The sequence below is a fragment of the Panthera uncia genome (assembly GCF_023721935.1).
Source record: "Panthera uncia isolate 11264 chromosome B2 unlocalized genomic scaffold, Puncia_PCG_1.0 HiC_scaffold_24, whole genome shotgun sequence".
NCBI lineage: Eukaryota > Metazoa > Chordata > Mammalia > Carnivora > Felidae > Panthera > Panthera uncia.
The window spans coordinates 18370893-18442981 of record NW_026057580.1 but is presented as its reverse complement, the minus strand read 5'-3'; the positions used below and the strand labels follow the sequence as shown (position 1 = coordinate 18442981).

The 72089-nt window shown below is 37.2% G+C and overlaps 1 long non-coding RNA gene across 1 annotated transcript; it reads left to right on the top strand.

The window, feature by feature from the left end:
* Positions 1–13039: 13039 nt before the first annotated feature.
* On the top strand, positions 13040–40247 carry LOC125938560 (uncharacterized). Its single transcript, XR_007462734.1, has 3 exons — positions 13040–13489; positions 39787–39879; positions 40097–40247. It is a non-coding gene; the product is annotated as an uncharacterized LOC125938560 (long non-coding RNA).
* The last annotated feature ends 31842 nt before the right edge of the window (positions 40248–72089 follow it).

Sequence of the window (72089 nt, the reverse complement as noted above, 5' to 3'; positions counted from 1 at the left end):
CCATTTCTTCAATTCATATAGTAAGGGTCCTGAGACAAGTTGGAAAGAAGTTCCTAAGAAAGCTCTTGTTTTTTGGAACCATCCTGAATTTCCTTTTTGCACCATTTATTTTTTTACTATATAGTAGCTTACACTGATGGTTACCTACTCCAGAGCCATCTCCTCTGTTTTCTCCCACTGGCCAAACACAACAACTAGGGAGAGAGCTAGAAAATACCAGATACTGACTTTCTGAATTTCCTTCCAGCTAAGAAAGACCACGTGAGCTAGAACTTGTCTGTGATGCATGAAGGAAATTATGCTGGAGTTTTCTGGAAGAATATTCCTCCTCGATAAAGGGAAAAAGGTAAGATATATGAATGGGAGCCTTTGTTTTCCCTGATTGGTTTTGTACATACCTTGTGTAAGGATGTAATACTTAGAACAGCTGCATACTTTCTGCAACCAAGAGGAGAGATCATTGACTTCTTGAGTGTAGCAGAGCAGATGGATAGACGATCCTGGGTACTTGATAACATATGGAGTCACTGAATCAATCCTGAAACTGTCAATATTTTTGTTATATGAGTTGGTAATAAATACCCACTCTTATATTGGTATGAGTATTTTTTACTTTGGTATTCCACACCTTTCAATGAAAAGTATTTTGTTTTAGTTTTTTAGTATATATATTTTTAAAGTTTATTCATTTATTATTTCTGTTAGGGAGATAGAGAGTGAGAGCATCACAAACAGGAGAGGGACAGAATCCTGCACAAGCAGGAGAGAGAGAGAGGGAGACAAAGAATCTGAAGCAGGATCCAGGCTCTGAGCTGTCAGCACAGAGCCCAATACAGGGCTTGAACTCACAAACGGTGATATCATGACCTGAGCTGAAGTTGGGTGCTTAACCGACTGAGCCACCCAGGCACCCCTAAATGAAAAGTATTTTAATAGATAACTTGGCAAATGCTACAAGACTTACAAAGGACATTAGATCTGCATATTTAAGAGAAGTCTCAAGATTCAGAAATTCTCTAGTTTTATTTAATCAATAAGAAAATTAGATAAGCTATGAAGGAAAAGTCAGTTGATAGACAGCATTTCTGCAACCAAGGACAACAATTGCAGTACAAAAATGGATTCTAAGCCTGTACCAATGAAACTGAGGTGAGAATGAATGCACATCAAGTGGTAGTTCAACACAGGTGTACTCAGAAAAGCCAGAATCCCAATATTAAAGATCAAGGGGAAGCGACAAGTTAGACACTTACTGGAAAATCCAAATTGAGGTCCATGTACTCTTTTAGGAAACTAAGCCTCTTATAATTTTTTGTCTAGCTTATTGAACTGGAAAAAGAAAGAAAATCAAGTAAAAACAAGGGATACTTTATACATTACATGGGTGGGCCATGCAATTCAGTTTGAAAAAGTGTTAAGCTTTTAAAGTTTTTGAAAGTTTTCAAATAAAAGTGATTTATTAAAGGCATGATGCTTTTAACATAAATATGGAAATCAGGGGAAGTATTTGACCAAAATTGAATTGGAAACCTACATAACAATACATGTATTTGAAACAAGTATATCTGTGGATACTGATAGAATTATATGTGGGTCTGTCAATAGGCAAGTAGAACTTGACACTAGACAGAGTAACTCAGGAGAGAAAAATCTACACAAACTGAATGGAATATAAGGCCTGCAGTGAAGGTGAAAGGCATTAGTTAGCATACAATCTAAGCTGCTATAAGGGAGAAACAAAAATACAGTAGCTTACATTAAACAATTTAGAAGTGTATTTCTCTCTCACATAACAGAGTTAGGTAGTCTAAGCCTGGTAGAGTCATTGTCCTTCTAAAAACATGGCTTCCATCCCTGGATCCAGGGAACATAGAGAAGACAAAGGAAGTTCATTTCTTTAAAGGGTACAACCTGGAAGGGACAAACATTAATTCTGTTCATATCTCCCTGACAGAACAAAATCACATGGCCACACTTAGTTGCAAGGGGTGTTGGGAATTCTCTGTAGCTAAGGGGCATGTTCCTTTATAAAACTCAATAGCACTCTTCTTAATGGAATGGGGAATGAACATTGCAAGACAATAGACAATAGTCATTTCTGATCCAGGAAGAGTCACAGTGTAGGAAGGGATAGTGGGGCTGTAGAGTCTTAGCTTTTAACCCCGATGTTCACCTTGTCTTTGGGGAAATTTTCCTGACTGAATCTGTGATGCAAAATCTGTGATCTTGGAACTAGCCTTAATCACGTACACCTCCTTTTTAATGCTCTAGCACCAATGTAGATCCCAATGTTACCAGACTGGAACATTTGTGTCTTTATTTTAGTAATTAAAAAAAAGTTATCGAAGTAGTACAAAAATAATTCCCACACATGGTTACAAAAGATCATATAGGGTGTAACTTATAAGGAAAAGCATAAGGTTCTTGCTCCATAGTGGCCTTCGGAAAAGTGGACACCTTTTCAATTCCTTTGTCTTCCCACAGGTATATATCCATATTGCAAAACACTATTGTGTCTATGAGCTTTAGATTATTAATTTTAGACATATGTTGAGTCTTAACTCACTTAACAGTAATGGCATACCTCTCACTCAATATAATTATGTTAAAATTTTAGTTCCTTTACTCATTGTCTTTGTAATTTTAAGTAATATGCTTACATCTTCATTTCTTATTTGGTAAATTATAGACAGTATTCCTTGGTTCTCTACTTTGAAGGTAAAGATAGTAGCACTTGTAAACATTTCCTTCCTCTTTCATCTACCATTCTAACCCAAACTTTTGTCTACTTTATTCTTATATGTCAAGGTTGATTATGTTAAATTGTATTCATAAACCAAAATTAAGTATCTTATGATTTGTTATAGGTTGTTTCTAAAAGTTGAAAAATCAATGATATTGTTTATATTATTATGACTAGTGCAGAGGAAATAGGTTAGCATTGGGTTTGTATGCTATCCTTCCTACTCTGGGGACATAGTGATGGAGAAGGGAAAAGTGGAGGGGGTCAGAGGGGAGAAAGGGAGAAGTAACCCATTCTGAAGGGAAAGTTAGAATTTATAGATTTATGACCCATGACTTATTGGAAAATGTTAATGTTGGATGTGTCATGATCAGAGTATAAGAAGGAGTCATTTTATGATGGAAAGGGCTCCCTTTGAGTAAGTGATGCATTACTCTGAGATCTTATATGTTAAATCTGGGCCAGGACATGTCCTAACATTGTTGGGAAGGAACTGGGAAAACTTTTTGGTGGTTCCAGACTTCTCCATGCACCTCTGTGTCTTACAGTTATCTATATTCTTTCAATTAACACTACATTTAATACTAGATAAGATCTCCTTGTTCCTTGAGAGTCTGATTTGACAATCCAACAATGTTTATTCTTATCTGTTTCTTAATGATGACTACAAAAGCAAAAATTGTGCCATGAATATATTTTCTTTTTCATTCAGCCTTTTTTCCCTTAGAGTTTCTATATGCCTAGTTTTTTATTCTATTATTATATTTGAATATATGTGTTTGAATATAATAGTATATATTATTATATTTCAGAGTATCATTACATTTTTATCATACTCTCATTTCTCTTATTAAGAGATGCCTTATTAGGAAATATTGAATGGAAAGCATTTTCTGAGTCCTTACATATTAAAGGTATCTGTATTGATTTTTCACATTTGATTGATCCATTGGCTGCTATAGAATTCTAATAAAAGATAACTTTCCCTTATTATTATGAAGTTATCATCACACAGCTTTTGAATTTGATGTTTACAAGTGTGAGCACATGAATGTATGTTAGCACATCCCCTTAGTATATTTCACAAATGATTTAAATTTTATTATTTATTTATTTACTTAATTTTAAGTTTATTTTATTTTTATTTTTAGAGAGAGAGCATACAAGCAGGGGAGAGAGAGGGACAGAAGGAAAGAGAGAGAGAGGGAGGGAGAGATAGAATCTTAATCAGGCTCCAGGCTCAGCACAGAGCCCCACACGAGCCTTGATCCCATGACCCTGGAATCATGACCTGAGCCAAATTCAAGAGTCAGACACTCAACTGACTGAGCCACCCAGGTGCTCCAAATGATTTTATTTTAAAAAGAGCTTTGGTTTTCATTAACTCTTTAGAAAAAATTCTTTTTAAGTTTATTTATTTATTTTGAGAGAGAGAGAATGCACGAGCAGGGGAGGGGCAGAGAGAGGAAGAGAGAATCCCCACCAGGCTCCACACCATCAGCACAGAGTCTCACATGGGGCTTGAACCCACAACTGTGAAATCATGACCTGAACAGAAACCAAGAGTCTGGCATTTAACTGACTAGCCACCCAGACACCCCCATTAGCTCTTTTAAAAGTTGGCCTAGAATTGCTAGGAGTCATCTGAAGTTAAGCAAGTCATTTCACTTCTAACATCTCAGACTTTTCATCTAAAATTGGGGACTGGAAAAGTTCCTTCCCAGTTTTATAAATGATGATAATGATAAATACTATTTTTTTTTCCCAAAGAGTTTTGGTATCTATCTTTTATTGTCCTAACACTCCTTCATGAATACTGGAATAGTAGGTAAGACTATTTTTGTTATTCCCATTTTATTGATGAAGAAACTGAAGTAAAAAAAAACCATTAAATAACCTGCTAAAGGTAAAAATGGCTTTGTTTTATTTAAAATACTATGTTAAAAGTTTGAAAGATGTTCAAATCATAACTTGGCTTAAAATGAAGTGTTCTATGTTAATCTTTTGCCAAAAGTATTCTCTTAACATTTTCCCCTAAGGACTTTCCCCTTGTATCATAAAACAAAAATCATGCTCTCTATCTACTGAAGAGGTTTAAAAATTTTTGATCCATTGGTACATTTATGAGCATGAAATATGTGAGCAAAACACACACACACACACACACACACATATACATGCACACGCACATACATACCACCAGCAAACAGGATTTTACTGAGCAGTACAGATAAAGGGAAGATAAATATTTTGTATCTTTGGTGAGATACATATTTGGTGAGATATGAGAGTGGGCTTAAAATTATACTTAAATTTTTTTGTTGTAATAATTTAATGTCACATTTGAAGAGACTTTTTTTGTGTTTACCTATGCATAGCTATAGAATACTGATTACTTCATTCCTAGCAAAGAAAAGAGATCATTAAAGACCACAGTTTTTGTTTTTGTTTTTCAAATGAGCTAAAATTTAATTAGATCCAACATTACTAGGCACTGAAGAGAACATAGATTTAATCCCTGCATGTGAGCTTAAAGATAGGAGTAAACAAGTCTGTAAAGAGGGAAAATGAGAATCATCTTCTATTCCTTTTAATAATGAAATTTTTGATTTTTTTATGGTAAGTCATGTATATTATAGACAATTTGAGAATACAAAAGATAAGACAAAACAATATGTCACCCAATGATATAGTTAATATATGGCATGCTTACTTTTTTTTCTTTTGTCAAAATTCACTTTTATTAGTAGAAAATAAGCATTTATTCCACTTTCAAAGTTGTTAAAGTTCCTAATAAAAAATTAATTTAAAATGATCACTTAAAAATCCTGTTTTGACTAAGACAGTGAAACTGTAGATTAAAAAATGTATTCAGCTCTATTTACTCATAGGTATTTCAGAATTTATCCTTAAAAATTTCTGGAACTTTCCTGTCTGTAAAGTATCAGAATCATTGACCTACATGAGATAGCTTCTCTGGGACATTCAATGAGAAGTGAAGCAGCCTTCATAAAAGGAATCAATGTTTGTTCAACATGGTGACTTGGATTGTACAACGATCCTCTCCTACCATTTTTTACCCTCCCACCATTTTAGTTCAAGAAGAATCTGCTTCTAACTACTGAGGTATGAGGAGTTGGGCTGTTATTTGCTTTTAGAATTGGTCTTTCTGGCTAATAACAGTAACTCTGGCATTGATGCTATTGGTCCTTAATGTTGTGCCAATTTTAGGAAATTCTGTAAATAGTTTGGATTTTGTTCCATTCATTCAGAAATTTTTAAAAAAGGAACAACTCATAAAATAAAAATATATCAATCAGTAAAAATATATGTGCCCAGTAACAGTGTTTGTTTTTAAAATATTGAAATACTTCCTTACCTTTCACCTAGATATCTGTTTTTTAGAGATTCTTGAATGTCCCACACTGCCCTAGAAACCCTGGCCCTTTGTTTCTTTCTATCTATGCCTCACTATTCTGCAGTTCATGGACTGATGCTTCACACCTGGAGCAGCATTATTCTTAAGTAATTCTTAATGTCTTAACTCGTTCACAAAATGCTCTTTACATCTTCCAAATGGAATGAATATTTCACTCATTCCTACTAATCCTTTCCACTTTGCCTTCTGGATTTCCTGAGATATGATTTAAAAACAAAAAAAAAAATCCACTTCATCATGAATTCCTTGGAACATTCCCTTCATCTTGCCTTTCTTCTGAAGATTCTGTTTCTTTGCCACCTCTCACATGGAGATTGGTTTTTCTTTCACATCCTAAGTACATCAGAAGGCTAAGAGTTTGGAAAAACATCATCCTCATTACTTGTTTCTTCTTCCTTCTTTGTCCATTTCTACTCCTTTGATACTTTTTTTTTAATTTGAGGTTTAATTGGTAATAGTTTGCTAATGGCCTTGCCTTCTTCAGTGGTGTCATCTACTAGCTCCCTGGTCATTCATTTCATTTGTGTTCTTGGCTCAGTCCTCTCCTCTTCTAGTTCCTGATCATTCTCATTGGCTTCAATATCCAAGAGATGAACAATCCAACCCACTGGCCTGGGCCACTGAGATTGGACTTTGTTGGCACCAGCAGCACCCCATCTCTGAATATTGATTTCAATCCCCCTACTTTCTTCTGCCTCTTATCCTTCCAGCCATTTTGATTTACTGTCCACTACTGCCAATATCCTATAACCTCATGGATCCACCAGTCCCACTGATTCCACCAGTCTTCTTTTCACACCTTCCTCTCTTCACTTGTCTCTTTGTCCAGCTGAAATGTTGCTCCCTCATGATATTCACTACCTTGAACATTTTTTCACCTCTAATTTTAATTTTCCCTTCGTTGGTGCTCACCAGTGAATTCCAACCTGAGTTGAACCAAACATTTACCTTCTCCGTGCCTCAAGAAAACAGAAAATTCCTAGAGAGACTCATACATTTGAGCTGATAACATTCATTTTATATTAGCTTATTTTCAGAAACCTCACAGGATCATTCAACAATTTCCTGTAATCCTACTGTTTACCCAGAATGTTGTATTTCTTACTTGCTGTGCATACTATTTTATTCCTTCTTTAGTCTCCTTGGTCATCACACATCTCTTCTGTTCATTCTTATCACAAACTGTGTGCCATACTTTCTGGGAAAAAGGAAGCCATTCAGTGGGAACCCCTTTATTTTCTACCACAGAATCCACAAACCTCATGTGTCCTCACACATTTCCTCATTCCTCTCTCTTGTTCCTTACATTAGGGAAGCTTTTCCTTTCAAAGATAGGTCTTTCCTCTTTGTTCTGCAGTCCATCTGCTTTTATATACTTCAGGGTTCTGCATGCTCAGCTTTTCCTGTCCGCTGCATAACTAGTCTCTTCCTGTCTCTGGATCGTTCCTATCAAATGTAAAGCTACTCTAGCAACTTCCATTTTACAAAAACAAAAATGCTACCTTTTCATTTCTACTGCATTTTTTCATTTCTTGAGTTGTTATTTGATTCTTAAATATCAGTCTTTTTTCTTTTCTTTTAATATTTTTTAATGTTTATTCATTTTTGAGAGAGAGAGAGAGAGCGCGCGCGCGCATGAATGGGGGAGGGGCAGAGAGAGAGGGAGACACAGAATCTGAAGCAGGCTCCAGGCTCTGAGCTGTCAGCACAGAGCCTGACACGTAGCTTGAACTCACAGATCATGAGATCATGACCTGAGCCGAAGCCGGACGCTTAACCGACTGAGCCACCCAGGTGCCCAAGTATTTTTTCTTAATTACCTGTTTTCTGGATTTTATTCCTTCCTTTAGCTTTTTGAACAGTTCAAAGTTCCTTTTAGATTGCTCTGGTTGTACAGAATCATTTATGTAATTATGCAAGTTCCTTTTGCCTGCCAAGACAATTGCCCAATTCTGAGTGGGTTTTATTTCTGTGTCTCAGCTCAAGGTTTCAAGTTCTACACTGTATGAGATTGCAGACAGATCCCATATAGACTCATGGGCAAAGTCTGAATGCTCATCTCTCATGTCTCTTTCCACTCATGATTTGAGATAAGCAGTAAGATGCTCTAGTCCTATGCCAAGGAGTAGAGATTTCCTGTGCATTCTCAGTAGATTACCCCTAAAAAACAAAGCAAAATAAACTTAGCTACATTCTGAGTTCCCTCCCCCCAGATGGACTCCTATTCTTGGTAGAAGTGAAGTAATTGTCAAGGGTCAAACTTGGTTTTGTTTATCTATAGTCTGTCCATCATGGAAAGATAACCACTCTTTAAAGGTCAGTTTTCATGTGCTATCCCCAGAGCAGCCTAAGAGGGCTCCACTCCAGACCAACAAGATAAGAATTTACATTTTAACAAGATCCCCTGGTAATTCATATGTACTTTGAGGCCTCTGAGGCTAAATTCCAAGAGATCCATGAAAAATAAAATTTAAGTTTTAGAAAAATTTCTCTATTCATCTGATTATAAGTGAAATAGTCTGTAATAGTCACATTATGATGAAGGCAAGAGATAACAGTATCCTTTCTTTCTGATCTAAAATATACAAATTAAATGGGGAGGATGAACTATAACAGTTCTAATAGAAGAATAAAATGACCTTTTGATATTGCCATGTTCTGGTTGATAATACTCTATTCACTGTGTACTTTTGTGGTGTTCTTGAAGTTTCCCTACTTTTGGAGAAGTGGCTCGTGGGAGCCAATCCTTTTTTCCTTAGGGTTTTTTGTAGATCCTCACTGTTTCTGTGGCAGATCTTGTTCTTCATATCTTTAGAGATGATTTTCTCTATCATGGGATAGATATATATTTTTAACGGGGTAAAATACCATCAAAATGTGACCAGTCACGTGGGCAAAGGGTATGCCATTTTAGAAAGGAATGCAGCTCTTGAGGCAAATTATGACTAATGTTATAAATGCTAAACCCAAGCAAAACTATAGTCGGGTCTTCTCCTAGGAAGATAGTTTGGCAACTGGAACCAGAGCGGCCCTCTCAATGTTTTCCTTTAAGAGAGAAAAAGGAGGCTAAACTGTTTTAAAATCTTAAATAGGAGAAAAAGAGTTTTCCTGAAATCCAAGTTTCTTTAGTGTATATACTATTAAAGCATGAAAAATTCATGCATAAAAATTTTAACTTTCAGATCTCATATATCTATAATGCAATGTTATTAATAATAATTAATGATGAACATTTATTGAGATTGTCGCACTATGTACTTAATATGACTATAATGCTTGATTTTCACCTATCAGGTAGGCAGTATTCTTTTCATCATTATATGGAGTCAGAACAGAGGCCCAGAGGCTAACTCATTCATTGTCTCTGCTGGTAAGGAGTGTAGTTGAACTATGAACTCAGGTGATATGATTTAAGAACTTGGGATTAGAACCCCTGTGTTATACCAGAGGGTTTTTTTTTTTTTCTTTAGCAGATACACACAAGGGACATATTTCCCAGACTTGCCTATAGGCATCACCTAGGAAATTTGTTCAAAATATTCCTTTCTGGGTCCCTCCCTTGAGGTGGATGCCAGTAATCTGTAAATTTAAGTAGCTTCTTGAGTAATTCTTATCAGGAATGATTGGGAAAACATGCTCAAGGGATCATGAAAAAAATGCAAATATCTGAGCAACTTAAAATCAGGTTCTTTCTCTTTTTCATAATATAAGGAGGGAAGGAAGCTCAGAGACCCACTAGGGAGAGTTTCCTGGGAAGGAAGGCATATTTAACTAAAAATAATCATTATATACGTTAAAATATTAGAGACAGTTTGATAATAGAGGAGAGTCTGGTTGCTGGACTTCTACTGTACCTCCTTCTTTGTAATATCTACCAAGAATTTTGTCACTGATCATAGTCAGATAAGGGGTAGACATTCACAAGGGTAAACTCCTATCTAAATGGTCAAGTAGAATATTCTTTTTCCCATGAAGTTTCTTATGATAATCTAGTATATATTCAGGAATCATGGATTTTAGAACACCTTGCACCTGATAAAAAGAGAAAATAATACTATATCAATAAAGTACAACATTCCTATAATTCAAATGTACTTTCTACACAGAGAAAAATCAATATTGCTCCAGGAAAGGTTTTAGGTATATGGCTAACTGAAATTTCTCAAGGTGAGAATTTTTTTGAAGAGTCAATATTTGAAAGAAATGGAATGCCATGATTAAGCAACCCCAAAATCCAAAAGGTGGAACATTCTACAGGAGAACTATCTTATGTCTTGAAAGCATGAAAACAAACAAACCAAAAAGAGTGAGGCTATTGTAGATTATAAGAGACTAAACAGATATAATAAAATGCAGTGTGAAAATCTAGACTGGATCCTGGTTCTGCTCAAAAGAAAACAGTTACAAAATTAAAATTTAGAGAATTGGAGAAATTAAAATATGGACTAAATATTAAATGTTATTATAGAATAACTTAATTTTCTTAGGTCAAAGTGACTTTTGGTTCTTTAGGAGATGTGTGCTAAAATATTTAAGGATAAAGTGCCATCCATAATTTTTCAGCTTTTAAATGGTATAGATATATGTATACACACACATACAGATATATACATATGTATACACATACAAACATGTATATATATACAAACATAGCAGCACAGATAGGGAAAGGGAGAGAAAATATGGTAGAGTATTCTGTCAGCTATACTTTTTCCTATTGAAAGAAACAAGAACTCTTTAGAGATACGGGTGATTCTAGGTCTGAAGTAGAAATGTACAAGATGAACCTCGATATTTTATTGCAGCGGATACCAAAGGGAACTGTCAAAGACTACTAGCTTTGTGTAAAAAGACTCAAGAGACAACTTGAAAGGTTTCCTCTGGCCAAACAGGGGACAATTTGAGTATAAATAAGGGTAATAACTTCGATAGAATTAAGTACATCAAATATGTTTCAATCTATGAGTTTTTAGTATATATTAACGAAGAAACAGTCATCATTAAAGGATGGACTAATCTGAAAGGTAATAAAACAAAGGATAGAATAGAGCATTTATTTTGCCTTTTATATACATACAACTGTACTACTGCACAAGTAAATGGTAGATAAGGGGACATTACCTTTATAGAAGTTTATTATCTAATAAATGAAGAAATAGAACTAAAATATCAGTGTTTTATAACTCCTAATGAATTAATGGATCTGTGTACTGCACATTAATGGTAGTTAACATCCATCATAAGAAGAGAGACAACTAGTTGGTACAAGCCCCCAATGGAGCAACATACCAGCTACTAGGAAATACCCAAAGATATCACTCCTAAATCTAAGTGTTTAGGTTCAACTACAAATTCACAAGAAATACAGAAATCAGGGGAACATATTTAAAAACAAACACAAGAAAAGCTTCACAGGATGCACTCAGAAAAATCCAGATTGTAGAAAAATCTACAAAATGAGTACCTAATTTTGTCAACAAATAGAATATAAATGAGATGGAGAAAGAAAATCATAGATTAAAGGAGGCTTAATAGATTAATATTTAATTGCCATATGTAGGCCTTATTTGGATCCCGCTTCAAACCAACAAGTGATTAAAAAATATTTATAATATGATGCAACTTTTGAGCATTCATGGGATATTTGAAGTTATTAAGCCATTTTTTTTTTAGGTATTATCATGCTTTCGTGGATATATGGTTTCCATTTTGAGCAGAGTTTTTCTCTTTTAGAGAAACATGAAAGTAACTACAGAAGAAGTGGCACAAGGTGTAGGATATGTTCTATAAAAATATGGAGAGGGAGTAAAAGTAGAAGCAGCAAGGCTTGCTATGATAATGTTTAAATCTTTTGAAAATATGAATTTTATTGATACTCTGTCTATTTTTATATTGAGCGGCTAGAATTTAGCTTGTAATGAGATAGCAAAAATCTTCCTGGCCATTCATTTGGTTGAGTTGACAGGCACAAATGTTAGCGGCAGAGTTAATAAGGAGTTTTTCTCTTCAGGACCTGGATGTGGCTGTTCTTTTTCTTCAAGAAAAAACAAAACAACTATGAAATTGTTACTATCGTAATCTGCATTTTACCGAATGAGGAAACTCAGACAGAGGGGGATAAAGGCAATTGCCCAAGTTATACTCCAATTTGCAGTGGAGACAGGTTCCATATCCAGGTACTCTGTATTTAAGGCTCTGTGCTTAACCATGCTGATGTATATCGCTGGGCTGAGATTTTCACTGGGGTGTTGTGACCTAGCATGGTTGTCAAAGTTTTCTTCATATGGATCTTACAAGGAACTTCATGGCTTATTTGATGGGTGCAGATTCAAAATTAGGTGTAGGCCAAAGAAAAAGGCCATATGACAGGGTTATGCCTCTAGAGTCCCAAGACTTATGAGTTGAATCCATTTTGATATATGGAAACATGTACCAAATAGATATGAGTATGAATTTTGGAGATGGTAGGGATGAGTAATCATGTTATTGTTTCTTTTATCCACATGCAAAATTGGGAATGAAAATATTTCCTTTAGTGTTAGAGAAATGCTATTTCCAAGAAGTGAGAGTTGAGAAAATATTTTCCCATTGCATTGGCCCTAGTAAAATTGGTATCTTCAAGCAAGATAACTGACTGATCAGAATGAATCTAAAAAGAATCCCAGCTTATTAAAAACCTTCCCTATGCTAATGTGTTTAGATATTAGAAACAAATTGATTACATCTCTAATATAGAAAAGAAAGAAAACTGATATCCTCTAGGATGCATCAGGGAGAATTTAATAAGCTGCCTTAAATCACTCAACCTACGACATATCTAAAATGTTAATTAAGCAACTTTTTTTTTTTTTTTTTTTTTTTTATCCTCACCTCTGCTCTGCTGGCTTTAGTAAAAGCCTGTCTGCCAGCATAACTCTCTACAGGTAACTCCAATTCTGTTTGAAGTTGGTGATCTGGGTTTGGCTCATAACATTCACAGTAGATTTACCTGAAAGATCAATAACAGCATGTTCAAAGCTAGATTGGCTTCATAGAGCTCAGGATTTTTATTAATTCATATAAACTTCCTAAAACTTTCACTGTAAAGAAAAAAGAAGGAAACTTGAGAATATTCACATCGTAAGAAATTGAATTGGTATCATGGAGCTTCAACATTGGTTTGGAGTCCGTGAATCCCCTCACATGTCAGAATTTGTGGAAGCACCAAATGCTGTCTTTCTTAAATCTTCTAGGAGGTCCTAGAATTGTCAATCACATCAAAAAGAGCTTGATAAGCACCAATCTCTTTGTCGTGGATGCTGTGCAAGGTTAGTAACATGGATTTTGCCCTTTGTGAACAGATGCCACCGATCTCAGTAGACTATGCATATCTAGGTGTTAACTGTATGTTTGACTAATTCTGTAAAGTAATTGTAAAGACTGTAATAAAGAAGTTGACTCAGTTAAAGAAGGTATATAGGTTTTATATGGACAATTAGAGGAGGCTGTGTCCTTGTACTTAGGAAAAGAAGGGTCAGGTAATATTTTAGGAGGCATCTAGTAATAGAGTAAAATAAAGCATGGCTTTTTAGAGCCAAATAACAATCTAGGTTAAAGAGTTCTGCACAATTTGCTAAACTCTTTGAACTTCAGTTTCTGTTAGTTAAGGATAAGAAAAAATAATTGTTATTTAAAGGAAGTAATCTGTTTTCTCATTTAAAGAATTAAGGATTTTGAAGGACTATTTTGAAATAATAGCTCATGAATTATAATTATATATTTTGAAATGTGGGGTGATAGAAGGAAGGATATTTATTACATATTCTGGGGTTTGGAGAGGCTTTCATGGAAATAGCATCACTTTTATAGCTTTGTGTTCAATATAAGGGTTCCTGGCCAAGAAAAGTGGGGAGTTTCAGCTACAAAGAATGGAGGGGGATAATTGATGTGTACTTTGACTGGCATTTATCACTTTCTGGAAGAGTGATCTCATGTAAGGACAATTATTTTCTTTTTGTTGGGAGAGGTAATATTCCTGCTTTTCAAATTTAGATTTTTTTTTTTTTTAAGACTGTATGGTTTGACTAAGAGTGTAAAATTAGGACCTAGAAACTAATCAACCATCAGAGAAGCTTTGATCTTTAAAATGCTGGAATTATCTTTAATCAGAGGAGATTTAAATTGGCTAAATAGTGGGATTAGGGCAAAATTATCATCATTTTGCGCGCTAAAATGTTGATTCTTTTTCTACTAATGAAAACATTTCTATGAATAAGAATACAGTCTTCTTTTTTAAGGAAATGATCTATTGCTTTCTAATTTGTTCAGTTTTAAAAATGATTTTACTTTTTAGCACAGCTTTACTATCAATATCCACCATAGTGAAATATAAATGTTGACGTAAGATTTATTATACTCACCAATGTTTTAACTCTTCTCTCCAATAGCGTACTGCCAGTAATTTATGTGAGGAAGTTTTATCACAACTATTTTTACCTCTAGAGAAACATGTTGGTATCTGAGCATGAATTTCACCTTTTATTCTATGGGATCCCTATAAGGGACTCTATGGAAGATTGATTTGAAATTTATTTTTTACATGTTTTATAAGCTGTAACAAAAGCAATATACATACTCAACATTGACATATAACATACTTGACTACCAATATGTTAACATGTGTTACCAGATTAACCAAATTTGCACTGATCATGGAAATCAGTTTCCTCAAACATGCATATATTTGGATATCTTGTAAATGGGTCATTGGTCTTTTTTTCATTTATAAACATCACTGATTGAGTTTCAGCTAGGTTTTTAAAAAGGTTTTTAAAAATATTTATTCTTGAGAGAGAGACAGAGTGCTAGCAGGAGAGGGCAGAGTGAGAGAGAGAGAGAGAGAGAGAGACAGAGAGAGAAAGAGAGAGAGAGATACACACACACAGAATCTGAAGCAGGCTCCAGGCTCCAAGCTGTCAGCACAGAGTCTGACACGGGGCTTGAACCCACAAGCTGTGAGATCATGACCTAAGCCGAAGTCGAGTACTTAACCGACTGAGCCAGCCACGTGCCCCCAGTTTCAGTTAGGTTTTATAGGAGCTGGATATATGTATTGGTTTCCTTAATTTCAGTGCAGTTTGTTCACAAATTGTCCCCTGTACACAAGGACGGGGGAAACTGAAGAAAAAGGCAGACCACTTTAGATTGGTAGTTTTAAGAGGTTAAGTGTTGGAGGAGGTCATTGAGAGAACGTGACCACCAGATGACCCCAGAGCTGGACCTGAGTGATCAGAGGCTCTTTTACTACCTCTCCCCATCCTTAGAATGTGCATTTAATTTGCCTTTCCCACTCCCAGAAGCTGCCCCAAGGACATAGTCTTGAGATCGTGATGTGATGTTGGGACATCTGGGTGGTATATGTGGCTGAGCCCAGTTAAAGCCTCTGTTTAGGGGCACCTGGGTGGCTCAGTAGGTAAGCAACCGACTTTGGCTCAGGTCATGGTCTCAGGATTTGTGAGTTTGAGCCCCACATCAGACTCTGCTGTCAGCACGGAGCCTGCTTCAGACCTTCTGTCTGCTTCTTTCTCTCTCTCTCTCTCAAAAACAAATAAACACTAAAAAAAAAATTAAAGCCTCTGTTTAAACATTTATGATTCTGGTGGAAAGGTGTGGAGATCTACTCCTCTTGTGGCGGCTCAAGACAAGCCTCATTTGTAAGTTCTCTTGTTTATTTCTTTTTTTAAAATTTATTTTTGAGAGAGAGACGGGGGCAGGGCTCAAACTCACAAACCGTGAGATCATGACCTGAGCTGCAGTTGGACACTTAACTGACTGAGCCACCCAGGCACCCTGTTTTCTCTTTCTTCTGTGTCTCCCTGTCCTCTGTTTATAAATTATCTTTTCTCTTTCTTCTTTGTCTCCCTGCCTTCTGGGCAACATGGGCCAGTTTGAGATTATTCTCGGGAAGCTTCTGGAGGAGGTTTGGAACCAACAACAAGGAAACTTAACTGGGTTCAGTCATGTGTACTGTCCCGAAAATCTCAACGAAACATTACTACCTCAAGGCTCTACCCTTGTGGCAGCTTCTCCAGGTGGGTTGTGGGGAGGCAAGCGGAACACACGTTTTAAGGACAAGGGAGGTGTGTGAGGAAGCTCCACACCTGGATCCAGTTCCTGAGCCAACTGACAGTTACATCCTCTTGATGATCTCCAACAGGTAGAAAACTTTTTGTCTATTTACTTGATTATTTAATTTATCCTTTTAAACTCATGTTGCTATTCATCTCTCAGGTGACAAACAACTCCTGAATTTATTATTAATTCATTCATTTATTCATTAGATATTTACTGAGAAACTTCTTTGTGCTAGATTTCTAGAATTGCAATAGTATACAAAATAGTGTCCCTACTCTTACGGAACTTACAGCTAGCAGGAGAGACTTTAATAAGCACAGAAGCAAGTAATTACACACTGAGGAATTCTTGCTATAAAGGAAAAAAAAAGATTAGCATTAAGAGAGTATAATTGACCACTTAATTTAGAAAGGAGGGTCAGGGAGACCCTCTTTATAAAGGAGAGTTTAGACTGCAACATGGAAGTTGATAAAGAATTAGGTGAAAAAAAGTCTCTGCACAGGTCCTGAGAGGGAACACTCTTGGACCTTTGGGGGACTTAAAGAAGGCCAGCATGTCTGGTGAAGTAGGTGAGGGTGAATGAGGAACAAGATGGTAAAGAAGTAATAGGGCCAGATCATGAAAGGTCTCAAAGGTAAAGGAAAGGAGGTTAGATCAGTGAGAATCCATTTAGGAGTTTGAGTAGGAGAGTGATAGTATATTTAAGAGATTACTTTCATAGTATGGAGAATGGATTGGAGGTAGACAGGAATGGTATGAGGCAGACCTGATATGAGGGTAGTATGAGTCCAGTTTGATGGTGACCTACACCAGGATGGTGATAGTGGAAGTGGAGAGAACTGGGCAGATTTAAGATCTAATCTGAGAATGAAATGGCTGTAACTTGATAACGCATAGGAGTATGCGAAGGGGAGGAAAGTGTCAAGTATGGCTCCTGGGTTTCTGGGATGAGCACCTGGATAGTCAGAGATAGAGAACACTGGAGGTCATTTTGTGGAGAAAGAGGGAAGAATTCAATTCTGAACATTTTAAACTTAAGATGCTTGAGAGTCATCTGAGCCGAAGTATCAAATAAGGAGATCAGTCTAGATCTTAGAAGGAAGTTTTGAGAATTGCAAATACATTCTGGAGTTATTGGTGGGTGAAGGGTATACGAAGATGAGGGGGTGGGGCAGAATCATCTGTTGGACACAGAATTTGTGGTCTAAAAAGTTGTATTTCCATCTTTAGATACCTTACATCTAAGTATCTGCATCCAAATGTTCATGGCAAATAGGCTTTGTTAAACTGTGTTACTTAAAGGGAAATGGTTACAATAATTACTGCTGTCAAATGTCATTTGCTTGGGGTACCTGGGTGGCTCAGTGAGTTAAGTGGCCGGCTCTTGATTTTGGCTCAGGTCATGATGTCACAGTTTGTGAGTTTGAGTCCTACATTGGGGATTCTCTCTCACACACACACACACTCTCTGCCCCTCCCCTGCTTGCTCTCTCTATCTCTCAAAATAAATAAATAATCTTAAAAAAAAAAGTCATTTGCCTGAGTCAGATCTGAGTCAGGGAAGATAGATCACTCTGGCCGGTTTTCCTATATGCCCCCTGAGGCTTTTGTGTGTATCCAAAATGTAAACAAACATACAGGTGGAGAAACTCCTTAGCGTTCCAAGGACTAGGAAGGGATTCTTTTAAAGAGTGATATCTAGGGGTGCCTGGGTGGCTCAGTCGGTTAAGCATCCGACTTCAGCTCAGGTCACGATCTCGCCGTCCGTGAGTTCGAGCCCCGCGTCGGGCTCTGGGCTGATGGCTCAGAGCCTGGAGCCTGCTTCCTATTCTGTGTCTCCCTCTCTCTCTGCCCCTCCCCCGTTCATGTTCTGTCTCTCTCTGTCTCAAAAATAAATAAACATTAAAAATTTTTTTTAAAAAAATAAAGAGTGATATCTATAAATTAGGTGATAGTAAAAATTATTTTGTTAGGTTATGTTATTTTCTTTACTTTTAAAAAATCCAAGATGGCTTACCCGGACAAGTGTGAGGAAGAGATTAAGTCTACGTCCCTTCCCACTTGTAGCGTGGTGCTACTTGCAATTAGGACTTGCCGTCCTCAGAGAACATCAAACAGCTTTTGCCTTGTTTTGATTCTCCTCCTAAAACTTTAATATCATGCAGGGTTGTCACTTGAAACATATCACAAGGGGAGAAACCGTGTATCACAAATATGTGTAGCTGATCCTTGGCTCAGCAAAGTATCTCACAAAATGTTTTGGAAATAATGTTGGTTTGTTTTTTGGATTTGTTGTTTTGCTTTGGAGACCCATGCACCTCATGGGGGATGAAAAGTTACTTTTTACAGACAAAAATGACTTTACTTTTTTTTTTTTTTTTTTTTTTTTTTACTTAAAACAGTATCTTTCGGGTAAATATTTAGATTCATTTGAGTAACCCCTCAGTCAGTTCAAAGCTAACACATACTGAGGGTTTTTCTTCTCTAAGGGAAACTTCCTTTCCTGTCCTCCTCCCCAGAATGGTGTCTGGTGCAGGGAAATGTTAATTCACCATGATTCCATCGGCATGCACCTATGTACATCTTCGCTCTCTTCTTTGGCCTCAGGTATGGTGCTGCCAGTTTGGAATGGTTGGTTTGGTCTTGTCTCTGGACTTCTGGAACTGGTATTCAGTGGTAGGTGGCTGATGTCACTCACTTCTCTTGGACATTGCTCCAACCTTTGTTACTAAAGCACGTGGCCACTGTCTTAATCTCTGGTTGTAAGGTTTCTGAGAGCTAGCTTGTGATCCATCTTGATCCAGGACGTGTTTTAGGACTCTGATTCTCCGAGAGCCTCCATGCCCCTCTTTAGGCTACTTCTTCTACATCACTCTGGAGTCTCAAGATTCTGCAAGGCTCTGAGCAACCACCTAAGGAACTACCTCACTTATTTGTAAGTTACCACCTGCTGCCATGTTGACTGTAGCATCATGCCTCCTTCCTGCCTTCTCAAAGATGTTTGCTGCCTTCTGTATGCCATGTTCAGGAAGGGTACATTATTCACGGCTTCAGATTTTCCTTAGATCTACTTGGATGCTTTCACATCCCCAACATCCATTTCCCTTACAGATGCTCATGACTGACCTCTTGCCTTAGCTTTCTTCTATTTTTTTCATATCTCCACCAGACACAGAATGGCTCTTATCTGCTTTGTCAACTCTTTCACATTTACTCTCCAGTTCTTTGGTAGTTTCCTTAGTTTTTTGTTTTTGTTTTTAAGAAATTGCCAAAGTGGTTTCCAAAGGGGCTATATCATTTTACATCCCCATCAGCAAAGTATCCTATTCTCATTCTACTCTGCTGATGGCAACTCTAAATACAGATTCTATAAAAGTGGGGTTCTGCTCCAAGTTTGTTTATTAACTAATTATAAAGAATTTATCAATTACACCAATTTTTCCAACTCCTGTCTTCCTCATTTACACAGTGGATGTGAAGAGAAGTACTGTATCATTTGGCTTTTGATTATACAGTGAGATGATATATCTAAAGTATATGCCATTTGGGAAAGACTCATGTTTAAGTGGGATTTTATGCTTCAAAAAGCTTTTGAGAGTTTATTATCTCACTTAATTAAAGTACAAGAGTGATACACAATTGAAAAATATATATGTATCTTTATGAGTTACACAAGGTGGAAATCATTGAGAAATGGCATAAATCTAACATTAAAAAATAAAATTATGTCAAACTATCTCATAATTTGCTTCATATCTTTAAAGTAAACTCATTCTGAGATGATTATATATTTTTATTAAATTAAAAAAAATGTTTATTAGTTTTTGAGAGACAAAGAAAGAGAGTGTGAGCTGGGGAGGGACAGAGGATCTGAAGTGGGCTCTGTGCTAAACAGCAGTGAGCCCGATGAGAGGCTCAAATCCATAAACTGTGAGATCATGACCTGAGCTGAAGTTGGACACCTAACCATCTGAACCACCCAGGCGCCCTGAGATAATTATAGATTCACATGCACTTGTGAGAAATAATAGAGAGACATCCATGTACCCTTTGCCCATTTTTCCCCTATGGTAATATCCTGCAAAACTATATAGTACAATATCACAAATAGTGTATTGACATTTCTACAGTCAAGAAACAAAACATTTCTATTATCATGAGGATCTATCATGTTGGTTTTTATTATGGTCACACCTGCTTTACCCTCACCAATTCCCCTCCTCGTCTTTAACCCCTGGTGACCACTAATGTATCTCTTTGGCTACAATTTTGTCATTTCAAGAATATTCTACAGATGGACTCCTACAGTATGCAGCCTTTGGGATTAGCTTTTTCTCTAGCTATTCATCCAAGTTATTGTGTGTTTCAATAACTCATTCTTTTTTATTGTTGAAAAGTATTCCGTGGGATGGAGGTATCACAGTTTGTTTAAATTTCCTCCACTGAAGGACATCTGAGTTGGTTCTGGTTTTTTGGCTATTAGTCATAAACCTACGTTGAACATTTGTGAACAGCTTTTTGTGTGAAGGTAACTTTTCACGTCTTTGGAGTAAATGCCCAGGAGTATAATTCCTGGGTTCTATAGAGTCGCACATACATGCACGTGTATATTTGAAAGAAACTGCCACAGTGTTTTCCAGAGTAGCTGTATCATTTTAACTTCCACCAGCAATTTGTTATGGAACTGGTTTATTTCTATCCTCACCAGCATTTGGTATTGTCACTATTTTTTATTTTAGACATTCTGATGGGTGTGTAGTAATATTCCATATGTTTTAAATTTGCATTTCCCTAATGGCTAATGAAAACAAATGTCTTCAGATCTTCTGTGAAATGTCTGTTCATATCTTTTGCCCATTTTCTAATTGTATTTTTATTTTTATATATATAGAGTCCTTTGTTGGCTATGTGATTTGCAAATCTTTTCTATGTGATTTGTGTCAGTCCTTTCATCTTCTTAAAATGGTCTTTCACAGAACAAAGTTTAAAGTTTTGATGAAATCCAGTTTATTTATCGGTAGTTTTCTTTTATGGATTGTGCTTTTGGTATCAAGTCTAAGAAATCTTTGCCTATCTGTGGATGTCAACGACTTTCTTCTATAGTTTCCCCTAAAAGTTAATAATTTTTTGCATTTTATTTATTTTTGATAGACAGAGACAGAGCACAAGTGGGGGAGGAGCAGAGAGAGACAGAGACACAGAATCCAAAGCAGGCTCCAGTCTCTGAGCTGTCAGCACAGAGCCTGACACAGGGCTTGGACTCATGAACCACTAGATCATGACCTGAGCCGAAGTCGGAGGCTTAACCGACTGAGCCACCGAGGCGCCCCTAAAAGTTAATAATTTTAATCTTACCTTTAAGTCTGTGATCCATTTGAAACTATTTTTTATGTAAGATGTGATATTTAGGTAGACATTCTCCTTTTCTTTTTCTCCCCCCCCCCCCCGAATGTTCAGTTTCTCCAGCACTGTTTGTTGAGAGAGATATTCTTCCTATTGCATTGCTTTTGCACCTTTGTCAAACCTCAGCTGGGCGCATTTGTGTGGCCCTGTCTCTGCATTCTCCATTCTGTTCCATTGAACAGTGTGCCTGTCCCTTCACCAGTATCATAGTTTTGATTAGAGCAGCTATACAGGAAGTCTTGAAGTCAGGTAGTTTGATTCCTCTTTATTCTTCTTTTTTCTTTTCTTTCTTTTTTTTTTTTTAACGTTTATTTATTTTTGAGACAGAGAGAGACAGAGCATGAACAGGGGAGGGGCAGAGAGAGAGGGAGACACAGAATCTGAAACAGTTTCCAGGCTTTGAGCGGTCAGCACAGAGCCTGACACGGGGCTCGAACTCACGGACCGTGAGATCATGACCTGAGCCGAAGTTGGACGCTTAACCGACCAAGCCACCCAGGCGCCTCTATTCTTCTTTTTTTCAAAATTCTGTTAGCATTAAGTTTCCTTTGCCTTTCCGTATCCTTCTTTTTGAAACGTAATTATTTTTAGAGCAGTTTAGAATTCACAGACAGCAAAACTGAAAGTACAGAGATTTCCCATATATGCTGTGCTCTGCACGCACAGAGCCTCCCGTATCATCCACATCCCCCCCCAGAACGGTATGCTTGTTACCACGGATGAGGCTGCACTGACGCATCATAAGCACCCAGTCTGTAGTTTACCTTACGGTTCGCTGTTGGTTTGGTCAACTGTGTAACAGGTTTGGACACGTGTCTATCATTATGGTATGAGAGTACTTTCATGGTCCTCCAATTCCTTTGTGTTCCACCTATTCATCTCTCCCCTCTCCCAAACCCCTGGCAATCCCTGATGTTCTCACTGTCTCCCTTGTTTTGCCTTTTCCAGAATGTTAGTTGGAATCATAGCATATAACTTTCTCAGCTTGCCTTCTTTCATTAGTAATATGCCACTCCTGTTTTGCTTTGATTAGTGTTTGCATAATTTATCTTTTCCCTGTCTTTTACTTTCAACTTACCTTTTTGTGTACACAGAGAATTGGCTGATGCTTTTAGTCCATCCTGCCAGTCTCTGTCTTTTAGTGGGGATACTCAGGCAATTTACATTTAATATAGTTGTTGATATGTTGGGGCTCAAGTATTGGTTTCACCTTCATTCCTGACAGATATTTTCTCTAAATATAAAATTTTGAGTTCACAGTTGTTGTTTTTTCTTTCAGTACTTGAAAAATATACACTTGTTTCTGGCCTCTGTGATGTCAGATGAAAAATCTACTGTTGTTCAAATTGTTCCCCCCCCCCCAAATTAAGGTGTTATTTCTCTCTCACTGCTTTTAAGATATTTTCTTTGCCCTTAGTTTTGAGAAGTTTGATTGTGATGTGTTTTGGTGTGGATTTCTTTGGGCTGATCCCATTTGGGGTTTGCTTAGTTGAATCTGTAACTTTATGTCTTTTGCCAAATTTTGGAAATTTACAGCCATTATTTCTCTGAGTACTTCTTTACCTGCCCTCTTTGGACTCCAATGACACAGATGTTAGATCTTTTATTATACTCCCACGAGTGCATGAAGCTCTGCTTTTTTTAAAGTATATTTTCTTTGTTGTTCAGATTGGTTTATTTTTTATTTTTATGTTTTATCTTCAAGATCACTGATTCTTTTCTCTGTCCCTTCAATGCTGCTATTAAGTCCATCCATTGAGTTGTTTTCTAAAATTCCAGCTGTTGTATTTTTCAGTTCTAATATTTCCTTTTGGTTCTTCTATCTTTCTCTTCTCTCTCTTTTTAACTTGAGACTTTGTAATTTTTGTTCCACACATGTTCATAATGGCTTGTCCAAGCCTTTTCTTGATGGTTGTTTTAAATCTTTATCAAATATATCTTATACCTCCTTCATCTTGATTTTGGCATCTATTGATTATCTTTTTACATTTAAGTTGAGATCTTCTTGGTTCTTGGTATGATGAATAACTTTTATTTGACACGTGGACAGTTAGAATATTGTAAGACTCTGGATCTTAATTCAACCTTTTGTTTTAGCTACCTCCCAGTCACACTGCTCTGGCAGGGGAATGACAGAGGGTGCTGCCATGGTATTGATATTTAAGAATGGACCTTCAGTTTCTCGACTAGGCTTCCTTTGACCCAGATGGAGAGGGACCAGGGGAGGGCTCCTCAGTGTTCCTGGGTAGGCTGAGTTTCTGTTTGCCTTACTGGCCCTCTACTGATAACCATCCTGACTGACAAAGATAGGAATGCCTCTTATCACATATTACTCATCACACAGCCCTGCTGATATCACAGAGGGTTGGCTCATTACTGCTGGGTGGTGGTGAAAATCTTGACTCTTTACTAGGCCCCTGACGCCACTCAGCCATGCAGAATGGAGTGTCTGATTAATATTGGATGAGAGTGGAAGTCTGGGATGCCCACTTGGTCTCCACTAAAATTGAGGGGGGTGTCTCCTTACTGGCTCAGTGTGGATGGAAGTCCCAGCTCCCTGCTCAGTCTTCTGTGACATCACCTTATTGGGGTAGTATGTGTGTGTGCTGAGGAGAGCTTTGGTATACCTCAGATAGCCTGGTGAGGGTAAAAGTCTACATTCTCCACTTGTCCTTTGCTCGCCTTGGTGTAAGTGGGGCCACAGGGTTGTTTTTTGTTTTTTGTTTTTTGTTTTTTTTTTTTTCCTGTGGTATTTAGGTGCAGTAATGTGGTTGATGTCTAAAAGTTTTCTGTTCTGATAGGCTTCCTTCTTCCTGCTCCTTTGGCTAGAGAGAGACTGCTTTTGTTTTGTTTTGTTTTGTTTTTTTGATCTGCATCCTTTGGCAATTTTCAAGTATCAGCATCTTTGGCTCTCAGTCTGGGATATAAGAGATAAAAAGAAAACAGGTCTCATCACCTTGTCCTTTTGGGGGTTCTGAAGTCCCTAAGTAGTCTTAATCTTCCCATCTTTCAGAGTCTTCTTTTTCATTTCATTTTTATTTTATTTTATTTTATTTTATTTTTTAAAAAAATTTAATGTTTATTTATTTTTGAGAGAGAGAGACAGAGCGTGCCTAGGGGAGGGGCAGAGAGAGAGGGAGACACAGAATTTGAAGCAGGCTCCAGGCTCTGAGCTGTCAGCACCGAGCCTGACATGGGGCTTGAACTCGCAGACCATGAGATCATGACCTGAGCTGAAGTCAGATGCTCAACTGGGAGCCACCTAGGCACCCCTTCTTTTTTATTTTAATATATGTAATGTAGAGAGGTTTTAGTTGTACTTAGTAGGAGGAATGTGTATGTCTACTCTATCTTCCTGGAAGGAGATGTTTGATTTTTTTTTTTTTTTTAAGAAAAGAAACATTATAATTTGAAAATTTTCTGTGAATCTTCCCTGGTTCCATTCCTCTCTCTTTCTTTGGTTTTTAATTTTTCTTTATTTATGTGTTTTTGTACAGTAGCTATCCTATAGGGATTTTTACAACTTGATTTGTTTATTTGTCAAAAATATTTTTTGAAAACCACGCATGTGAATATACAGACTTTAAGTTCATTAAGATTGGTGGCCACTTGGAGTTTAGGGTGATAAGAAACTGTTCAAAGCTGGGTTGACACATACATCTCAGAGAAATGGGCTATGAGTGTGCCATTTGCGGTCAGGAAATAGCTGTGACATTAATGAGTAGTAGCTGCTGGCAGAAGGAGAGGCCATGCCTGGTAGGTGTGGGAGATATCTGGATACTTTCCCAGGACTGTGCTGTCAGACCCATGGTACCACCACTGGACTATGACATGGTTGTGTAGAACAATCGCACATCTTTCTTGACCTCATGAAGTGTTCTAAATGCAGGCTGCAAGACCCTGGCAAATGTGTGTACTGAGTAGGGGAAGGCATAGGCTTTCCTCTAGACGGTCTCACCAACTGACTATGACAGAGAGGCTGGGCTTAGCCCTTCAATTAAATGTCCCAAATTGCAATGGCTCTTTTACAAAACTATTAGCAAGTATTTCCTTAGGAGTGGTTATATAATATGATTTAAAAATATACAAATAGGGGCACCTGGGTGGTTCAGTCGATTGGGCGACTTCGGCTCAGGTCATCATCTTGCTGTTTGTAGGTTCGAGCCCTGCATCAGGCTCTGTGCTGACAGCTTGGAGCCTGGAGCCCTCTTCATGTTCTGTGTCTCCTTCTTTCTCTGCCCCTCCCCTGCTCATACTCTGTCTCTCTCTGTCTCTCAAAAATGAATAAACATTAAACAAAATAAAAAAAATGCCTAATATGCCTAAATGCTGATTGATGTGTGTGACCAGGGTCTTTTGAATTCTTTGGCTTTTCTGGGCTTTTCTTTGGTGTTCCAGAGGCCAGTTTGGACTGAACTGAATATCCAAATAATATCTGAATAATAACTGAATAATAATAATAATCTTACCATCTTAAGATGGTAAGATATTCTTGGCTTTCTCGGACACTCAGTGACATTTAAAGACTACTGGGGCTTAGCTTTGTGCATATCTCAACTAATTAATACCAAACAATAATTGTAGGGCTTTGGTCTAGAGAATTCTAATCAGCCTTGAAGCCAATGAACCATTAAAAAGATTTCTACATTGAAGCCCACTTCACAAATGAGAGTTGTATTTTTTCTGTGTGAGGCTTATACCCAGACATCTTTGGGATCTTAAACATCATGATTTTGCATGACAAACTTTCATTAGGTTGGGGAGATATTACAATAATAATCTTTTTGTTATAATCTTACTTATATTTTTCTATTCCCTTATTTCTATAATTGATGGCTAGGGATTCTTTACTGTTTTTCTTCTTTTCTTTCATTTTATATTTTTATTTTACCAAGATTACATTTATGTACCTTTGAGCAAAAATATTTGAGCCACATGACTGAGCTAACGTTACATTTAGAAGTTATTTTATTAGGCTGCATTTTAATTTTATTCCATTTGTCCTCATTAAACAACTGTTTGCCCCCTCAGGCATTTTAGTGCTAACTTTCTGACTCTATATTGGTTCCCAGGCTGTAAAAGTTGAAGCTTATTTGAATTTTTTGCCTAGGACTCTTTTAAAAATACACATAAAAAAACAACTTGAGATATTCTAAATGTTTTGTATGTATACCTGCTTTGGTAACATAATATTTGTTTTACACCCAAGGGATAATATCCTTAAATGATAATAGTAGCATCTGAGTAAATAATTTTCTCTAAAAGGGATGGATGTGTGTATGTGTGTGTGTGTTCCTAAAAAGGATATGTGTGTATATACATTTATGTTTATACACATGAATGTGTAGATATAGATATCTATCTATCTATATAGTTGACTCTGGAACTATTAATATGGGTTTGAACTGCATGGGTCCACTGTTACACGGATTTTTCTATAAATACAGTACTGTAAATATATTTTCTCTTCCTTATGATTTTCTTTTTTTTTTTAAAGTTTATTTATTCTGAGAGAGAGAGAGTAGGGAGGGGAAGAGAGAGAAGTAGAGAGAGAGAGAATTCCAAGCAGGCTCTGCACTGTCAGTGTAGAGCCTGATGCAGGGCTTGAACTCACTAACCCATGAGATCATGACCTGAACCAAAATCAAGAGTTGGACACTCAACTGACTGAGCCATCCTGGTGCCCCATGATTTTCTTGTATTTTTTCTCTAGCTTATTTTTATTGTAAGAATACAGTATATAACAAAATATGTATGTGGTAATCAACTGTTTATGTTATTGGTAAGACTTAGTAGTTAGGCTTTTAGTAGTAAAGTTTTGCGTGAGTCCAAAATTATATGCAGCTTTTTCTACTGGTGGTGGGGGAATTGGTGCCCCTAACCCTTGTGTTGTTCGAAGGTCAACTGTATGTATTTGTGTGTATGCAGTGTATAAATTTACAGTGTGTAGATTCTGCCTAGGACTACATGAAGCCAATGGGTCCCTGTGGTGTTCAAACTCCATCCTTAGACACCATTTTCTCCCCCCGCCATTCCTCTGCCCCTTCCATTCACTTTTCCCCCTCTGCAGTACTTCACTGGAGGAACAGGAAGGAACAGGAAATAGGGATGAAGAGCTGGAGAGAGAGGATGTGGGCCATTCTCATAATCTTTTCTGAACAGTCCACATTTTCCACCATGCTGGAGTTGTATTTTTCCACTGCTCTTTTCTACTCTTCTCTGGGTTGGAGGTAGTGGTGGTGGTGGTGAGAAATGAATGTAGATACCTGGTTCTTGCCAGCTTAAACTTATATTGTTACATACAGAGAAAGACAGATACCATATGGTTTCACTCTTATGTGGATCCTGAGAAACATAACAGAAACCCATGGGGGAGGGGAAGGGAAAAAAAAAAAAAAAAAAAAAGAGGTTAGAGTGGGAGAGAGCCAAAGCATAAGAGACTGTTAAAAACTGAGAACAAACTGAGGGTTGATGGGGGGTGGGAGGGAGGGCAGGGTGGGTGATGGGTATTGAGGAGGGCACCTTTTGGGATGAGCACTGGGTGTTGTATGGAAACCAATTTGACAGTAAATTTCATATATTAAAAAATAAAAAAAAAAATTAAAAAAAAATAAAAAAAATTAAAAAAAAATAAACTTATATTGTTACAAATTCTCATTGTATAGAAGTCCTTCAATCTCTGTGGACTTTTTTTTTTTTTTTTTAAAGTAGGCTTCATGCTATGCACAGAGCCCAATGTGGGGCTTGAACTCACAACCCTGAGATCAAGAACTGAGCTGAGATCAAGAGTCAGATGCTTAACTGACTCAGCCACCCAGGCGCCCCTCTGTGGACTTTTTGTTAAGGGATTTAACAGTCGCTTTAAATTAAGAGATTGATTTTCATCTTTAGGGTACTTTTCTAGATTTAAATATGTAATTTATCTTTTGTTTTTTCCTCTTTTTATCAACATCTTGGTACCTTAACTGCTTTATAATTTCCTTCCTCGGGTTTCTTCCTCTTCCCAATCTTTTTGCCCTCTGAAACTATTGTGGCAGAGATCAAGTTCAGAACTATATAAATAGCTGAAGAGAGTTTTCTTTTTTTATGTTTATTATTTATTTTGAGAGAGAGCATGAGCATGAGTGGGGGAGGGGTAGAGAGAGAATTCCAAGCAGGCTCCATGCTGTTAGTGCATAGCCCAATGTGGGGCTTGATCCCATGAACTTTGAGATCATGACCTGAGCCGAGATCAAGAGTTGGATACTTAACTGACTTAACACCCAGGTGCTCCTTAAAAGAGTTTTTCAATAGCAAAGGAAAATAATTTCCTTTTTGTTGTTCAAGCTATCAAAATTCTTACTTTATTTTCTGTATTAGTGCCATATTCATGGTATGTTCATTTGAATTAGTTTTGTACATTTTCTTTTTACTTAACTGGAAAGAATTTTAGTCAGTGTGAACAACAATTTCATTTACTGTATCCACACATATCAAAACTCCCTCTTCCAATGAAATCGGTTACTTGCCCGAGCAAAAAAAACCACTATATGATCATGAATTTTATACCTTGTTGTAATAACTTCAATTTTTATATTTGTTGGTGGCTACTGAATTTTGATTTTGAAATATCCTACTAATTAAGACAATTTTCATAGTGTAATAAAAAATTTCTCAGCCATATGATTAACTAAAGGAAAGAATGTAAAGTAACCCTACTGAATATGTGTGTGTTGGGCACGCACTAGAAGTAACATAGGTGTGAACTCTTAACCATAGGTAGGTACTGAAGAATGTAAAAAGCTGAATAACTGCTTAATTGTTCTTAAGTGATTAAAATACAGTGTTGCGGGGCACCTGTGTGGCTCATTTGATTAAACTTCCAACTCTTGATTTTGGCTCAAGTCATGATCTCAGTGTTCATGAGTTTGAGCCCTGCATGGGGCTTTGTGCTGACAGCACCGAGCCTGCATGGGACTTTTCTTCTCTCTCTGCCCTTCCCCGTGGTTGCACTGTCTCTCCCTCCCTCCCTCTCTTTCTCTGTCTCTCTAAATAAATAAATCTTACCATATATATATATATATATATATATATATATATATGTAAGAAAAAGAAATGGAGCCTAGAGTTGGAAGTAATATGGCAAATAGGATGTTCTGAAGGATACAGCAAATTTTCAAAAATGTGTAACTGATAAATGCAATCTTAAAAACTATATATATATGTATATTAGTGTTGCCTAGGGATGAAGAATACCTTAATCAAGGTTTAGGACTTTTATTGATCCAACACTTTAAACATTTGGAACCCCATCATAGACAATATTATAATGATAATGTGATAATGATAAAAATGTTGTGAATTTCATGGACAAGCAGGCTGATTTAACAGAAAGACTCCTCATAGCTTTTTTCTGTTATAATTATGTGACCTTGGGATCGTCTTGAACAAGTTGTGAACGTCTAGTGCTCATCTCTAAAATGGGGAAGCAGTAGATGGCACAGTGAAGTTGTACATTGGTTGCTTTCTTACCTACATGACAAAGATCACAACTCAAAGTAACTGTTGGGATATTCTTTAAATTTACTATTACTGTCACCAAATAAATTGGTTTATGCCTCTCTTTGAAGTAGAAGAGAGAGAATTTGGCTCTTCGATAATTTATTGGAAGTGTCTTAATACAGTTCATATATGGAACAAAAGCCATGCCTACATAAGAAAAATGGCAATAAGAAAAGAATTGTGTTTCTCTGTTTCTGTTGGGGGGGGCACCTCTTTATTATGTATTAGGAAAAGGAGCTAAGTATGTTACACAAACTGGGTTCATGTCCTAGCTCTGCCACATACCGGTGTCATTTAACCTCACATTTCCTTGCCTCAAAACAATGGTGTTAATGCCTGCCCTGCCTAATTCATGGTAACAGCATGAAGATTAATTTACATTCATTTCCTCTTTTAACTCACACTGCACAAGATCACTTGGAGGTGCAGGAACCTATGGGTTACTCTCCCATGTGAAACAGCGCTTTGCATTGCTTGTAGTTTTTAAGATTGCATTTATCAGTTACACATTTTTGAAAATTTGCTGTATCCTTCAGAACATCCTATTTGCCATATTACTTCCAACTCTAGGCTCCATTTCTTTTTCTTAAGCAAGTGAAATATGCATAAAAATGTGAGGATGCTTCAGTTTGTTCCAGAATGATATTTTGATGCATAGTACTGGAAGCATAAAACCGACTTGGTTGGGACTAATAAAATTTCATGTTTTTTCCCTTATTCACAAATGTTAATGATCCTTTCAAAAAAAAATCTCAGTTTTACAAGATAAGAATGGATAGTTTAATGTCATCTTATTCCAATCCTTGTTTTTGAACATTTCAGTATTTGTTAAACTGAAGTGTCTGTCGGTAAATAATATTCACTCATACTTCTTGCTTTTTCTTTTTAATGTTTTGAAAAATTTGACTCTGATGGAAAAATACTGATTAACTATTCCAAAACTATTTTGATCATATTCCAAGACCCAAGTGGTGCATGAATAAGTTCTTTAAGTTTTATATTTTAAAAATAATTGGATCTTTCTAATCCTAGGTGTCCATGTCCCATGTGTTAGCTGGCACAGAACTAAGTAAATAACCCTTTTTTGTATTTGCATTTTAATTTCCCCTTAACGGTTTTGCAATCTATGTTTTCATACAGAGAATATGTCTGCATTATAAATAGATGTCACTTGAGCTGTCATTTCAAAGATCTATGATAGGATTCTGAAAGTCTAGAGACAATGTTTAAAGTGGCAAATTTAGTTAGAGTTTTTGAAACATTTTTTTTAACTGTGCCCCTTAAGATGAAACATTATATAACCCCTAATTGATATCATAACTTGTGGTGTACTACTTATTAATATGAATTACATGCATGCATCAGTTTGATTTAAAGTTTACAAGATAGTTTTTAGACAAAGTTATACATACAGCATAAAACCAGATTTTCACCACACTCCCCTTTGATTTTGTGCATACATAATACATACATACATAATGTTTCATAAATACATTCTATCAGTACAGATAGAGTTTTCCCAAATACATGTCATTCTTCTAATAAAAGCTAAAGACATTTTATATAATCCGAAGGATACATCATATAAGTGAAATAAGCCTCTGGAATGTTTATTTCACATTAATGCTTGAATTAACTGTGACTTTGGTGGATTTTTTCGTTGAATTATATCTTTTTGTAAATTCTGTTTTAAAAATGATATTACATTGTTCCTGTTCCTTGCTGAAGTATACTTTGCAGTGGGAAATATTATAAACTAAACACTTCCCATCTGGCCCTGCCAGGGTGAATGTTTCCCTCACAGCCTTGACTTGCAGTCGAAGCTGATGTGAGAGTATGTCATGGTTGTTTTGACAGTCCGGTCATCCTAATCCAGGGATCCGATCCCTATGGTTTGTCAATTATCCTGCTAACCCTACAGCGAGAGCAACACTCAAGGCACTGAACTGTCAACCAATAACCAAGAAATAATGTCAGGAGCCAGAGAGGCAGGAATGAGAGAGGGATGCTTTTGACAACAGAAGTCTGTATCATTCAACATTTATTTTATTTGTGGGAGCTCGTAACAAATTAATTATGAGAATCACATGATGAAATGTCATCCATTGCTTTGGACATTCTTTTGTGTCTAAATTTAAAAAGCAAGGATTTGGCTGCTTGTATAAGTTTTCCTAGCATACGGTTCTGGAACATAATTCTATATAGAAAATGGCTAGATCACCTGAACTTAATTTGATTGTTAGTGAGTTTTGTTTTCTCACCTGCTTCATGTTTACTGTAAGGTCTTTAGGAAAAAAAATATGCACTTGGGGATTATGTGTGTGCTCATGGAAATAATTTTGAAAGTTACTCGGAGTCCCATTAATATGGAAATGAACATAAATATGGGGTGTGAAATTGTGCCTTATGTATCACAAAAATGCATACAAATCCAAGAATTTCAAAGGGAAACGTATTTTTGAACAATTCTTGATCATTAATAGTTTAAAAAAAGAAATAGAAGGGACTTTTAAGTGACAATGGTATCTATCTTAAAATGAGAAAATGATAATGAGGCTGTAAATCTGTAACTGCTCTTGAATAGGGCCCGGTGGAACTCTTGAGTGACATCAGCCAAAGTCTACATGGCTTTTGATTCTGCTCTAGTTTGCAGTCTGTGTTTTATGCATGTATCAGTTCAAATATCTGTGTATATATCAATTCAAATATTATGCGTACATAAACTAAGTGGCAGACCATGATTAACCAACGCGAGCCTGGGATCAATTTTCAAATACATGTTTTATTGCTGTATCCAAATGAGACTTTTTACCTGTATGTCTTTACTTAGGAAAATATTGAATGAGTCAAAATTCCTGCTTCATAAAATGCAAAAAGTTTGAAATTTAAATACATTTTGTGAAATTCCAATAAATATTCATACTGGCTCTTAGGATTTAATGACTACAGAACTTATTTTTCCTGGTTTGAAAATTATAAAGTTACTTATAAAATCATGCTTATTTTGGACAGTTCCCAAAAATAAAGAAGAAAGAAAAACACAAACATAATGTAGACATTCATATGTATATTCGTTTAGAATATATATATCAGAAAAAAGATCACATCATATCGATAAAGTTGTACCCAACTTTTTTTTATTTAATGCATATGTTCCCATATTATAAAAAAAATATTTGAAAATAAAATTTTGACACTGTTATATTTTAATATATGAATATAGCATAATTCACTTAAGTAAGTCTCTAATGTTGAGTTTCATATTAGTTAAATTGGAAATGATATAAAGTGATTGCAAGGGATAACTCTTATTTCTGATTTAGTTTAGACTTATTTCTGATTTTCATTTTAGGATGGGTTTGTTTCAGGTAAAATTATAAGTCAAGGAGTATCAATAAGTTTCATCATCTGGGAGGACTTCAAATCTTATTTAAAGTTAATGATTAGCTCTTAAAAAAAAAAAAGAGGCTCTTGGCTGGCTCAGTGGGTGGAGCATGTGGCTTTTGATTTCCCATTGTGAGTTTGAGCCACCTTCTGGGTGGAGAGACTACTTAAAAATAAAATGAGGAGGGCACCTGTTGGGATGAGCGCTGGGTGTTGTATGGAAACCAATTTGACAATGAATTTCATATTATAAATAAATACATAAATAAATAAATAAATAAGCAAGCAAAAAAATATAATCTTTAAAGAAATTAAAAAAAATAAAGTTAATAATTAGCATTAGAAATTTCCATAGCTCCTTAATATATTGTTAATTTCTTCTTTTTAGGCTACTGCAGGTGTAGTTGATTAGTAATTATTAGTTATTTGTTAGGTTTTCTGATAAAACAGAAACATGTCATGGCTGAAGAATAGCATTGGGGACATTAGAAGAAATATTTATATTTTTTTAAAGTTTATTTTTATTTAGGGGCACCTGGGTGGCTCAGTGAGTTAACAGGCAACTTTGGCCCAGGTCATGATCTAAGGGTTCATCAGTTCAAGCTCCATATGGGGCTCTATGCTGACCACTTGGAACCTGGAACCTGCTTCAGATTCTGTGTCTTCCTTTCTGTCTGTCCCTCCCCTTCTCATGCTCTCTTGCGCTCTCTCAAAAATAAATAAACATTAAAAAAATGTTTTTTAAAAGTTTATTTTTATTTATTTTGGGAGAGATAGAGAGCAAGTGAGGGAGGGGCAGAGAGAGAGGGAGACAGAATCCAAAGTAGGCTCTGTCAGCACAGAACCTGATGCTGAGCTCCAACTCATAAACCATATCATGACCCCAGCTGAAGTCCAGGAGTCATGCAATGCTTAACCCACTGAGCCACCCAGGCGCCTCAGAAATATCTATGTTTTAATCTAGGTATTATTTCTCTGTGCTAGTGGCTTAATCAAAAACTAATATGGTGGATGGCAGATTCCACGTTTGCGGGTTCAGATTCCACTGTTACTTCATGTAAAATATACTATATTCTCAGACAGACTCTGTGCTTTAATTTCTCCTTCTGTAAAATGAAGGATTGCCCAAATGATTGCCCACCTCTTTGAGTTGTTGAGAGGATTCAATTAGGAAATGTGCATCATCTCCTTCATGCAGTGCCTGGCACATAGAGAGCCTCCAGTGAATGTCAGCTGCTGCTATTACTGGAATACAGCCATTAGCAAATAAAAATGTATTCAGATTTAACAAGCATTGCATTTCTTGTGAGGAAGTCAAGAATAGCAAATATTTTCATTAGGGACATAATACCTGGTTAAAAAAGCTTTTCTTTGTAGCAATACAAACTTTTTTTTTTTTTTTTAGAAAAGTACAATGTAATATAGTAGCAATTATTCTTGCCTGCTGGGAGCAGCAGAGAAGAGAGATCCTAGTAAGTGTCTTTGTGTTATGTGTTCTATGTCTTATTAGCTCCACGTGTAAGGATGCTACATTGGTATTATGTAATGTAGTCCAGAGCTGCTTCAACTTTAATGAGTCATTTGGGGATCTTACTAAAAGGCAGATTCCGTAAGTCTAGGCTAGGTCCTGAGATTCTGTATTTCTGGCAGATCTCAGGTGATGCTGATGGTCCAATAGGTACATTGAGTAACAAGGATTTAGAATAAAAAATGATGTTAGTGAAGTTTGATAGTGAGTTTTTAAATTCAAAAGAAAAACCTTGCATATTATAAATTTGAGTCCTCTCAGTGTCTTGCAAAAGTGGGAAGTTAACACAGTTACATAAAACTAATATCCTCAAACAATTGGCAGTGGGGGAGAAGAACAGCATTTAAAAAAAAAAAAAAAAAAAAAAGAAAACCGAAACTCTCCATCCACTGATCTTTGGCTGTCTGCAAATACCAAATGAATATTTGGTGCCAGGCTGGGTTTTGTTTTTTCTTCCTCTCTGGCTGCTTCTCAATGTCACTGCCCTCACAGAATGGTGTGGTTTCTTTCAGCTGGCCTCCACCAAGACACAGAAGCAGTAATCACATCATATCAATATTGTTTAATAATGACCATGATGAGGACACAGACATTCCTCACATCAGAATCTTTGCTCTGACTGCTTTTGGCCTACTATCCTCACCTGATTATTACAGAGTAGGTATGCAGCCCGGAGGTGTATAAAATATTGCACAACTTTTCCAAATCTTCTGTGAACATCCTTTACTCAAAGACTTAGAAAATTCTATTAACACAAATATGGATCATTTATAGCATAGAATTTGTGTGCATTAAAAAACAGTACGAAAACTTAATGGTAGACCACCTCTGTCTGTGTTCCTATACCCCAGGGATATTATTTCACATTATTGTGCCTTTAAAAGTAATTTCAAGGAGAAAATATGAAAGCTATTGGGAGTGAAAAGAACAAGAGAAGAAACCCAGGGAGGCACCATGATAGGAAAATTGATATAAGTCAAAATACTTAGTTTCTAATCCTTGCTTTGCCATTCACATCCTTGGCCAGGCTTTATCTCTGTGGGCCTCCTCAGTTTCTCATTTGCAAAATGAAACAGACTGAACAGCCTCCAAACGCTGGCTCTCTATGATTTTATGATTGAATTATTCTTTTCTTCTGAGACTTTTACCCTAATTCATAGGTGGCCAGTTGACTATTTTGTGTGGTAGAGCCTTCCCTAGCCCTGGCTCCTATGGTAGTCTCCATCTGTGACCAGCACTGTCAGTCATTCTGTGATTATTTTCACTGTTCTGCAGAGTCAAAGGCCTACCCTAGAGATGGAGTTTCATTTGAAATACAGTTGAGTGTACATGACGCTAAAAAACGTGTTACCCCACGTGCAATGGGGTAAGTCTCTGAGAGAATTTACCCCCTGAATTTAGGGTATCAATGAGGCAGTGTAAACCACCAGAACAGCGACTTGACAATTTGTCACTCAACTTCAGCAAAACTATAGAGGAACAGCACAATGAATTAATGAATAGCAACAAATCCCCATGACAACATGTTAGTTCATTAAAATTTTATCAGCATTCTTCCTAAGGAAAGTGTGCCTTCTGTTCTATGTTGAGTTTCTTCAACATTGTTTTACAGCCAATTCACAGCATTCTGGTGCTTCAAAATTAGTTCCTGTGGAGAGTGAGATACACATAGACTCTATATTGTGTCACACATGGGTCTCCTGGGTGTCACGATGAAATATTGCCTGCATTTTTGTGTATCTTATGGCTTAAACATTAACAAGCATTTCCCCACTGCCTTTTTTTGAGAGTACGTTAATTAGCTGAAAATCTATCTTTGTGTTAATTTTTAGCAAATGTATTAAATTGCATTTCATAAATATTTTTCTAATACTCAACAAAAAAAGCATCAAATTGTATGTGGTGGTGGGGGGGGATAGCAGAACATTTTTGCTTCCTGCCACAGTGGCATTTTCCCTCTGGTTTTGGAATACACAAAGTAACTCATGAGCCTGGATAATTTCCTTGTATTCTTTTCCTCTCTTTGAAAATGTTTTTATGTATAATCCAGATGCCAGTGGTCTGGGTGTTCCTCTATCTTCCAGCATAGGAAGGGATATATTTCCCTTTTATAATTAAAAAAATCTCATAACCCCATCCTATAAACAATAGGGAATGAAGCACAATTCTCAATATTTTCTAGGGCTTTGAGATGATTATATTCTATTTAATTTCTGCTATGAGTTCTACTGAATTCCTAATTTCACGCATGTCTCTCCTTTTATAAAAGTATCTAAATGGACACCTATACAGAAGTCAGCCTTCTTTACTTTATTGACCACAAATTGAGGATTATGGCAATTTAGCAACCTCTTTATTTACCTCCACAAATTGATGATTATGTATTGCTGAAGAATGTGAATTTAGAACATTCATCAATATATATATGACCATCATGAAATCTGTTTTTTTTGGCACAGAAATTGAAGGAATGATTTTTCACATGTCATTAAGTGGGTTTACACTGGACTTAATTATGAATTTGTGAATCTGTGTAACCTTTGTATTATAAATTTTAGAGAAGTATCTCAAATAAAATCACAGAAATCTGTGATTGACCTTGACCTAAAAATCATTTTCTACCATATGCTAAAAATAAACAGACATACACAGCAAAATTTGTGTATAAGGATATTAATGACAATGTTGTTTATAACAAGAAAAATGGACCTAATCTAAATATCTGATAAAAGTTAGTTAATATAATTTGTTACATTCCTAAATCGAATACTAGTCTGTCATTAAAAATAATGAGATAAATCATGATTTCCTGACATAGGGAATTATTCATAATATATTGGTAAATTATAGGAAAGTATAACATGATTGTATATTTGTCCCAGAGTGTCAGTAAATATGTGAATATTTGTGTGAGATAAAGTCTATAAGACAAAACCAGAAAGTTAATAGTATTGACCACTAGGATGTGGGATTTAAGGTTGATTTTTTTTCTTTACTCTTATTTTCTAATTTTTCTCTCATGGCCACGTAATACTTAGTAAAATCTTAAAAAATAAAAAAAAGTGTTTAATCATAAATTTTAGAAATTTTAGAAAAACCAATTGCAAGGCTCACTTTTTTTTTGAGAGAGCAAACAAAGGAGAGAGGCAGAGGGAGAGAGAGAAAGAATCTTTTTATTTATTTTTATTTTTTTTATTTTTCAATATATGAAATTTATTGTCAAATTGGTTTCCATACAACACCCAGTGCTCATCCCAAAAGGTGCCCTCCTCAATACCCATCACTCACCCTCCCCTCCCTCCCACCCCCCATCAACCCTCAGTTTGTTCTCAGTTTTTAAGAGTCTCTTATGCTTTGGCTCGAGAGAGAAAGAATCTTAAGCGGGGCTCTACACCCAGTGTGGAGACCATCGTGGGGCTTGATCTCATGAATGTGAGATCATGACCTGAGCTGAAATCAAGAGCTGGACACTTAACTGAACCACCCAGGTGCCCCAAGAATCATTTTTATAGGATAAATAAATGCATCAGAATCTATTTGCATTATATATGGCAAGATATCTTAACAGCCCCACTATAGGCATTTTAGTTCAAATAATTCTTTGTTGTGGGAGCTGTCCTGTGTATCGTGAGATACTTAACAGCATCCTTGGCGTCTACTTATCTGATGCAGGTAGCATCCTCCAGTTGTGACAGCCAAAAATGTCTCCAGACATTGCCAAATGTCCCCTGGGTGGGAGGAGGGGCAAAACAACACCCAGTTGAGAACCACTGATTTACAGGTATTGATTGATTGATTATACTGTGAACCATGATTCTTAATTTGTATGTGGAACAATTATCTTCCCTTACATATTCATTCTTCCAGTAATATTTCGTCATTTCATGCCTCCATATTGAAGGGGAAGTTGCTTTTTCCTTTTCTCAGAGACTGAACTAGAGTAAATTGACAAGGTGATCCAAGGCTTGGATCACTGAATCTGAAAGGATTATCTGTCAGTGTGATCACCATGGCTAATTGCTCAAATCAGAGCCATCACTTGTACTCCAAATCAGAGCTTGTACTCCCAAACTCATGGGCTCCACACCTGACATTTACCTTAACAATAGGAGAATGTCCAGCCAGCTCATTCTAGAGTCCAAAATTTAAAAATGATTTACTGTAAATATAGTATGTTATTATTTCCAATAATTATACTGACTCTGAAAAATATATGATTCTTATGATCATGAGACATGGCTTTGAGTTCTGAGCCTGCCACTTTCCTGTTAACATGAATATGGACAAGTCTTTAACCTCTTTTAGTTAAAGTTTTGTCATTTGGAAATAAGGGTAATATTAGCAGTCCCACTTAATTACATCATTGTAATAAATAACAAGTGCATTTATAGCTTAAAAGTGCTGTGTAAACTGCCAAGGACTCCATGCCCATTGGGAATTCATTTCTCATGAAGGTTATTGGTAGCTGAGGTTGCTACGGCAACCTTTCTGGTTTGTAATGTTCCAAAAGCAATGCCCAATATATACATGGCATCTATTTACACCTAGAAAGCAAATAGGGATAATTAAGGAATTTAACTTGAATTATTTAACTGGTGTCTTCTGAATGTCCCTGTTCCCTTTGTCATGTTTCAGTGCTCATAGTAGAAATGAAATAAGTCTCAGATGCTGGTGGATATGGAATATAAAACTAAAGCAAATAAGAAAGGGAGAGAAAGTAAAATAAAGGTGAATTCTTAAAAATATATAGCATCACAGAAATTAGGAAACACATGTTTGAGCTCATTTCAAGAATTACCAGTGTGAGATTTCCTCTGATAGTTGTTTTCCCTGCTTTATTCAACTCTGTTAAAATGAATCAACCAATGGGGCTTCTGCCATATCCCCCAGGAGCCTCTGCTACACTGTAATATAACTAAACATTAGAATATCTTTTTCTGATTAGCTGTCTCACAGCTTCTCTCCAAAACATCCCCTGTGGATTTCAGAAAATTATAGCAAGCTAGCATCTGAACAAGAATGGAAGATATGCCAACTCCTTTGCCTGATAACTACTATGCCTGCTAAGTTCAAGATTGTACTTTGACAACTTTAAGAAAGCAATAATAAAATGGATTTTAAAACATATATCAGCCAACTACTTGCTTTGACTTTCATGTATTCTTACTTTTCAGTTCTTCAAAGTTAAGATATAAGGTCAGATTTAGATATGGTGCCCAAACAGAAGAGGATAATAAATATTTGAGTAAAATGTGGGATATATTCATGTGTGCCTGTGTACGTGTGTGTGTGTGTGTGTGTGTGTGTGTGTGTGTATTAAATAATCCCTGCAAAAGGACATAGGGGTATTATGGTTCCAACACGACAAACCTATGTAAACTAATATTACTTTGCTTTCCACCATGTGCAAAGAAAATGCAACAAGTTCTCTGATTAGCAAGAAAAACATTTTCAAATTAGTTTCCAAGGACAGGGAATAAATTTGGGATTAACTTCTTTTGTTTAGTTTTGTTTGGTCTTCATGGGGAGTAACACACATTTGAGAAATGATCAAGGGATAGCTTTAAGAGAGTTAATAGCCATAAACTTATAGGTATACAGATCTAGAAGGGAGTTAATGTAATTAACTGAGATGCGAGAAATGGCATGAGAATCCTCAATTTGTCTGGGGAAATGACTGGATCCATTTTTGATAGTTATTCTGTTATTGACAGAATATGCACATACATATCTAATCATTTAGCAAGCAGATGGAATTGACAATGCCATGACCAGGAATGAAATATATGGGAAAATTGATGTGGACTTGACTGCTTATGCTAATTGGAATTTTTAAGAGTGAGTGAGATGACCAAGGTCAAAAAGGAAGCATATGAAATTGTCAAACTTGTCCCTATTATTACTTATTATTATTACTTTTTGCATTTTTCGTCTGTCTTTCACACTAGACCTTAAGCTCTGTTGCGGAGCCTGCAATAGTCTTGTTTACCATTGTATTCTAGAGCCTAGCATCATGCCTGGGGGGTGGCATCCCTGAAAGAATGAACAAAAGCAGAGGTTATTCATAAGTTCATACAGAAAGTAACTTGGGTTTTGTCATTGCTGTTAGTGATTTTACCTGGAGTGATCTCATCAACCAAAGGATTTAAAGGTCATTTTGCCTCTCCCATCATATAGGCTTTTATATTCTTTATTTAAGGATTTGTGAGTGGCATTGGGTTAGGAATAAGAAATTGTCTCTCTGTTTCAGAACAGATGGAGCTTGACTGTCATGAAAACACCATTCTCATTTTGTACCAAGGCTCTGTGCTCCACAGGCAGTTATATAGGTAGGATGTACTTAGAAGAAAAGGGTGTGGTGCTTTGGTGCTTCTGTGTAGGATTAATCCAGACTCAGCACGAGTCTCTCTCGACCAGGAAGGGACTGTGAAGGTGGACTGCTCTTTTACCTATTGCACTGAGGTCTGGGTGACCATGGGTTCACCATGTTCTGGTGATTGGCATGTGGGAGGAACTGCTGGTGTGCCATGACCAGGCCAGGCTAGACTGCTAAATCTTCTGACACCATCCTTCACACTTTCCTGGCTGCTGGCCAGATGCAGAGGACCTGTGAGGAAGCTGGAATCCTGCAAGATAGCAGAGACATGGAGGGATGATTGCATGGAAAAGAGTTCCATTCCCAAAAAACTGCCTGGAGCCGTGACATGAGCAAGAGATACATCCTTACTGCATTAAGAGCACTAGTAAGTTAAATGGTCAGCATGCGAGTGAGGTTAGTGCCCTGTGTCTTACTCAAGTCCTAGTACATGAATTGTTTTTCGTTTTTTTTTTTTTGAAGTAATTCTTCCTCTCATCATTTTTTTGGTCTCAAAGTGATTTCTGAACACATAGTACAATGGACGTGGGAGATATGGAAGAACTTCTGTCTGTGCGTTCAACTAATGTGTGTTAATGTATTACCTGCTCTGAGGAGGAGGAGTAAAATTCTCCAGATCTGCTGTTTTAGCTCTCAGATTGCCTCTAACTCCTAGAAGGAAGGGAGAAGGTAAATCTTCCCCCTGATAGTCTTCATATGTTAGATGATAAATAGCTACTAATTAATAAATGAAATTTGTATCCATCAGTTAAGTTGGAACTTATCTCCTTGTGTGGTCTTCAATTATTTGGTGAGGAACTTTCTGCCAACTAAGGACCTCTCCCTAAGTTTGAAACTTCTTTGACTTAACCAGGATCATTATTCTCCTTGCAGAACAAAGGAGAGAAAGATGTAGTTTGTGGAAAGAGAAAATTTGACTTCAGTAAGGCCCATTTTTACTGCAATATTGCACTTGGTTATGACTGTAGCTTTAGAATGTCCCTCCAAGGACACCTGGGTGGCTCAGTCAGTTAAGCATCTGACTTGATTTTGGCTCAGGTCATGATCTCACAGTTTATTCGAGATCAAGCCCTGAGTTAGACTCTGTGCTGACAGTGTAGAGCCTGCTTGGAATTCTCTCTGTCCCCTCCCCTCTCTGCTTCTCCCCCACTCACGCTTTCTCTCTCTCTTAAAATAAATAAACACTTAAAAAGTTACACTAAAAATGCATCTTTACTTCTTAAAATAAGACCTTTATTGACTTAAATACAGTTAATTTATTGTTTCATTTTTTTTTTCTTTATAGTATGCTGAAACTCTTTTCTCTTCTCTCTCTCCTTTTACCCATTATCTCCAATTCCTGATGGGAATCCTTTTTTACTCAGTGATATTTATCTATGTTTTCTTCCATGATCATACCCTTTTTAAATAGATTACACCTTTCCATTATTCATGTCTTATATGTTCTTTTGTTCTTCTTTTCCTTGTCCTTACTATATTTTCATAAGTCCTTATTCTTGATGCCTCCTGATTCATCCACTTAAGCTTATATGCATTATCTAGCAATATTTTGGTTGAGATATATGGAAAATTAATCCAAACTGGCGTAAATAAAGAAGATAATGTTACACACTAAATAATGGCCCTCCAAAAGATTTCCATATCTCAATTCCCAGAACTTGTGAATTATGTTATCATATGTGGTAAAAGGGAGTTTGCATATGTGATGAAGTTAAAGACCTTAAGATGGGGGGTTACCCTAGATTATTAAGGTGGGTCAAGTGTAATTGCAACAAGTGTAATCGTAACAGTCCTTATAAGAGGGAAGAAAGAATAGAACCAGGAAGTAGTTGAGTGATGTGAGGAAGGGGCCATAAGCCAAGGAATGTAGATGACTTCTAGAAACTGAAAAGGCAAGGAAACAGATTCCTCCTCTGAAGGTGGTAAAAGAAATAAAATCCTGCCAACTGAAGACCACACCCTGATTTAGACTTTTAACCTCTAGAACCGAGAGAGAATGAATTTGTGTTGTTTTAAGTTGCTGAGTTGTGATAATTATTTTCAACAATAAGAAACTAATATATGGTATCTGTTTGCTTATAATTATTGAATGCAGTATGTTTTGTTTTCAGTTCCTGATGAGAGCTCCATGTTTTCATTTTTTCATAAATCTTTTAATGAAACATCTATGATTTTAATGTAAATATATTTAAAGTGAAGCATAAACATGTGACACAGCTGGATCACAGAAACTTTATGGATTTTTATAATTTCCCCCATCACTTGATGATGGTGTCTCACCTGTTTGCAATTCTATAGGAGTTTCTTTGATCTAGTTTTCCTTTCAAAAGCATTCAACTTCTCATAAAAATAACACATACCTTTTTCCCCCCTTATGTTTCATTAGTGTATTCAATATTTAATGATTACATTTTATGATTACAATAAATTTGAGAAGAAACATTGATGGCTCTTGATAATAAATTGTTAAACTAGACAGACCACATTTGGTGTGTATGGTTGTGAGTTCACTATGTTTTATTGAAGGCATGAAGAGTATTAGTTAAAGCAGAAAGTTGATTAAATACAGATCAGTTAAGAGAACTCATATCATAGTTCCATTGGCCTGTCTTGGCTTCTACATCCATCCTTGACATAATCACCCTGGCTGAAGGAAGATTGCAGAGAACATCAGATGGTACCCCCAAAGTGTTTCTCTTGAGCTCTTCACGTCCCTCCTACTATTAAAGCTGAATAAGCCATATATTTGAATTTCTATTCTTTATTGCAACTAAAGATGGCCACATGACCCAGTTGTAGCTATTGAGATGGAAGTGGTATTCTGGGGGATTTCTGGGAAAGGGTTCTCTCCCTGATAAAAGGAGAGATGAGTCAAGGCTGTGTTTCTCATTTCACCCTGGCATATACTCTTCCCCCATTTATTGCTTATAGGTGCAGTCATAGGACTATGAGGCAAAAGCTAACAATCTTAAGGACATCCAGCCCGAGGTTGGAATTGTGAAGCTACTGTAATAACCTGGAATTGGTTTTTTAACTCTAATTTATCACTTTCAGTTGGTTTCCCCTTACTTTCAGATGGATGCTTCCTTACTGGTGGAGAATGGAATAAACTGATAGGCTACAAGAGGGTTATGTGTTCACTCCCAGAGACAGGGTGAGGTTGGGGGAGGGTCATTTATTCAAAGGAAAACAAAGGTGCTATTATTAAAAGAAAATGGGAAATGGATCTTAGACAAAAACAACAGCAGTCAATCTCACATGGGCATCAAAAACTCCACCTCTCCTATATGGATCCAAAGTGAAAATACAAGCACTCAGTGTTGCTTCTAGACAAAACTGAAGCACTCAACTACTCTGCTTTCCTAAGCCCTGCTAATGTTTCTTTTCCTCTCCCTTCTTTTCCTAAGATGCTAGGCACTTGTAAATTAGAAACCTACTTGGAGTAGGAAGATAAGTTGACTTGAGCTAGAGTCAAATGAAACTGTCAAAAGAAGAATGCCAGTCACTTTAAGCAGCTGTCTGAAGTCTGCCTGCCTGTCTCCTTCCTGTAGTCTCTGTAAGACAGCTCTTGTTAAAGGCATATGTCATGTCAGTCAAACACCATAGGTGGTGTTTGGAGTTTGAGGTATTGACAATAGGCATTTGCTTTTGTCTCACATCATCCCATCTCAAAGGGATGTGGTAGGTACAGATGCCTCTTGAAAGAAAAGGGGACACAAATGATGGATGAAAAACTGTCGGTGGTAGCCAGTACTACCTATTAACTCCTGACTTTTAGAATGGATACTAGATTTAAAAAAAAAACGTTCCCATTTACTTGAGCACAAGATAATTTTCATGACCAATTTTATAAAAATATGTAGTTTTGCAGGTGTGTTGAAAAATGCATGGCTTGCATACATTTCAATTCAATGAAAGTTACTAAGAATCTACTGGTTTAAGTGCATAATTTAAGACTTTGGGAAGGGTAATATAAAAATTAGAAGACATAAATTCCTGCCTTGTGAGTTACAATAGGGGTGGAAGGTGGGGAAGAGGAAGGCAAGATAATTCCATAATTTTACTTCAAGGAAATGGATTAAGCAATAGAGTAGAGGTACAACATAGTATGAATTTTGAACTAACATCTGGTCATAGGGTCAGGGAGTCTTCAATGTGATGATATTTGATATTTTATTTTGGATGGACTATGTTAAGATAGTAACATCTGTGGGGGCACCTGGGTGGCTCAGTTGGTTAAGCGTCCAACTTCAGCTCAGGTCATGATCTTGCGGTCTGTGAGTTCCAGCCCCACTTCGGGCTCTGTGCTGACAGCTTAGAGCCTGGAGCCTGCTTCAGATTCTGTGTCTCCCTCTCTCTCTGCCCCTCTCCTGCTCACCCTTTGTCTCTCTCACTCTCAAACATGAATACATGTTAAAAAAAAAAAGACTGTAGTACCTGTGTGTTAGGTCCGGTCTTTAATAAACTAGAAAAAAATTATCCTTATTAACTTTGGGAAAATTAATACCTGAGAAGTTTACCTTTATTAACTCAAGATTCACCTGTAGGATGGGCAATGTTTTATTAGTGATGACATTAGCCTGAAATATTTTTCTTTTTTTCTAGAGAAGTGATTAAATTATTACATGATATGTATTTAGGTAGAAGACTTTAAATTGAAAACCTGAGGGTTACTGTAGGGGAGGTGGGTGGAGAGAAGGATTAAATGGTTTATGGGTATTAAGGGCACTTGTTATGATGAGCCCTGGGTGTTTTATGTAAGTGATGTATCACTAGATTCTACACCTGAAACTAATGTTACACTGTATGTTAACTAACCTGAATTAAAAAAAAAAAAAACTTGAAAAAAAAAGTCTTTAAGTGGGATACAAAAAGGAAATGGAGCGATAGATACTTTTATAATTAATTATGTGTACTAGCATCTATTTTTTATATAAAAATGCTCTTATAAGATTATATTTATTCTTTTTTGCCTCTGAATTATTTCAAAAATTATTTAGACACTTAACAAAAGAAAGTATCTCAATTTTTTAAAAGTAAATTTAATTTCTTGATATATATGAATTTAAAAAATTAAAATATTCTAAAAATGGAAGGTATTATGTCATGAAATATACCAAAAGCAGGTAAAAAAAAAGAGGTAGATTTTATTGGACTTTTTTTTCACATCTCTGTTTGCAGTGTTAAATCAAAATGTTTTTGAATGTCCATTAGGCAGACCTCCCTATTGTGCTTCATGATATCAGGAAGGTGAGGATGAGAAAACAGGGTAGAAAGTGTTGGTCCCTTGAGGACCAAATAGTCTACTGACAAATAAACAATAAATATTGGCTGAAGGAATTAATTCAGAGTGGAATGTATTTTCAATATCATACAAGGGACTGATCAAGGGATAAATTCAAGTGAATTCATAATTGCTTTGAGAATTGGGCAAGATAGTTGGTGTCTTTTTTTTTTTCTTTTTGGAAAGGATAATTGTGTATACTTAGATGTACAGATCTCTTTTGAGAGAACTAATATTTCTCAAATGGCAACAATGTTTCAGGTTTTTTTTTTTCCAATACTCTGATGAAAACAAAACAAAACAAAACCCACAACCTAAAGCTGAGTAGTAGACCAGGAAGAAAAGATAAAGCATATACCAATTTTAGGAATATTTTTGAAACTTGTTTTTCAAAAAAATAGAACAAAAAAGAAAAAAGAAAAGTCATTTAAACAGTCTGCTTTGAAAATTTCTTTACTCATGATCTCTTCCTTAGCCTATTTTCTTTCCTTTCCTTTAGGTACACTGAATGATTGGCCTCACTCAGACACAGATGAGGAGAGGAGGGCTGAATTTGGATCTGACAGTAGTTAAAAATGTAACAAGGGCAATGATATATCATTATATTCCCAGAACCACATACACAATCAATGAGTGTTTACTTTGTGCTAGGCATTATGTTTGATGTAAACGCACATACACACCCACACATACACTGCGCGTGCACACACACACACACACATGCACTCTGTCTGTCTGTCTGTCTGTCTCTCTCTCAGTACCTATGATGATACTAAAGGGCAGACACTATTATTCCCAGCTGATAAAAGAAAGAGCTGATGTATCTGGAAGTTTAGTGATGAGATGCTGAAGTGGCAGTTTTAGTTTAGACACTAAAGTGATATGTGCTGGATCAAAGGGAGTTTTGAGACATCCTCCATGCAGGTGGTCTTAAATCCCCTCTGAATCTTAAATCTGTCCTAAAGGTAGAGGGTCCAAAAAGCATTGGGTCATTGGAGATGGCATGGGGGAGGAGTTTTGAAGACCTCAGAGCTGTGAGTCTTATGTCCTCCTCAAAGGGTCAGAGTTGGAGGTGTTTCCTCTCTGGAACGGGAAAAGAATTGATGAGTGAGGTGAAGAGGAGGCTGGAGAGGTGGTGAAGGGCAAGGTCATGCAGACATTCTATTTGTCTTTGAAGGACAGAGGGAAGTTGTGAAGGATTTTACTCAACAGGATGGCACACTTACAAATTCACTTTTGCTACTGTTATTTTCTGCAGCAAAGAGTGAGAGCGAGGAGGTCAGTTGGCTGTGGTGGCCATGGACCTGCTGAGAGCTGACGGCCTGGACCAGGAAGGGGGCAGCTGTAGTGATAGATTCTGTGCATATTTTGTGAATAGAATCAACAGAATAAATTAATGGGGTAGATGCAGAGGCGAGAATAAAAAGCACATTTTTATGGAGCAAATTTAATTTAGAAGAGTAGACAATCTCTGAATCTTTTGGGTTCTCTGAAGCAACCTCATTTTTAGGTTCAATCATACACTGAAATCAACTCTAATAAAGATATTTCATGCCCACTTTCTATGTAATTAAAAAAGGAATTTTATTTTTTATTTTTTTAATTAAAAAAATTTTTTTTAATGTTTATTTATTTTTTAGACAGAGAGAGACAGAGCATGAACGGGGAGGGTCAGAGAGAGAGGGAGACACAGAATCCAAAGCAGGCTCCAGGCTCCGAGCTGTCAGTACAGAGCCTGACGCGGGGCTCAAACTCACGGACCGTGAGATCATGACTGGAGCCAAAGTCGGATGCTTAACTGACTGAGCCACCCAGGCACCCCAAAAAGGAATTTTAAAGGAAAGTATTTGCCTTGTGATTCCAAAAACTACATATACAAGTCAGTCCTTGCTATTTGCCATTAGTGGCACATAATTTTCTTTAGGGAAATAAATCTGTTGATTGTTGGAATTGCCCACCAAACATGACATCCTTATCTTTGGAAAGATTAGAAATGGAATTTAGAGAGAATATCTTCATGTGTATCTTTTAGAAGTAAGAAAAACTGAGACAAGACCAATGACACATACATAGTTCGTTGGTTGTCACAAAGCTCACAGATGCAGACCCCATCAGGTCTTTTTCTATCATCATCAGAGCACAAGATGACACTGACAAAGCTTGTCAGATGTCAACGTCAAGAGGCCTGCAGTGGTGAGAAGCCAAGATCAAGAATGCTGTGGGTCAAAATTATGAGAAAGAGAAACAAAACGTTCAGGTTCATAGGCTGGGATAAGGTAAGCGCTGCCTATTTGTATCATTGGACTATAAATTTTGGCTGCTGCAGTTGTCCAATGGGATCCAGCTCATTTGCTCTTTGAATATAACCCTTAATTTGTTCTGCTGCTAATTTGGCCCCACCCATCTTTCCCCTTTTTACTTTCTTGTTAAATTTAAACAACACTTAACTTGCGCTGATTTGCTTTTGGTAGTAACTAACTCAGTGCTCTGAGCCCTTCCTGAAATTATTATTTCTTCCCCGTGAGACACTGCCAGAGTGCATTTTTCTAGGGACCACTAGTTGGAGGATCCCTTTATGTAGACATAAGCAGACTTTCTACTCATATGTTCTCTCATGGTATATTTAGCAGGATATATTCTCTCATTTTCACCTTCACATAGAATAATGTATATATTAATTTACATTATAATTACTTAATAATGTTACATATTATAGATAGTAACATATAATTATATAAAATGTATATACTGTAATTATGTTACAATTATATATATGAGTCATATAATTGATATGATTAATTAATCATAACCACCAGAGAGCTGCTCATTCTTTTTTTTTTTTCAGTTTTTTTAAAATGTTTTTATTTATTTTTGAGACAGAGAGAGACAGAGCATGAGCAGGGGAGGGGCAGAGAGAGAGGGAGACACAGAATCGGAAGCAGGCTCCAGGCTCTGAGCTGTCAGCACAGAGCCTGACGCGGAGCTCGAACTCACAGACCGCGAGATCGTGACCTGAGCCGAAGTCAGCCGCTTAACTGACTGAGCCACCCAGGCGCCCCCAGAGCCAGAGCTGCTCATTCTGACTTGATTATTTATTTATTTATTTATTTATTTATTTATTTATTTAATTTCGAGAGAGGGAGAGAGAGACAGAGAGAGAGAGAGAGAGGGAGAGAGTGTGAGCACGGGAGAGGCAGAGGAAGAGGGAGAGAGAATCCCAAGTAGGCTCCATGCCCAGTGCAGAGCCTGACACCGTGTTTGATCTAACCCCTGTGAGATCATGATCTGAGACAAAATCAAGAGTTGGACGCTTGACTGAGCCACCCGGACGTTCTCTGACTTGATTTTAATTCACAGTTGGTAATTACAAATTACTGGCATGCCTCAGTTCAGGAAAACCCTTTCTTCTTTCCTCCCTCTCTGCCTGCCTTCCTGTCCTTGTCCTCCTGCCTTGCTGCTTTCCTTCTGTATTCCATCCAGGCATTCAACAAATGTTGAGTTCCCTTTTTATGTCAGGTATTGGGCTAGGTGCTTGTGATCTAACAGTAAAAAGACAGATTTAGTTATTTTCTTAGAGCTTTTACGAGTAGTAGAAAAAGATCTACTAAACAAAGTAATTTCAGATATTGATAAGGGTTCTGAGGAAACATCACTAAGCTATGTTAGAGAGTGATGGAGTATGATTTTACATAGACTTCCCAGGGACAACCTCTCTAATGAACTGATGTCTCCATGGAAAGCTGAAGGATAAAAAAGAACTAGTCAAATATACTTCAAGGGAAGTGTTTCTTTCCATCAGAGGGAATAGAAAGTCCCAAGGCAGCTGTACCCCAAATGGTTTTTTGTGTGATGTAGAAAATGGTGTCCCTTCCTCAAGACGTTGCTAGATAATTACTATAATAAATAGACAAATAGGTGAAACAAGTTAAGCCTCTTATAATTTCAATATACACCTTGTACAATTTTATGTTGCAGCCTGATAATAGCCCTGACAAACGATGGGAAAGAAATTCACGTATTCATGGTGAATAAAAGATGCCTCATGATTCGGGATTCAATTTAATGTGATGGAGAGAGAGACAAGAATCATGATTATGAAGGGTTTTTGTTGTTGTTGTTTATTTATTTTGTTTTTCCAAGCAACTCAGTATCAGAGCATTAAGTGTATTTCTGCAATTCTTTTCACTTTAACTTCATGGTTGCAGGATGGCTTCAGTGTCTTTCTGTGCAATATATTTAAACAGTTTATTTCAGAAGCAAGAAATAGCAAACAGTCATGGAGAAGAATTTTCTGTTTGACTCCTTTTTGCTCCCCCCACCCCATTTCATTCTTCTCCTCCAGCTTCTCTTCCTTCTTCAATTCGGGGGGGATAAGATTTCCCGGAAGCCCGACAGCAGACTTCATCTTATGCTGATTGGCTAGAATTGGTCACTCCCATATACCTTAGATAGGGATCGCCTCTCTGATATCAAGGGATATCCATCTAAACCTAATACCTCCAAGACTTACCATTCTATTTACAAGGGAGATATGCAGAATAGTGCCTGCTAAATTGTTATGGGCTTAGAAAGGGGTCTGGAGCAATCAGAAAGCTCTAAGAGGTGTTCCTACGGCAATTACACCATACAATATGTGTGTGTGTGTGTGTGTGTGTGTGTGTGTGTGTGTGTGTGTCTGTTTTACTTTACTTATTTATTTTGAGAGAGAGAGAGCGAGCGAGCGCAGGAGCAGGGGAGTGAGCAGCAGGGAGAGAGGGAGAGAGAGATAATCCCAAGCAGGTTCCAGACTGTCATCATGGAGCCTGACGTGGGGCTCAAACTCATGAACTACAAGACCAAAACCACAAATCAGATGCATAACTGACTGAGCCACCCAGGTGCCCTCTAATGTGTGTTTTAATGAGATACTGCTGAAAACTGGATGGTGAATGTATCAAAAGGCACAAAAGTAGAAGCAGAAAGACAAATTAGGAGGCATTTTCAGAAATTCAGGTGAGAATCCAAGGTCACTTACCCTGAGGAGGCAATAGGAAAAATGAGGAAAAGAGGTAATGTAACCCCAGGAAGACAAAGCGAGCACATAACTATGTTTATTTTGCATCTCTGTCTTTTGAATTAGAAATGAATTCAGACTGCCAAACTCTATTATTAGGACAGAGGAGGGTGGACTATTATTACTACCTTATTTTCCTTGTATTTTATGTAATGGGAGGCTGTAAAAACAAATCAAACCAAGTCAAAACAAGATGGTCACTTTTCCTTTGCATTAGAGAGAATAACCAAGGTTTTTTTAAAAGTTATTTATTTTTGAGAGAGAGAGAGAGAGAGGGAGAGGGAAAGAGAGAATGAGAGAGAGGGAGGGAGGAAGGGAGAGAGAGAGAGAGAAAGAGAGAGAGAGAGAGAGGAAATCTCTAGCAGGTTCTGTGCTGTCAGCACTGAGCCGGCATGGGGCTCGATTTCACGAACTGAACTGTGAGATCATGACCTGAGTCAGATGCTTAACCAACTGAGTCACCCAGACACTCCAATAGTTCTCAAGTTTTTAAGGAAAGTTTTCAAAATCTTTGATTTAACTGGAGATCATGACATCACCAAGTCTTATGACCTGTCTGCTCTCTTCTCTTTTCTTGGTTCTTTTCCTTACCCATCACTCTCTCTTGCATGCGGTAAGGCCTCTCAAAGACTCCTCACTCAGTTTTTAGAGGTGAAGTAGTTGAAACTCCTGCTCCATCTGCTATGACAGTGTGCAGAAGAACCAATTCCTCAGGGAGCATGCTCCTATTACTCTCCCATTGACTTTGGAGGGATACGAGAAACTCTTTGTGTAAAAATGGCAGCATGCTGTAAATCCCCACTCCCTGTGTGTCCTAACTATCCATGTCAAGTGTGCTGAATTTATTGACAAACCCCACACTGTTCTTCCTGACGGCGGTACAGAGACTTGGGAGCTACAGATGGACAAGCTGTGTTTGGTTCTGCCTTACACATCGGCAACAGAATTGCCTCTTAGTTCACCTTCATAATCTTTATAGTTGATGGTGAAAACGTCTTGGTTTCAGCCACTAAGTTGAAGCCCGAAGCATTAGCAACGTAAACATTTTATTTAATGGCATTTACTGAGAAGAGTGAAATAGCTGTGTGGTTATGTAATTCTTTTAGGGTTACTTCTTTAATTAACTATTCATGAGAATAGTGAGAAAGTTTTATGCTGTCTTTTAGAAGACATAATAAACAATACAGAAATTCCAACCTAGATAAAGCTCCCAAAAAGCATTCAGACCGGCCAGGGTAGAACCAGAAAAACGATTTCAGAGTAAAGCATTTTTTGTTTATTCTTGTTGATAATATTTTAAAATATCTGCACTTAATATTTTATTACCCATTGGTTTAATGTTTTTGTTTATTTGTTTGTTTGTTTTTTACCTTAGCTAGAATTCACAAACAGTATTTTAAGTGAACAACTTAATATGGTTTATCAGATATGTATTCTAACATAACCCAACTTTCCTGTCAGGTGTAGAACATTTTCCTTATCCAGTAAATCCTCTAGTGCTCTCTCACAGTTTCTACCATCCCACCTGTAGAGGTAACCTTTGTTGTGTTTTTTTAAATCATTATAAATTAGTTTTGCCTGTTTTCTAACTTCATATGATTCATCTCTATTGCGTTCATTTTCTTTCAACATGATATTTTCAGTCATGCACATTATTGTGTGTATCAATAGTTTACTCATTTTTATGAGCTGAATGGTATTGCACTGTATAAATATAACCCAATTTGTTTATCCATTCTCCTGTTGCTGAACATTTAAGTTGTTTACATATATTTACTATTAGAAATAAAGCTGTAAGGAACACTCTTGTATTCATCCTTTGGTGGGTATGTTTTCATTTCTGTTGGTCAAATACTTAAGAGTGGGATTACTCAGTCATGAGGTATACAGTTAATATGAGAAAATATGAGCCATTTCCAAAGTGGTTATAACATTCACACTCCCACCCAGAGTTTTGGAGACTTTCTGTTACCTTCCATTCACCAACATTTGGTGATGGTATCGATTTTTGAGTTTTAGCCAACCCAGTAGCTATGAAGTGGTATTTGGTTGTGGATTTAATATTTTCATTTCTCTAAGGAATAATGATGTTGAGTCCTTTTTGTGCTTAATAGCCATTCACATATTTTCTTTTGTGAAGTATGTAGTCTTGACTTTTGCTCATTTATATTGTAATTTTTAAAAGTTAGTATTTTGCAGGAGATTTTTATATGTTCTGAATATAAGCTCTTAGAGATATGCAGTGAGTATATTTTCTCCCAGCTTGTTGTTTAATTTTCATTTTCTTAATACTGTCTTTGGATGAACAGAAGGTTCAAATTTTGATTATGTCCAAATTATCATTTTTTTTTCTGTTATGGTTAGTTAGCCCACAAAATTCAGTATGTCAATCTACTAGATCTATTTTTACCTCTATGTATTTATGAGAATAAAATTCCAAATTATGTGTAATTCACTAAACCAGAAACCTTTATTAGCGAAAACTTTCTATGATACTTCCCTAATTGGAAAAAGAAGACAAACTTCTTTTAGCATCATGGTAGCCTCTCTTCATATAGAGCTACATTCAACTACAAGCACATAGAAATGCTGTGTAAAAATATAACCAAAACAGGGGTGCCTCAGTGGCTAAGTTGGTTAACTGTCCAACTTTGACTCGGGTCATGGTCTTGCAGTTTGTGGGTTCTAGCCCTGTGTTGGGCTCCATGCTGACAGCTCAGAGCCTGGAGCCTGCCTCAGTTTATGTGTCTCCCTCTCTCTCTGCCCCTCCCCCACTCATGATGTCTCTCTCTCTCTCTCATTCTCTCTTTGTCTCTCTCAAAAATAAATAAACATTAATATATATATATGTATTTATATTGTAATTTTTAAAAGTTAGTATTTTGCAGGAGATTTTTATATGTTCTGAATATAAGCTCTTAGAGATATGCAGTGAGTATATTTTCTCCCAGCTTGTTGTTTAATTTTCATTTTCTTAATACTGTCTTTGGATGAACAGAAGGTTCAAATTTTGATTAAGTCCAAATTATCATTTTTTTGGTCATATATATATATATATATATATATATATATGACCAAAACATTAATTTCCCTGCAAATTTAAAAGAACAGAAGGAAAATTCCTACCTACCAAAGAGAAAAGATAACAACCAAAATCTCAAAGCCATAGCAGTAAAAATGCAAGTTGATGCTTAACAGCTGAGTAAAAGTTTAGGGATGCGTGTAATGGCAGGAAATTGGCTTTAATAGCTGCAGCTAGGGCCACGGAAGCTATTGTAGATGCTATGGCTCAGGGCCTGTGCCAAGTCATGAGATGACACCAAACTGTACAAACTGGAAAATGCTCTGTGAAATGGAGACTAGAAAATTCTACCTTTCTCAAGCTTGTTCCTGTTTGGGAGTATGATTGGGAAAAAAATCTCCCACAAGGGGAAAACCAAAACAGCGAAAGAACCTATAGCTTAATAATACAAAGGCGTATTGAAATCCAAGCTGAGAAATTAACATAAAAACTAGCCATCTTCTGGTGGTGTTCCTGGACATTTGGTGAAAGTAAATGCAGAATGTCTCTGTAGGGAACACTTTTCCTAATCAGACCAAGCAGTACTTCCCACCCCCAACAAAGACAACAACAGCAAAAATGAAAGAAAACAAACAAACAACAACAACAACAAAACTTGATTGCAGATTATCTCATACCAAAAGATTATCAAATACATTAGGAAATATTCCACAGGAGAAAAAGTAAGTGTCCTTACTAAAGAAGAGTTATATTTTTCTCAAGATTAAGAAGGTGAAACCCTAGAAAAATGTATGTTGTGTGTTTAAAATGATAAGGCATATAAAGAACATATAAGCCACACACATAAGCCACAATGAAATAAGAGAACACTATAAACAAAGAACTGGCAGATTAAAAAAAATCCAGAAAGGCAATATGCAAGATAGATAGATTAATCTGAAGTCTATTAGTGTACTGAAAACCAGATTTAAGGAAGTCCTTGGGATTGTAGGGAAAAAAGAGTAATAAATGGGATATATGAGAAAGACATTATGTAACAGTGGGTAGGGTAACAAATTCCTACAGATGTCCAATAGATTTTCCAGAAGATGAACATAGAAAATGGGGGGGAGGCAATGCTAAGAGATAATATTTGAGAATTTCCATGAATTACTGCGAATCCAGATCCCAGGACAAAGAATACATCCAGTCTAAAGCAGTGTATTCAAAGACCATTGCATGCATCACTAGAAATTTGAAAAACACTGAAGTACAAGTACAGCAGAAATTATAAGGGCCAATAGAAAAGATGACTCACCTACAAAAAAATCTTCAGCTAAATGTACATTTCTCTCTTACAAAGCTAATAACCAGAACATGAAAGAATAGTATATTTAAAATACAAAGAGAAAGTAACATAGAGTGTGGAAATTTTTACCCTGCAAAGCTATTATTTAGGACAGAAGTAAAATATTTATCAAAGACGAACAAAGACAATTTACTGTGTATTGAATCTCGGCAAAAGAAGTACTAAAAAAAAATGTATTCCTGTAAGAAGGAAAACAAATAGAGAACACTGGACCTTGGTAGTGATGCTGGTTAACTTTAAGTCAGTTATACCAATTAAGAATAGAAATATTAAATATATGTTCTAAATCAACAGAAGGAAAAAAGGGCAATAGCAAAAATTTGTTTCATCTCATACAAGGCAGGAAAGAAAAATAGGCAAAGAAATTATAGAAAAGAGAAAGCATAAAATGGTTAAGTATAAATCCAAATCCATCAAAAATCATAAGAAATAAACAGATGAAACACATATTTAAAAACAGATTGTCAGATAAATAAAAAAACCCAAGTATCATTTTTGTAACTTTAGAAGACACAAAAAGTTACATGATTTATGGTTACCAAGAACATCATAGGATATAAAGACATGTTTTGCCAGGAGACACATGCTCTTCCAACTATGAATTATATCTGAGGAGACAAAAGCTGCTTCAACTAACCCTGTGATGTTTTATTTCCTAAAAAAATAACAAGTCCAAGTCAAATAGGGCGAAATATTAACATTTTAAGTCCAGAGTATGCAAAATCCTCAGTCATTTGAGAAGTAATCTGTTCTGTCTATTCTATTCTTACTTCCTTCCACTGAAAATTGAACTGTGTTAGGAACATTTTTGACAAGTGCTCAAACAAAACAAAATTTCTCATTAATGTGGAATTAAGTAGAAGTTAAATTAACCATAGCTTTGCATTTCTTAAAGATTCAGACTTTTGTTGGAATTTGCTGTAAATATGAGTGGATTAGATACATATGGGTCTCGCCCTCATCCAATGTATTTATTTCTGCCAATAAAAATTCCTATGAAATATGAGATGAAGATAAAATATACATGAGAGAACATATTTTTTTTCTGTAAGTCTAAATGCCCAACTCACATTTGCTATTTTTAAAATTTCTTTCAAGTCTTTGGGATTTTCTGTATGACAGTGATTTCCTATTTTTAATAATACTATGACTTTGCACAGAGACCCTTGAAAAGAAAGTTCCACTGCACTTCTTTATTAGACAAATTATCCCCATGGCCAATACAGCTGTGAGATGTGTCCTTGGACTTTGAGAGGTATTTGGATAATCATTCTGTCAATTGAGGCTTTGATAACCTCCCATGTACTGCACAGCCGGTTGTGTAAGAGTGGTATAAGGTGTTAAAATGTTACCTTGTCCTACATATCTGGTCTCTCTGTACTACAGACTTGGGTTTTCAGGGATATATTTGTCCAAGAAAGTCAGGCACTGGGCAAACTGACTCATGACAGCCAAACCCACTAGTGGGTTTGGAAACATACTCTCCTCCCAAAAAGAAAAGAAAGAAATTCAAATGAAAGAGGAGGCTGCTTAATGAGTATGTGAGATTAGATCTGGAAAGGAGGGAGGGAGGAAGGGAAGATGAGAGGGAGAGAGTGGGGGAGAGGGAAAGAGAGAGAATGAGAGCGAGAGAGCACCATCATGTATTAGATGAGTATATATCTGATTTTGGCACATATGTGACCTATGCTGCAAATGGACTATCCTCCTTTTACTTGCTTTTGTTACCTCATTTGTGTCTAAATGTGTTTATCATTGCTGATGTATTTTAAAGAGTTTGGATTTGTAATATGGAAGAAAGTCTGGGATTAGGATAAAGGTATCCGAGGAGTTTATATAAGAGTGTATAGTGAAGTTGTGGAAATGAGAAGACCATGAAAGAAAACCTGAAAAGTAGACTTAGAAGAGTTGATATAGGAAGGAATCTGGGTATAGTCTGCATTATTTTAGGGGTGCCTGGGTGGCTCAGTTGGTTAAGCGTCCAACTCTTGATTTTGGCTCAGGTCATGATCTCATGATTTTTGAGATGGAGCCCCTCATCAGGCTCTGCACTGACAGCATGAAGCCTGCTTGGGATTCTCTCTCTCCCTCTCTTTCTTCCCCTCCCCTGCTCATGCTGTCTCTCTTTCTCTCAAAATAAATAAACTAACATTCCCCCCCCCCCAAAAAAAAAGAAAAACTGGGGCGCCTGCCTGCATGGCTCAGTCAGTTAAGCATCCGACTTGATCTCAGCTCAGGTCATGATTTCAGTTTGTGAGTTGTGTCAATGCAGAGCCTACTTGGGATTCTCTCTCCCTCTCTCTCTGCCCCTCCCCTGCTCATGTGTGGTCTCTCTCGGTCTCTCTCAAAATAAATAAACAAACTTTAAAAAAAGAAAAACTGAAAAGTAGACTTAGAAGAGTTGATATAAGAGGAAATCTGGGTATAGACAGCATTATTTCTGATGAAGACACAGGTGCCTCTTCCTTCTTGTGTTGTGGATGCTTCATAGCATGTAGTTACTTTTGAAGGTGAAGACCTTCTGTTGTGTCCCATTAGAAGGTTATTCTTCGTACTTTCTAAAATTATAGAGTATGTGTCAGGAACAGTATAGTGAATTCTACAAACCCTAGACAAACCCCAGATCTTTGGGGTTTAATCCAATAAAGTTTCTTGGTCTCATATGAAGTCCAACACTGATGTCTATGGTTGACAGACAGGTCTTCCTGAGCAGTGATTAAGGTCTCCAGGCTCCTTCCATCTTGTGGTTTTGCCATTTCAACTTCTGTCTTTCAAGACCACTTTGCTTATCTGCCTCATGTCAGAGGGTGGAGGATAGGGACTGTGCATGAGAAGACTTATGAGCAGGTTTGGAAGTGGCATATATTATTTCTATCCTGGCCATACCACCTGTAAAGGAGGCTGCAATAGGTGGTCTTACTGTGAGCTTGACAAGAAGACAAAACTATCTTGGAAGAATCTCCCAAATTTTCAAGTAAGCATTCCTGTGTCCTCATTGATGTCTGATATTTTATTAAGCAACCCTTTCAATGGGTTCTTATGTTTGTTGCCATATAAATAAGAGAATTAGGAATTTGGGACATTGATGGGTATGTATCCTTTACTATAAATTATTGCTTTTTAATTTGTGAGTCATAACTTATTAGCAGATTTGAAAACAATTTAATGTCAAGTTGCGACCTGCATTTGAAAAAGATGCAAAAGGAGGGGCGCCTGGGTGGCTCAGTCAGTTAAGCGGCCAACTCCGTATTTCAGCTCGCGTCACGATCTCATGGTTTGTGAGATCGAGCCCTGCGATGGACTTTGAATTGACAGCCCAGACCCTGCTTGGGATTCACTCTCTCTCCCTCTCTCTGCCCCTCCCCCACTTGTTCTCTCTCTCTCTCTCTCTCTCTCTCTCTCTCAAAAATAAATAAACATTTTTTAAAAAGATGAAAAATGATAGAATGGAATAAAAAAGTTCACAGTACATTACATAATGTGCGAGTAAGAATTGTTTTATATAACTTTTGTTACAATTATATATTATACAAAATATATAATATTTGTATTTTTATATATGTAATACATAATTGTATATTATATTTACTAATATATCATTAAAACAAAAGTTATATGTTTCTATCTATACAAATATATGTGGGTTATTAAGTCTGCTGTAACACAAATTTCCCTCTATACAGATACAAATTTCCTTGCATAAAAAAATGTGCAGTAATAGTATAGCCAGTTTATGGCCCTTTTCATACAAGATATTACTTAAGGCGGACATGGGAGATAAGATAAAGCTATCCGATTTCGCAATTTTGCTTAGGGTTGTACAGGGTAAGTGAAAGGATGCCCATTTAAGTTCCATTGTCACCTGCATTTTCTTTTTCCTGTAAATAACAGTACCAGGATAGGACATTTTTGAAATATCCTAAGAAATTGTCACATCTCTACACAAGGCTAAGGATGAGTTGGTGGCAGAATTACAAACTTAACTCTCAATCTGTTTGCCTTCTGTCAGTTTTAGACAGATAATTTTTTTTTAATCGTTGTTTCAAGAAGTATCAATATACATGCATAGTATCAGTCCTGTCATCTAAAGTTCTTTATATAAGCAGGTGGTTTCGGACCTTGCCTGCAGCAATAGCCTTTGATCATTTAGGGGCTACTGATGTACCCTAGGCAGCTCCAGTTAAACAGTTATTTGTAGTCATTTAGATATACACCTTTATACTGTATCTTTAATCTTTTTGCACTTGTAATAGGCTCACAGTGAGAGAATATTTGAAAAGATTTTTCCCCCACAGTTATACTTCAACTTTTTATTTCTGGGGACATACGTAGTGGTTTTTTTGCTGTATGAATGTAATTGAGATTATACATAAGCATGAATATTTGATAAATACAATTATAGACAAGCCTAGTAAAATCATTTGAGATGGTTTCTACTAGAAGCTAAAGGCAACTGTTTCTATTTGGATGGAACTTTTGAACCTAAGACCTGGCGTTCCTCAGGAATCTCGGAATAATAAAGATAACTGTTTCCCTCCATATATGATTTACGAAAAATGGAATATAGTGTATGAAGTGGTTAAGGAGGAGGAGAACACAAAACGAAAGGACTGGCCAGTTTGGTCCCTACTCTGTTTTCACATAAAGGCTCATATATTCCCAGTTTGTAGGGATCGACAGCCACAAACCCAGAGATGCCACAACAAATCCCATGTAGTACGTGAATGTGTGGTACAGCTCATGTGCATGCTGGTGGGAGGATGCGGGATGAGTTCACCAAGAAACTTCTAGTCAGACGGCTACATGAACTGGGAGGAAAATGTATCGATATTGGTCACAAGGAGAACTGTTCTTGAATCTTGGCTCTGCCATTTCTTCTAGCTACTACTATAGACCAATTATTTGGCTTTTCTATGAATAACTTTCCTACTTGTACAACCAGAATGATAATACTGTATCAGTCAGAAGTGTTTATTGTCAGTGACAGAGCTCAGATCAGCTTAAACAGAAATACAGGTTTTGTTTTTGTTTTTTGGCAAAGCTAATAGAAAACCCAGAGGCATACCAGCATCAGAGGAGCTGCTTGATTTAGGGTCATAAGGGGTAGGGGTAGTTTCCAGCTCTCTTTCTCTGCATTACTCAGTTTTGCTGTTATCTTCTTTTGAATTTGGATATCATACAAATTGTATTAACAGCAGCAAAAGTGACTGAAAAGCATCCAAGTTATACAATCCCAGACTAAACAACACAGAAAAGAGGGTATTTGAAAAAATAATTCCCACAGAAGAGTAGAAACCCAACTAGAACTTTCCTATAAAAGGCTCTTCTTGCAATAAATGTGATCACATGACAGCCTTTGAATGGCCACATGAGTGGGATACACTATTAGGGTCTGACCCAGAAACTGAAGGTCGGTCTATCCCACAGGTAAATTCTGGCTGAGAAGTGGTTCTCTGAAAGAAATTCAGGTTTGGTTTAGAGGAAAAATGCTGGGGAGGCTGGCATCTGCTGGTTGTCAGTTGACTACCCCACATCCATATACATTCCTCTTCCCGTGAAGGGATGCCGAGGCCTATGTCAGATGTGCTTGATCCACCTGCCCTCCAGGGAGACCATCCAGACCTGCATCCCTGAGTGGGCTTGGTGGTTCAGCACTAGCCTGTCTTCTGGAGGGCCTGCTGTGTGCCTGGCTCTCCGCCAACTCCTGGGGACCACCCTCGGGGGTTCTCCCTCTGTTACTAATGAGTGAGGCCGTTTTGTACATCTGGGGCACCCAGCCATGCTTTAGCAACTTGTTAAGACAGCGTGTGCAGACATCTGGTGGATACTGGTTTCCTTCTAGGGCTCTTCCTTTCAGAAATCATGGCAGGGAAGTGAGCCTACATACCCAGTCCCGATAAAAGTCCTGTTCTCTTAGTCAAGAGGGCCTCCTTGGTCAGAAATACTTGGCTTGTGCCACATTCTTTCTTGGAGGAACAGTGCACCCTGTGTGATTCCTTGAAGGAGGGCTTTGGAAACCTGTGTGTAGGGGTGCATGGGTGGCTCCATCTGGTTAAGTGTCCGACTCTTGATTTCAGCTCAGGTCATGACCTCACAGTTCATGAGATCAAGCCCCATATGGAGCTCTGAGCTGACAGCGTGCAGCCTGCTTGGGATAATTTCTTTCTCTGCCCCTCCCCCACTTGTGCCCGCACACTCTCTCTCTCTCTCTCTCTCTTTCTCAAAAATAAATAAATAAATAAACTTAAAAAAGGAAGAAAAAAAGAAAAAAAGAAACCTGTACCTAGCTCCTGACAGGCTCCATTCAAAGGTCTTGTCTCCTTTGCTGATCTTGCTTTGTTTCCTTTTACTGTAATAAACATTAGTTCTGGGTTTTGTGAGTCCTTCTAGGGAATCATTAAAGGTGTGTGTGGTTGTACTACTTCCAAAAAAGTCACGTCTTACCATCCAGATCCAAAACTAGGGTTCTCTAGGTTAGTGGTAGGCAAACATGTATATATAAATTTATGCCAGATCTTAAATACATTTGCAGGTAATAACACTGTGACAATTACCTAGCTGTGTGAGCTGTTGTAGTGCAGCTGTAGATAATTCATAAACAAATGAGTGTGGCTGTTTCAGTACAATTTTATTTATAATGCAAGCAGTGGGAGAAGGTGTGGGCAGATCTGGTACACACACTGTAGTTTCTTGCCTGCTACTCTAGTAGTGGGCCATATTCTCGACTTTGTTCAAATCTAACTTTCTGTAGTGTGATGATCTGACCAAATTTAGCTTGGAAGCTTAACTTCTTACAATGCAATCAATATAAAATGGAGGATAATGCATAAAAATATGTATATTAATCATGGTCTGTAACATGCATGTTTCTTGCTAGGCCTGCACAGCATAAACTCCTTGACCTGGGAGTAAATTCTCAATGAGCTCTCTGGTGCTTCTAAACCCGCCAAAAAGTATCTCTCTCTCTCTCTCTTTTTAATTTTATATATTTTTAAATTTACATCCAAATTAGTTAGCATATAGTGCAACCAGCAACCCTTTATTTGTTCTCCATATTTAAGAGTCTCTTATGTTTTTTCTCCCTCCCTGTTTTTATATTATTTTTGCTTTCCTTCCCTTATGTTAATCTGTTTTGTCCCTTTAAGTCCTCATATGAGTGAAGTCATAGGATATTTGTCTTTCTCTGACTGACTAATTTTGCTTAGCATAATACCCTCCAGTTCCATCCATGTAGTTGCAAATGGCAAGATTTCCTTCTTTTTGATTGCCAAGTAATACTGCATTGTATATATATATACCACATCTTCTTTACCCATTCGCCCATGGATGGGCATTTGGGCTCTTTCCATTCTTTGGCTATTGTTGATAGTGCTGCTATAAACATGGGCATGCATATGTCCCTTTGAAACAGCACACCTGTATCCTTGGATAAGTACCTAGTAGTACAATTGCTGGGTCATAGGGTAGTTCTATTTTTAGTTTTTGAGGAACCTCCATACTGGTTCCCAGAGTGGCTGCACCAGTTTGCATTCCCACCAGCAGTGCTAAAGAGATCCTCTTTCTCCGAATCCTCGCCAACATCTGTTGTTGCCTGAATTGTTAATGTTAGCCCTTCTGGCAGGTGTGAGGTGGTATCTCATTGTGGCTTTTATTTGTATTTGCCTGATGATGAGTGATGTTGAGCATTTTTTCCATGTGTCTGTTGGCCATCTGGATGTCTTCTTTGGAGAGGTGTCTATTCATGTCTTTTGACCATTTCTTCACTGGATTATTTGTTTTTTGGGTGTTGAGTTTGAGAAGTTCTTATAGATTTTGGATACTAACCCTTTATCTGATATGTCATTTGCAAATATCTTCTCCCATTCTGTCAGTTGCCTTTTAGTTTTGTTGATGGTTTCCTTCGCTTTGCAGAAGCTTTTTATTTTGATGAGGTCCCAATAGTTCATTTTTGCTTTTGTTTCCCTTGCCTCTGGAGACGTGTTGAGTAAGAAGTTGTTGCGACCGAGGTCAAAGAATTTTTCGCCTGCTTTCTCCTCAAGGATTTTGATGGCTTCCTGTCTTATGTTTAGGCCTTTCATCCATTTTGAGTTTATTTTTGTGTATGGTGTAAGGAAATGGTCTAGGTTCATTTTCCTGCATGTTGCTGTCCAGTTTTCCCAACACCATTTGCTGAAGGGACTGTCTTTATTCCTTTGGATATTCTTTCCTGCTTTGTCAAAGATTAGTTGACTATGAGTTTGTGGGTCCATTTCTGGGTTCTCTATTCTGTTCTATTGATCTGAAGGTCTGTTTTTGTGCCAGTACCATACTGTCTTGATGATTACAGCTTTGTAATACAGCTTGAAATCCGGGATTGTACTGCCTACTGCTTTGATTTCTTAATTTTTTTTAAATGTTTATTTATTTCTGAGACAGAGAAAGACAGAGCATGAGTGGGGGAGGGGAAGACAGAGAGGGAGACACAGAATCAGAAGCAGGCTCCAGGCTTTGAGCTGTCAGCACAGAGCCAGACACGGGGCTTGAACTCACAAACCATGAGACCATGACCTGAGCCAAAGTCTGTCGCTCAACCAACTGAGCCACCCAGGCGGCCCTTGATTTTTTTTCAAGATTGCTTTGGCTATTCGGGGTCTTTCTGGTTCCATACAAATTTTAGGATTGTTTGTTCTAGCTCTGTGAAGAATCCTGGTGTTATTTTGATAGGGATTGTACTGAATATGTAGATTGATTTGGGGAGTATTGACATTTTAACAATATTTGTTCTTCCTATCCAGGAGCATGGGATCTTTCCATTTTTTTTTGTGTCTTCAATTTCTTTCATAAGCGTTCTATAGTTTTCAGTGTATAGGTTTTTCACCTCTTTGGTTAGATTTATTCCTAAGTATTTTATGGCTTTTGGTGCAATTATAAATGGGATTGATTCCTTGATTTCTCTTTCTGTTGCTTCATTGTTGGTGTATAGAAATGCAACCGATTTCTGTGCATTGATTTTATATCCTGTGACTTTGCTGAATTCATGGGTCAGTTCTAGCAGTTTTTTGGTGGACTCTTTTGGGTTTTCCCTATAGAGTATCATGTCACCTGCAATGAGTGAAAGTTTGACTTCCTCCTGGCCAATTTGGATGCCTTTTATTTCTTTGTGTTGTCTGATTGCTGAGGTTAAGACTTACAATACTATGTTGAATAACAGTGATGAGAGTGGACATCCCTGTCTTGTTCCTGACCTTAGGAGGAAAGCTCTCAGTTTTTCCCCATTGAGGATGATATTTGTGTTGGGTCTTTCATGTATGGCTTTTATGATCTTGAGGTCTGGTCCTTCCATCCCTACTTTCTTGAGGTTTTTTATCAAGAAAGGATGTTGTATTTTGTCAAATGCTTTTCTGCATCTATTGAGAAGATCATGTGGTTCTTGTCCTTTCTTTTATTGATGTGATGAATCACGTTGATTGTTTTACAGATATGAACCAGCCCTGCATCCCAGGTATAAATCCCACTTGGTCATGGTGAATAATTTTTTTTTAATGTATTATTGGATACGGCTGGGTGATATCTTGTTGAGGATTTTTGCATCCGTATTCATCAGGGAAATTGGTCTATAGTTCTCCTTTTTAGTGGGGTCTATGTCTGGTTTTGGAATCAAGGTAATGCTGGCTTCACAGAAAGAGTATGGAAGTTTTCATTCTATTTCTAGTTTTTGGAACAGCTTCAAGAGAATAGGTGTCAACTCTACCTTAAATGTTTGGTAGAATTCGCCTGGAAAGCCATCTGGCCCTAGACTCTTGTTTTTTGGGAGATTTCTGATTACTAATTCAATTTCCTTACTGGTAATGGGTCTGTTCAAATTTTCTATTTCTTCCTGTTTCAGTTTTGATACTGTATATGTTTCTAGGAATTTGTCTATTTTTTCCAGATTGCCCATTTTATTGCATATAATTGCTCGTAATATTCTCTTATTATTGTTTTTATTTCTGCTGTGTTGGTTGTGATCTCTCCTCTTTCATTCTTGATTTTATTTATTTGGGTCCTTTTGTTTTTCTTTTTGATCAAACTGGTTAGTGGTTTATCAATTTTGTTAATGTTTTCAAAGAACCAGCTTCTGGTTTCATTGATCTGTTCTACTGGTTTTTTGGTTTTGATAGCATTGATTTCTGCTCTAATCTTTATTATTTCTGGTCTTCTGCTGGTTTTGGGTTTTATTTGCTGCTCTTTTTCCAGCTCTTTAAGGTGTAAGGTTAGGTTGTATATCTGAGATCTTTCTTCCTTCTTTAGGAAGGCCTGAATTGCTATATACTTTCCTCTTATGACCACCTTTGCTGCATCCCAGAGGTTTTGGGTTGTGGTATTATCATTTTCATTGGCTTCCATATACTTTTTAGTTTCCTCTTTCACTTCTTATTTGGCCCATTCATTCTTTAGTAGGATGTTCTTTAGTCTCCAAGTATTTGTTACCTTTCCAAATTTTTTCTTGTGGTTGATTTTGAGTTTCATAGCATTGTGGTCTGAAAATATGCACGGTATGATTCCAATGTTTTTGTACTTGCTGAGGGTAGATTTGTGTCCCAGTATATGGTCTATTCTGGAGAACGTTCCATGTGCGCTGGAGAAGAATGTATATTCTGCTGCTTTAGGATAAAATGTTCTGAATAGATCTGTTAAATCCATCTGGTCCTGTGTATCATTCAAAGCCATTGTTTCCTTGTTGATTTTTTGATTAGATGATCTGTCCATTGCTGTGAGTGGGGGGTTGAAGTTACCTACTATTATGGTATTACTATCAATGAGTTTCTTTATATTTGTGATCAAGTGATTTATATATTTGGGTGCTGCCACATTTGGCACATAAATGTTTAAAATTGTTAGGTCTTTTTGGTGGGTAGACCTCTTAATTATGATATAATGCCCTTGCTCATCTCTTGATACAGTCTTTATTTTAAAGTCTAAATTGTCTGATATAAGTATGACTACTCTGGCTTTCTTTTGTTGACTATTAGCATGATACCTGGTTCTCCATCCCCTTACTTCCAATCTGAAGGTGTCTTTAGGTCTAAAGTGGATCTCTTGTAAACAGCATATAGATGGATCTTGGTTTCTTATCCATTCAGTTATCTTATGTGTTTTGATAGGAGCATTGAGTCCATTGATGTTTAGAGTGAGTTCTGAAAGATATGAATTTATTGCCATTATGTTGCTTGTAGAGTTGGGGTTTCTGGTGGTGTTCTCTTGTCCTTTCTAATCTTTGTTGCTTTTGGTATGTATGTATGTATGTATGTATGTATGCATTTTTTCATCTTTTCTCCCCTCAGAGAGTCCCCCTTAATATTTCTTGAAGGGCTTGTTTAGAGGTCACAAATTACTTTAATTTTTGTTTGCCTGGGAAACATTTATTTGTCCTTCTATTTTGAATGACAGCCTTGCTGGATAAAGAATTATTGGCTGCATATTTTTCTGATTCAGCACATTGAATAAATCCTGCTACTACTTTTTGGCCTGCCAAGTTTCTGTGGATAGGTCTGCTGCAAACCTGATGTGTCTTCCCTTGTAGGTTAAGGACTTTTTTTCTCTTGCTGCTTTCATGATTCTCTCCTTGAATGAGTATTTTGTGAATTTGACTATGATACGCCTTGCTGATGGTGGTTTTTGTTGAATCTAATGTGAGTCCTCTGTGCTTCCTGGATTTTGATGTCTGCATCTTTCCCGAGGTTAGGAAAGTTTTCTGCTATAATTTGCTCACATAACCCTTCTATCCCTATTTCTCTCTCTTCCTCTTCTGGGACCCATATGATTCTGATATTGTTCCTTTTTAATGAGTCACTGATTTCTCTAATTCTTAAATTGTGCTTTTTTGCCTTAATCTCTCTTCTTTTTTCTGCTTCAGTATTCTCCATAAGTTTGTCCTCTATATTGCTGATTCTCTGTTCTGCCTCATCCATCCTTGCCACCATGGCATCTATTTGAGATTGCAGCTCAGTTATAGCATTTTTTATTTCATCCTGACTAGCTTTTACTTCTTTTATCTCCGCAGAAAGGGATTGTAATTTATTTTAGACTCCAGCTAGTCTTCTTATTATCATGATTCTCAACTCTGGTTCAGACATCTTGCTTGTATCTGTGTTGGTGAAGTCCCTGGCTGTTGTTTCTTCCTGCTCTTTCTTTTGGGTGAATTCCTTTGTTTCATCATTTTGAAGGGAGAAAAGGAATTATTGAGGTAGAAAAAATTAAAATAAAAAAATTAAAAATTAAAAATATTAAAATTAAAAAAATAAACACACACACACAAAATCGAATAAATGATGCTAGATCCTAGGTGTGTTTTGGTCTGGATGTTAAAGTGGCTTGATAGATTATAGAAAAAAAGGGGGAAAAAAGAAGGAAATTGTTTGAAAATTTGAGAAAATGAATATACTAAAGTAAGCCAAAATGAAATGATGGAAGTAAAATAGAGTTTGAAAAAAATTACACAAAAGTAAAAAATATAGTAGAAAAAATTTAAAAATATTTTATTTCATATAGAAAATAAAAGTGAATTTTTTCCCTTTCTGTATTAAAAAAAATAAAAGAAACAAAAAAGAAAAAAAAGGAAGAAAGAAAGAAAATTGAATAGATATACCGGCTAACACACTGAAATATGACTGAAATTACTTCCTTTTCCCCTAGAAGTCAAACTATGAAGCACTTTATAGTCCATAAACTAAGCTGGCAGTGAGACTTGTGTTCTTGAAGAGCAAGGTTGGCCCAGTTGGGTGGGGCTTAGTGTAATGGCTCTGTTCTCCACTAGATGGTGCAGCTAGCCTACTGGGGTGGATTGTTTTGGTGCTTGTTGGTGTGTATGTGCATGCCTGGGAGTGGTGAAAATGGCGTTACCCAGGTACCCAGTCTCTAGTATCAGAACTCTGTTCTTCCCAATCAGCAATCACACACCCATCCTTCGTCTTCGGCTTCCATCCGCTCCCCGCTTCTACTGTCTGTGACCAAGCCCCCCGCAGCACTTCCCTCCTGAGTTTTGTTTCAGATGCAGCTGCGTTCCCTGGCTCCTTACTTCTGAGGGACTGCGGCTTTGATCTGTTCCGCCCCTCTGTGGAGGGTCTCACCCAGCGATGGGCCGAATGTCGGCTGCACCCAGGGATGCTTGCTGGGCCCTGCTGCTGCCGGTGCCCCTAGACTGCAGCCGGTGCCAGCCCCCCCCAGAAAAAGTTTGTGAGACAGTGTAGCAGCAGCGTTTCAGGGATTATGGAAAATCACAACACACATCTGGCACCAGGCTTCACCCCCAATGATCTTGTTCCAGCACCAGTGAATGTGGCTGTTCTCTGGGGTCTGCTAGGCCCAGGTGGCCTCACAGTCTCTACAAAATGCCCTTCCAGCAGTGGAACGGCTTCTCCCATGTGCCTCAAGAACCTCCCAGACCCCACTCTGCTCCTGGGGATTCACCCTTCCCACCAGAGCACCGCCAGGTATTGAGCTGCAGACTTTCAGACTATGTGCTCCCCTTGTTTACAGTCTTAATGGAATTTAAACGCTCTCCTTTCTCCTTTCTCCTTAGTTCGGTTCCTGTGGCTCTTTCCAATTTTCCACTTTCTCTCCAGCTGCTTTTGGGGAGGGGCGCTTTTCCTATATTCTCCCCGTCTCTGTCCTCTCTCTGCACACAAAAGCGGCTCCCTGCCCTCCGCGGCTTGTATCTCCCCAAGTTTACCTCTCCATGCCGTGTACCTGCTGAATTCTGTGGTTCAGGTTGTGCAGATTGTTGTGTTAATCCTCAGATCAGTTTTCTAGGTGTGCAGGATGGTTTAGTGTTGGTCTGGCTATATTTCATGGACTCGAGACACACAAAAAACTTGCATGCTGTTCTGCCATCTTGGCTCCTCCCCGGAAGAATCTCTCTTATCCATTGTCACTGTGATCACCTCTTGTGTAGGCGTTTGAGTGGTATTTACCTTTAGAGCTTCACACAGCACCCCTTGGGGGTACAGCCATCAACATCCTTAATTTCTCACTAATTGGTTGCAGGTTTGTCTTCAAACTATTTCCTTAATACTTTAATTGAATTTTAAGCAGACTTTAAACTCCTTTTATTAAACATCAAAGGATAGTGAACAAAACCAGAAATGTTATTAGATAATGGTCTTTGAGCATATAACCTGGCATCAGTTTATTTACCAGAAATAGGTGTTGGTTTAATGCCCTTTCCCTGTTCTCTTTTTGGGAGCAATTCAGAGCAATAAGTTGATAGTTGGGGGGTGGGGGGGTCATTTATCTGCATCTTTGCAATGAAAGGGGATGGTCCCTTTTGTATTTAGAAATGAACAAGAGTTTTCTTGGGAGGTGCCTAGGCATTAGGATTTGTTTAAGGCCCCAATCTTATCACATGCTAATATCTCTTCCCTATGATTTTTATTGCAACTGATTTTAGCTTGGGCTGATAATTCAGTTTTTTCTACCAGTTGCAAAGTAAACTTCCAGTCAATTTTGATTGCTTGGAGCAGACCAAAACAACCACTGAGTGATCTGTGAATCTTTTTTTTTTTTTTTCTGGACCACATTATTGTCTTTTCTATAGATACTTACAGAAGAGTGCTTTGGTCTTTTCATCAATAAAATGGAGATAATAATTGTAGCTGTGTTGTTAGTAGGATGTAATAGGAAGTTGCTCATATCAGAGAGCTAAAAGCTATCAGCAGAAGGTAGGAAGGGGAAGGGACAGGGAAAGTCTATGTTTTGTTTTGCACAACCAGAAATTCCCACCCTAAAGCCTTCTAGGTGTTTCACCTAATACCCCTGGCTAGGTGTTTCACTTGGTAGCCCCTTTTTTGAGCCAGTTTGAGCTGGTTCGGAGCTGAGGATTTGCATACAAGCCCCCCAAGTTCATCCGAAGTTACCTTTAGCTCATTATAATACTAAAGTCAGGGTTTTCCATGATTTTTTTTGAATATATGATATATGCCCTAGCATGTTGACATGCTAGGCATGCACAATTGAACCAAAGTATCTATTACCAAAGTAATAGAATGTGTATAAGTTCCTTGATGTGTATGCAAGTTCCTGGTCCCCAACACCAATACGCTGAATAAAAGCCTTCTTTACCAACTCCAAGGGGAGACAGTGTTTTGAGTGTGATCTCCCTGTCTCCTTACTTGTAACAAGTAATGAAAGTTTGTTGCTTTCAGCAGTTTCTTAGGTTGCGCTCGATTTCATGCACCCCAAGAGGAAAACTCCTTGAATCTGGTTACAGTGTCTTCAGTTTTTATGAGTGTTAAATGAGCTAATAGAAGTAAACTGTTAGAAAAATGCCTGGTGCATAGTAAATTGTTAATATATGATGGCAAAAAAAAAAAAAAGGTCATAAGCAGCCAACACACTCGTATCTTGAATATTTCCTACTGAATCCTTCAGTGCTTCAGCCTCAGTAGATACATGGTCTGAGCATAAAGCTCCAACAGCTGCCAGTTTTCATATAGCAAAGGGTGCCAGTTTCTTAGCTCTAGGTAACAGGATCTTCATTACTTTTTTTCCCTACTTCAATTTAGCCAATGCTGTCTGTTAAAATTCTCTTTTGATACCCCATTCCTGGTTCTCAACTCTATATGATTAAGAATCATTTCCAAAAGGTGGAAAATACAAATCAAAATGGCTTATCCAAAAACAAAGAGCTGAGGATTCTGTTAGCTCACAGAGAAGTTCAAGGAAAACAAAAGCTGTTGCTTAATCTAGAGGTTCCTGATATCATTAGAGCTTCAGTTATGTATTTCTCAATGAGTTCCTTGGCTCTACTCTTCTTCATTGATCAGTGACATTTTTAGGTTGTCTTCCATCCAGTTGTTAAGATAGTTAAATGGCTAAGAGAAGTTAGATCCTCCCCTA